The sequence below is a fragment of the Sminthopsis crassicaudata genome, chromosome 2, assembly GCF_048593235.1.
Source record: "Sminthopsis crassicaudata isolate SCR6 chromosome 2, ASM4859323v1, whole genome shotgun sequence".
In the NCBI taxonomy this organism is placed as follows: Eukaryota; Metazoa; Chordata; class Mammalia; order Dasyuromorphia; family Dasyuridae; genus Sminthopsis; species Sminthopsis crassicaudata.
The window spans coordinates 657,924,503-657,996,591 of NC_133618.1; the positions used below are offsets into that span (position 1 = coordinate 657,924,503).

Genomic DNA, 72,089 nt, shown 5'->3' on the forward strand with positions numbered 1-72,089 from the left:
GGGAAATCTGGAAGATGGGTGAACTTTTGGACAGAGAGAATGAGTTTTGCTTTGACTATATTGAGTTTGAGATGCTCATGGGACATCCGGTTTGAAATGTCTTATAGGCATGTATAGCTAGGATAGGAAATGTTGAATGGTGGTTTGGGTCTGGAAGACCAGGTTATCCTCAGTGCTACTCACTCCTTGGAGGAATATCCTCATTAATCTTCCTGTCTTGTCTCTCCCCACTCCAATTCCTTTTCCACACTGGTGCCACAATGATTCTCCTAAGGCACAAACCTGACATGCTACTTCCTTGTTCAATTAACTCCCTTTACTTTAAATACAAACTCCTCTGTTTGGCATTTAAAGCCTTTTACAACCTGGAGAGTATTAATTACTCTCCTCACTCTAAAGTCTGCCAAACTGGCCTTCTTATGGTTCCTTATACATGACACACCTTTGCCTGTTTCTGTACCTCCTCACAGGATGTCCTGGGTATCTGCAATGTTCTCTGTCCTCAACTCTGCCTTTTACATTCCTTCATTTCCTCCATGACTCGTTTTATTTTATTATTTTTAAATTAAAGACTTTTATTTTCAAAACATACGCAGGGATAATTTTCAACATTCACCCTTGCAAAACCTTGCGTTCCAAATTTTTTCCCTCCCTTCCCCTTCCCCTCCCCCTCCCCTAGATGGCAAATAATCCAATATATATTAAACATGTGCAATTCTTCTATACATATTTCTACAAATATCGTGCTGTACAAGAAAAATCAGATCAAAAAGAAAAAAATTGGGAAAGAAAGCAAAATGCAGGCAAACAACAACAGAGAGAGTGAGAATGTTATGTTGTGGTCCACATTCAATTCCCAAAGTCCTCTCTCTGGGTATAGATGGATCTCTCCATCACAAAACCATTGGAATTGGTTTGAGTCATCACAATGTCGAAGAGGGCCCTGTCCATCATAATTGATCGTCATATAGTCTTGTTGTTGCTGGATACAATGATCTCCTGGCTCTGCTCATTTCACTTAGCATCAGTTCCTGTAAATCTCTCCAGGCTTTTATGAAATCATCCTGCTGGCCATTTCTTACAGAACAATAATATTCCATAACATCCATATATCATAATTTATTCAGCCATTCCTCAACTGATGGTTATCCACTCAGTATGCAGTTTCTCATCACTACAAAACGGGCTGCCACAAACAATCCAAGACTCATTTTAAGCACCATCTTCCATGTGAAGCTGGTCTGGATCCATAGAGAAACTAGTTCCTGGATCCCAAAATTACCTTGCATTTGTTTTGTTTCTTTCTTAAAATGTATTTATTTATCTAAAACTTAAATACAAAATAAGAAAAAAAAAAAGATGGAATAAGAAAGACCAAAAAAAGAAACAAATTGTCATTTGCCCAGCAGAATATCAGGGAGGATTCGAAATATGTAACAATAAATTTACATTTCAAGAAAGTTTATATAATAATAGAAGACATTGTATTCATGACTGTCCAATCTTTCCTTTGCTTCCTTGTAGGTTTTGTTTTGTTCTCTGTTATATACTTTTCACTTTATTCTTTTTCTCCTTTTTCCTGCCCCTCATTTTTCCCAAGCAGACTACAGTTAAGCACAGATATATTTATTTATACATACATATATATCACATACATGCATACACAAAGAGAAACATATTTATATGCATATACACACCTACAAACATGCATACACACATATGCACAATACATCTAAAACAATATTAATGTGGCTGGCATATAATATAGATTTCTTTCAATTGAATCTTTAAATTTGACTTTATCTAAGATCAAAGATTGAGTCCTACTTTTTTTTCTAATAAATTCTATTTCTGATTATTATTGTATTTTCATATCTCTTATTTCCTATCCCTACTAACTCTTCTTCTACTCCTTAACTTGCCTTTCCTTACCCATGGATCCCTTCCTTATCTCCCCACCACCACTCTTTCCCTCCCTCTATCCCATTCCCATTAATCTACATACCCTTCCATACCCTGACTTATTCTATTTCCTTCCCCTTCTTATTTCTTTATAGATTGAGGGTGCTATACCCTTCTTGATATATATAGTTCTCTCTTTAACCTATTTCCAATATGAGTAGATTTTCAGAACTACCAGCCCCACCTTCCCCAACTAATTCCTCTGTATAGGTTCTTGTTCTTCCACCTCATTTGTATAACATAATTTCTATTTTTGCCTCTTCCAGACAGTTTTGTTTTTTAATCACATACTCAGTTCTACCTCAATTTTTCTTTTGCTCCATCTAATTACTAATTAGATATCTAATCACTAATTGTCAATTTTAGATATGCAATTTACATTTTCAGGTATAAAACAAATATTTTGTCCTTATTGAGTCCCTTGAAAGTAGTCTTTGATGTTGGCTCTTAAATGTTAAATTTTCTGTTGAGTTCTGAAAATCCTGAAAATCTAAGAGATCATTGCACGTTCATTTTTTATTCAATATTATATTCATTTATTTTGAATATGCTGATTTGTGTACATGTCTCTCATAATAAAATATAAGCTTTTTGAAGGTAAGCCCCGTTTTTCTTTTGTGAAAATACACACCTATGGTATGATTGACCAATGTATTATTTCAGTAGCAGATTCAAAACCCCTGAGAGCAAGGGCTGTTTCACTTTGTCTTAGTATTCGCAGTGTCTCACACACAGTGGACACTTTATAACCTGTCACCCGGAAATATAAACCAGGACAGTGTGGGGATTCCTGAAGAGAGCAAGAAGCTACACCCATGGATCCTGTTCATTTTCCTCACCATAACAAAAATTTCTCTCTAAATAGATGATTTTATACTAAACCAATCAGAAAAATAAAAGGCATCACATATACAAAACATATATCTTATATTTATTGAAAGGTTCCCCTCCTTTTTTTGATAGCCAGCTGAGACGCCAACTTGGAGTATCACAGATGTAAGTTTGCATTTTGTTTTGAGTCTATAAATCAGGCCTTTGAGGAAGCAGAAAAAAAAGGTCTTTTGAGCAATCCATACAGACACATGTAAATACATATGTATATAGAAACATGTACATGTGAATTTGCATATGTGTGTATAATATATGTCAAATGCCTTATTTCAAAAGTGTCAATGATGTAATTGCCAATTTCCTCACTTTCCAAGAGTTTTAAGGCAATGATTACTGAAGTATTATCTTTTCCCTCTTCTTCCAAATCTTTTGGCTTTTTAGGTTTTATAGTTAAAGAAAGAATTAAAGGAAGTGTGAATATTTTGACTCGTGGGTGACTTCAATGATTTATTTTGTTGTTCAATCATGTTTGACTTTTCGTGGTACCATTTGGGGCTTTCTTGGCTAAGCTGCTAGAGAGGTTGGCCATTTCCTTCTCCAGCCCAATTTATAGATGAGGAAACCAAGGTACACAGAGTTAAGTGACTTGTCTGGACAACAGCAGGTAAGTGTCTGAGGCCAGATTTGAAATCAAAAGGTGGATCTTCCTGACCTTAGACTTAGTACTTTATCCTCTGCATGTCACCTAACTGCCTACCACGTACATAGACTGAGAAGCCTTGACTGAGGTCAGAGCTTCACTCCTTCACATTGGGGAAGGGAAGGGAACCAGCATTTATATAGCACCCACTATATGCCAGGCACCATGCTAAGTTCTTTTTACAAACATTACATCATTTGATCTTCACAACCTTGCAGAGTAGATGCTATTATTATCCTCATTTTGTAGATAAGGAAACTGAGGCAAGCAGCGATTAAGTGACTTGGTCAGGATCATACAGCTGGTATCTGAGGTTGGATTTGAACTCAGATCTTCCTGACTTCTGTCTAGAGTGCTAGTGGCTGCTCTGGAGTCACACAGCTATTATCTGTATATATGACTCTAAGCTTCCATGGCTCAGGTGATACTTGGTTAATAGAAAAAAAGATGTGCCGTTAGAAAAAAAGATGTGCCGTTAAACTTGTTCATCAAATTTATTTTTCTCACATTGTGACTCTTTACTCTGCAGCTAGTCTCCAGATTCCAATGTCTGCTCTCTTGAAAGGGCCACAGACTGGTTAATGTTTATGCAGGGATTTTGTTCTATCCTTCATATTTTGGGGTGTTTGTAGCAACAGGTAAGTACTGGGGATCACAGTACTTTTTTTGTCCAGGGCATTGAATTCACAGAGCTCCAAATCTGGAGGCTGCTGAAGGATCATGAAGTCCTTCATTTGTTGAAAGCCCCAGAGCTTAGCAGCTAGTTAGTGAGAATAATTATATCAAATTGGAAGTCTCCACATAATGGGTTGGAATGAGTGACCTTGCCAGCAATAGCCTTACACCTGCACCCCCACATTTCTGTCTCTCTGCCCTAATGGTGCAACATCTTTTCCCCTACTGAGACCAGAGTTCATGCCAGCTTTTGGTCCAGAATGTGGTTTGCTGGTCCAGGTTGCAAAGAATCTCAGGGCTGTGCTGATACCCAAGGGAAAAAGCTGGAATGAAAAATTAGCAAAAGCGGTAGAAGCATCAGCCCTGAATTGAATCAGCTGCTCAGAGTAAGCAGTTTGGTCAGCCACCTAAGGATGAAATTCTTTATACTCCTAGTTAGCATGAACCTATTTGTTCACTAGGGGGCATCAGGTTCCATGTTTGCCTTTATCAATAGCCACTCACTGCCCTTATTATTCTGCAGCTCCCAGGGATATGACTTATATTTTGTACTTTGAACTTGTCTCCCAGATAAACCCTACTAGTGTGGATTTTAGGGTGTATTTTTGGGGTGGCTTTCTGGAAGCAGATAATAGTTTGAAGGGCAGGACAACATATCACCAACATTCCTGATTAGGATATTGTCTATTCATTCACGGAACACTTCCTAGCTGTGTCACCCTGGGCAAGTCGCTTAACCCCAGCCTCAGAGGAAAAACAAAAATAAAAACAGCAACAACAAAACAAAAAGGATATTGTGTACTTTATTCTAAATCCTTAGCCATTTATTCAAATGACATTTAAACACTCTGATTAACCTTACCCAAATTGTTTTCCCAACACTTTTTTTTTTTCATCAAGCAAGTAATTTATTAGGATTTCCAGCAGAGGGGAGAGGCAAAATAGGTAGCTGCTTCCCCTGCCCCAACTCTCCCTCACTCCCCCACCTTTAGGAGTTACACATCATACAGATTTCAATGAGATGGTCCCAGGACAAAGCAGGATTTTAAGGCAGAAGCAATTTCCCCCCTCTTTTGGGCAACTATAATGGTTTACAACTCACTTCATTACATTTTCTCATTCTACTTGGTAATTACAATTATGTCATCTTCTCTACTACACTGTAAACTTCTAGAGGGCAGGGGCAGATCTTATTCTTCTTTCTTTTACTGCTTCTCCTATCTTAGGTACCAAATTTAAAAAAAATAATTGAATAGAATTTATGAAAGCTACAGACAATATAGGTCAGAGATTACAATGGACTGTGGTGGGCTGGGAGGTGTCCTGCAAGATCATGGTGACTTAGAAGATCGTTGAATCCAACCCTCTCATTTTACAAAAAAGGAAACTGAGTGCCACAAGCAAGCCATTTTATCTCCTGGCTCTGGACATTTTCTCTGGTTGTCTTCCAGCCCTGGAATGCCGTCCTGCCTCATCTGCACCTCCTGCCTTCCTTTAAGTCCTACCTATAATGGGCAGCTAAGTAACACAGAGGAGAGACCTCTTCCTCTGTTCAAATCTGGTCTTAGACATCTGAGTGAGCTTGGGCAGTTTCCCCTAGTAAAACTGAGCTAGAGAAGAAAATGACAAATCACTCTAATCTCTAGAAAACCTCAAATGGAGTCCCAGAGAATCAGACATGACTGAAAATGATAGAACAATAATAAAATCCCACCTTTTATAGGGTGTCTGTCCCATATTCTCTCTCTCTTTTTTAATTGAAGTTTTTTTTTTTAATTTTCAAAATATATGTATGGATAATTTTTCTTTTCTTTTCTTTTTCCCTTTTTCTGAGGCTGGGCTTAATTGACTTGCCCAGGGTCACACAGCTAGGAAGTGTTAAGTGTCTGAGACCAGATTTGAACTCGTGTCCTCCTGAATTCAGGGCTGGTGCTCCATCCACTGCGCCACCTAGCTGCCCCCATATGGATAATTTTTCAACCCTTTTTGACCCTTGCAAAACCTTGTGTTCCAAATTTTCCCCTCCTTCCCCCCACCCCTCTCCTAGATAGCAAGTAATCCAATATATGTCAAATATGTTAAAATACTCATATTCTCTTAATCCACAGTCCTTCTCCTCGTTATTATTTTCTATTTGTCCTGTATATTATTGTTTGTCCATTTTTGCTTGCTTGCTCTCTCCCTCATTAGACTGTAAGCTCCTTGAGGGTAAGGACTGTGGTCTCCTGCCTCTTTTTTGTGTCCTCTGTATTTAGCACAATACATATAGTAGGTGCTTAATAAATGTTGATTGGGGGTGAGATTAAAATGAGCCTGAAAATAACACTGGTTTGGAGGCCAGAACCAAGTATATTATCTTGCCATTTGTGTCTGTTAATATAGCTACTGATCCCCACAAAATTATCAGCCTCTTAGAAAGGTTCCTCCTTTCTCACCCCCATTTCCCCAGAGCATGGAGGCTGCGGTCTGCTCCAAGCATGAGGAATATAGTCTATATTGTGAGATAATTAGTCTGCCTGCACATTGCTCCACTCTGTCCCACATCCCCCATTGATCCATCTGGATTAACTCAGCACTTTCATTTCCTCTTTTGCTTCTGCTTTTCTGGACTCCAGATTTGGAGGAGCGGCTTCTGGATCATATTTTGTAAGATTATAATTAAAAAAAAAAAGACAAATCTTCAGTATGCACTTACAAGATATTCTCAGGAGTGCATATGACCTGGTCTTGTGCAACACTGAGATGTATTAAGCAGAATTAGGGAAATGATCTTCTAAAGCATCAGAGAAAACTTCCTCTAAAGTCCCATAAATGGTTTGAGGGCAGAAACCTTGATTGACTCCATTCCTCAATTGGGTTCCAGTAATTGGTATCTTTCACAGGTTGCTATTAATCAGGTTTCCAGACTTTTAAACATTATGAACCTGTCTGTATTCTATAGTCTCACTTGGGGGTTGTTAATGTGGGTCTGTGACATATTTTTCAATATTTTGATAACTGTATTTCAATATAATTGATTTTCTTTGATATTCTATGTATTTTATTTTATGCCTTTAAAAATCTTATTCTACTTACCATCTAGGGGAGGAGGTAGAGGAAGGAGGAAAATTAGAACACAAGGTTTTGTAAGGGTTAATGTTGAAGAATTATCCATACATGTTTTGAAAAATAAAAGGCTTTAATAAAGAAAAAAAGTCCTGAAAAAATATTAAAGTAAATTAAATTTTAAAATAAATAATAAAAATCTTATTCTGAGAAGAGTCTCTCAGGCTTTGCCAGGTTGCCAAAATAATCCTTGACACAAAAAAGTTAAGAATCCTTGATCTACAGCAGGATGATTTCAGAGAGGCCTGGAGAGATTTGCAGGAACTGATGCTGAGTGAAATGAGCAGAACCAGGAGATCATTGTACACAGCAACAAGACTATATGATGATCAACTCTGACGGATTTGGCTCTTTTCAACAATGAAATGATTTATGCCAGGTCCAATGATCTTGTGATGAAGAGGGCCATCTACACCCAGAGAGAGACTATGGGGACTGAGTGTTGATCACAACATTTCATTTTTACTCTTTTTGCAGTTGTTTGCTTGAATTTTTGTTTTCTTTCTCATTTTTATTTCCTTTTTGATTTGATTTTTCTTGTGTTGCAAGATTATTGTATAATTATGTACACATATATTGGACTTAACATATATTTTAAACATATTTAACACATATTGGACTACTTGTCATCTAAGGGAGGGGGTGAGGAGAAGGGTGAGAAAATTTGGAGCACAAGGTTTTGCAAGGCTCAATGTTGAAAAATTATCCATGCATATGTTTGAAAATAAAAAGCTTTGGGGCAGCTAGGTGGTACAGTGGATACAGCACCAGCCCTGAAGTTGGGAGGGCAAAACATTTAACACTTCCTAGATGTGTGACCCTGGGCAATTGGGGTTACCCAATTACCTCAGCAAAAAATAAAAAGCTTTAATGAGAGAGAGAGACAGAGACAGAGACAGAGACAGAGACAGAGACAGAAACAGAGACAGGGAGGCAGAGAGACAGAGAGAGAGAGAGGAAAGAGAGAGAGAGAGAGAGAGAGAGAGAGAGAGAGAGAGAGAGAGAGAGAGAGAGAGAGAGAGAGAGAGAGGGAAAAGAGAGAGAGAGAGAGAGAGAGAGAGAGACAGAGACAGAGAGAGACAGAGACAGAGAGAGACAGAGAGAGACAGAGAGACAGAGAGAGAGAGAGAGAGAGAGACAGAGAGACAGAGAGACAGAGAGAGAGAGAGAGAAAGAGAGAGAGAGAGGAAAGAGAGAGAGACAGAGAGAGAGAGAGAGAGAGAGAGAGAGAGAGAGAAGAGAGAGAGAGAGAGGAAAGAGAGAGAGACAGAGAGAGAGAGAGAGAGAGAGAGAGAGAGAGAGAGAGAGAGAGAGAAAGAGAGAGAGAGAGAAGAGAGAAGAGAGAGAGAGAGAGGAGAGAGACAGAGACAGAGAGAGAGGAAAGAGAGAGAGAGAGGGAGAGAGAGAGAGAGAATAAAGAATCTGACCCAGCGGAACTAGCCTTACCATTCATACTAACAGCCCATTCTTACCCCTACACCTCTGTACTAGCTATTGCCTTACTTGAAATGTCTTCCCCATTTACTTTTCCTTCTTAGAATCACTCAAATATTTCTTTCATGATTTAGGTTGAGCTTTACTTTCTGCCTGAAGCTTTTCCTGATCCCCATAGTTATTAGTGACCCTTGACCAATGAGGCTGTTTTTATTTTATACACCCTGCATATGCATAGGGTGTTTTCCCAGAATATAAGCTTCATGAAGGCAGAAATTGGTTCAGAATCTTAGTACTGAAAGCAAGGTGTGTTGGTAATTAGTAGTGATAGTTAATATTTATAGAGCGCTGCTATGTGCTGGGCAGTGTGCTGCTAAGTGCTTTAAAATTTTTATCTCATTTGGCCCTCACAACAACTCTGGGACTAAGTATCATTATCATCCCTATTTTAAGAAATAAGGAAATGGAAGCAAATGGGTTGAGTTACTTCTCAGGCTCACACAGTAAGTGTCTGAGGTTAGATTTGAATTTTGGTCTGAGCTAACCACTGTGCCACTAATTACCAAAAAAAATGTTCATCAGAAATATCTATCAATCTGTCTATTGATCTGTCTGTCTGTCTAGCCATCTGTATCTATCTTTATATGTTGTTACATAGACATAGATATATAGAACATAATTTAAAATTTTAATCTGTATTATTAAAAGGAGGTTAAAGTTATATCTATCCCTTGTCATGTACCTCTGGTTTAGGGGTATGAGTCTGGGTTCAGAAAGAAAGCTGCTTCTCTGATGACTTTCAAGGGAAAGGGTAGCCCTCAGTCTATATCTGCTACCTTAGACCCTCATTAAATGCTGGCTAGCTAAAGGACCATCACAAGCAACAAGTAAATCCCATCTCCCCCAAGCAAAGTAGCAAATAAAATCTGGGAGAGTCCTAGAGATTAGAATGTACCAGGAAATTCTGGAATATTTTAGCTCAAACCAGAAGAGAAAGATCTCATCTTCTCAGAAGTCAACATTGTAGACACTGGAGATCAGGAACAAGAAGTTCAGAGGACTCTGACCTCCTCTCAAAAGTCGTTCTCTCTCCATCCTTCCTAGGAGGTCTTTTCTCCCGGTACCTCTTTGAAGAATTTCAATAACCAATTTAAATAATCCCCTTATGATAGACATGCAGCATCATGGTAAACTTTCTCTCAACCAATAAGGAATCACCTCTTCCTTGCAGGAGCATCATAGAACCATTCATAGTATGGTTTAAAGCTGGGTTTTAGACAGGTAACAAAACGGAGGCACACAGTATCTGGAGGCAACCAGCTGGTTAGGGGCTAAATCCCTAATTTTGAGTTCAAGGGTACTTTTTTGTTCCTTGCTTAAACAAATAGACATTAACTTTGGAGATAAAATACCTAAAGGATTCTAACAAATCTGTTCAGATGGTTGAAGTCATGGGAAGAGAAGGGAGAATAGGAAAGAGGAGGAGAAAAAAGTAAGAAGGAATGAAGGGAGATAAGAGAACACAGTTGGGAGATAACAAAGGGGAAGACAAAGGAGAGAAGATTGTAAAGAAATAGAAGATGGGAGGGAAGCTGAATTCTTCAATCACAGACTTCATAGAGTTAACCCTAAATATGGATAATGAAGAGATTAACCAACTATGTTTTCTTGAGAAGATATCTCTGACCCATAGATAACACTGGGATGTCACCAGTTTTAATTCTAGGAGGAGCCAAAGGACCTGAGATAAGAGGGAGAAAGGGGAGCTTTGTTGTTGTTTAGTCATTTTTTAATTTAATTATTTAGTATCAGACTCTGTGACCTCATTTGGGGGTTTTCTTGACAAAGATTGGAAGAGGTCTGCCATTTCCTTCTCAAGAACATTTCACAGAAGAAGAAACTGAGACAACAGGTTAAGTGACTAGCCCAGGGTCACACAGCCAGGAAGTGTCTGAGGCTGGATTTGTGAATCAAAGGTCCTAGCTTCTTGAATTGATAATGCATCTGATAGGCTGGGGCTGGGAGTCAGAAAGGAATAAATCCATCTGAAAGGATTAGTTTCTTAAAGGGAGCACAACCCACATCATATACATGCAGGAGCCTCTGATGGCCCTGTGCTTCTGTTACAAAATGCTTTTACTAATGGAGGCAGTGAAGGGAGAAAAGAGAAACTTCTTCCCTGTCTTTTCAAGGGGCACAAGGAGAAAGTCCTTCTACAGAGCTAACTCATGCTTTTCAAAAGTCACTGGGCACATGACTGACAGAGCTCCCTTTGTCCCATATGTTGCCTTCGACTGGAGGTCAATGACTTGCAGTTCCATCAACCACTAAAAATGTCTCACAGACTAACACACTGCCCCGTTATTTAAGAGATCACTCTGTCCTTCAGCCCTTTAGACAAGGGCTTTATGAATTATTATTATGTGGTGTCAACACCATAGATCCATGCTGGATGGAGAAGATGTGGGTGCAGCGATCGATCCCTTCAGGGCAGACTCAGCTGGCGTTCTAGGAGAGCTCCTGGAAATGTGGGGTGAGCATTCTTCTCATTATTATTCATATCACGTTACAGCGGGTCCCATCATCTTCCACATATACCCTTTAGAACATTCGGAGATGTCCTTGATTGCCTCCATGGTGACTAAGGAGTTCACACTGCACAGTGATGAAAAGTCTTTGAACTGCTGAGTTATAACGGGGTCACTTCAAACCTCCCCTTCTTCTCCTTCCATTTTAGAGCATCAGGGCCCATGCTCGGACAGTCTGGAGAGTTGGATGGGTGAGAGCAGCGTCACTGAACTGCCTTCTTAGCCCTATCCTGGGCACCCATATCTTGACCAAGGCAGTCTGGTACATGAGAGAGAATGGACTCTTCCTTGGGAATCCTTTCCTTTTTTCAAGAGTCCTGTGAGATCTTGAAAGGCAGCTGGGATCTTCCCCATCCTGAGCACCAGACCAGGGGAGTAGTGGCCCCTTGGGTAATTGTGGCAGTAACAGCAACAGAAGCTGGCAGACCAAAGAGAGATTGACCACCAGAAAGAAAGGGGCCAGTTGGTGTGGACAAGACTATGTCCAAAGGGTGTGAAAAGTTAACCGGATAATTAACAGTTTTACAGGGAAACTTGGTCCTAATGAGCCTCAATTTGCCTTTTGACTGATTGCACTAGTAGGAATATGTCACTAGCTTCCCTTGGAATCATTCTATGCTTCTTGAAAGGAAAGTAGGTGTGCAGTGGCTAGAGCCCTGCACCTGGATTTAGGAAGATCTGAGTTCTACTAGTTTCAGGCACTTACTAGCTGTGGGATCCTGGCCACAAATCACATGACCTCTTAACCTCAGTTTCCTCATCTATAAAAAGGGAAAAATAGCACTTATTTCTGAAGATTCCTGTGAGGGTCAAATGAGATGATATTTCTAATATGTTGTTGTTTAGTTATTCTCAACTCCTTGTGACCCTGTTTAGGGTTTTCTTGGCAAAGATCATGCGATGGTTTGCCATTTCCTTCTCCACATCATTTTACAAATGAGCAAACTGAGGCAGACAGACTTAAGTTAACCTTCCCCAGGGTCACAAAACAAATAGGTGTCTGAGATCAGATTTGAATTCAGAGCTATGGGTCATCCGGATTCTAAGCCCAGTGCTCTTGCCACTGAGTCATATGAAAGTGCTTTATATGCTAACTGTTCTTTATTTTTAGCATACCACTTTCTGTGTGACATCTGACTAGCAGTTTCTTATCTGGATAGTTTATATTCTCTGGGTAACTTAATTTTTTTTTTCCTTTGGCCTGGAGATTCCTTAGATTTCAAGCCTACAGCTTTTTCTATAATTAGCTATTCTCATGAGCTGTAGCTTCCATTGAGTGCTCAGAATGAAGACATGAACCAAGGAATGTGAGAAATGGGGAACCCATTTCCCATACAGAGAAGCCAGGAAACTTCCGCAACAATGAATCCAAGACAAGCCAGGAGAGTGGATAAGGATAGGAACTGACCTTGAGACAAGTTACCAGCTCCCAGGCCCTTGGGTATTCATTGTACTAGATAAAGACAAAAAGGAAATAATTCCCCAAGAAGGACTCTGGGAGGAGTGCTGATAAGTAAAAATAAAGTCATTATTGTCGCAGCTGTGTGGATCACGGGTTGGAGTAAGGAAAGACAAGTGTGGGAGACCTAATCTGAGGCTATTGTAATAGTGGTGGGGAGGGGCCATTTGAGAGTGATAGCTGTATGACTAGAGATAAGGGAAAATGGATGAGAGTTTAGGGGATGAATAGGAGAGAAAGAATATAAATAGAATCAATAACCCTTGGCAATTGATTGGATGTGGAGCCAAAGTTGAGTACCAAATAACGGAAATGGAAGTTTAGAGGAGTTCTAGGTTTGAGGGAAGATAATGGGTATTGTTTTGGATGTTAGAGGTTCTATTAGGGATACAGAAAGAGGCTAAAGACAGTTTCTGGTTTTGAGGAGCTCACAAACTAGTGGGGGAAACTGATAGATTTGGCAATTATCCATATAATTTAATCCAGGGGAGTAGATGCCATCAAAAAGGGAACAAATGTAAAGAGCAGGGGCGTATGGGGGCAGAAGAAAGCCCAGGAGGGACTTGGAATCCACCAACACTTACTGGGCGGGAGGTAAGGGATAAATGGTGGAGGAGATTGAGAAGGAAAGAAGGACCAGGGAATGAGGAAATATTCATGAGGAGGTGAGAGGCAACTGTGGCAAAAGCTAGAGTGGACCAGATGGAGGGGCACTGAATCCAGTGGTTGAGGTCACTGATAACCCTTGAAAGAATATCTCTCAGCAAAGGGTGATGAGGTGACCCATGGCCTGGAAGCCAGTGTGGAGGAAGTTGAAAAGTGACTGGGTAGGGAGGAAGTGGAGTCAGTGTTTTATAGATGACTCTCTTTTGGAAACAAATCATATGATAAAAGCCAAATAATACTGAGAACTGAAAAAGATCACTGGACTCACTGTCTTGCCCCCAAACTAGGACTGGCTGGGATCCAAAGGAAAACACACTAATGCACTTTTGGTGGAGCTCTGCTTTGGTCCCACCATTCTGGAAGGCAATTTGGAATAATGCTTTAAAACAAGTGCAGAAAATGTCTGTACCTTTTGTCCTAGAGATCCCACTACCAGACATATACTTCAAGGAGATGAAAGACAGGGAAAAAAAAGGTCCCCAAATATTCGTAGTAGCACTTTTGTGTGTGTGTGTGATATAAAAGAACTGAATAAAAGTTGCTACCCATCGCTTGGGCAGCATATATCCTTGCTAAGCTGCAAGAATTTGGAAAATTCAGAGAATCGTGGAAATACTTATATGAACTAAGAATCCTGCTATGGAATAGGGAATAGAAATCAAATATCCCCAGACTGCTACTGGAAGGGAAGGAATTTCCAATGAGGAATCAGGAAATCTGAGTCCACAGACCAATTCATGCACATATAGATATAGATAGATATGTGTGTGAGTATATGTGAATGTGTGCATGTGGGTGTATCTGTGTGTATATATACATAAATGTATAAGTGTAGGTAGGTATGAATATATATAAATACACTTGTGCTTAATAGTAGCCTGCTTAGAAGAGGTGATAAGTTTGAAAGAAAAAAAAAAAAAAAGAATTAAGTACACAGAATAAAGGTGTCCAGAAGAGAACAAAAGAATAACCTACAAAGAAGCAAAGAAAAGATGGATACAGATGAATACAATTTCTTCAATTATTATATATGCTTTTTTGAAATGGAAATGTATTGTTATATATTTTGAATTGACCCTAAATATATTTATTTCATTTTCTGCCCTTATTCTATTCTGTGTTTTTTTTTCTTATTTTATAATTAATTCAATAAAAAAGTTAAAAAAATAAGAACTTTTTTTTTTTAGAAAGCGCTTATTAGGCACCTACTGTTTCAGCCTCTAGGGATAAGTATCATGAATGAAAAAATTCCCACCTTCCAACAATGTAGACAACAAATGAACACATGAATCTATAGAATAAATATAGAGGGAATAAATGGAAATAAGTCCAAAGGAGGGTGGGAGGATGAGAGTGATTGGAGGGATTAAGAAAGGTTTCATAAAGAAAATAGAACTTAAGTTACATCTTAAAGGAAGAGAAAGATTCTGTAAAGCAGAAGGGAGGGAGGGAACAAGCATTTATTAAATGGGCTAAGTGCTGTGGAAGTAACCCTAAGATTAGTCTGTGTTTTCTGTGTGTCACCTTACCAGGCAGATGCATTGGACACAGAGTAAGCCTGTTTGCAGAAAGGAGCCAATTAGGAGCCTGAAGCGAGCCCAGACATATTTATCTCAGTGCTACTTCTGTGCTTCACAAATATTATCTCACCTCATCTTCAGGACAAGCCTAAGAGGAAATGCATTCCAGGCTTGGAGGGAAAATACAAAGGCAGAGACAGGAGATGGTCACTCTCCTGTGAAGAAGACAGGCCTTTTCGGCCATTGAAGAATGTGCTGGAGTCAGCTCAAATGGACTTGAATTGTTCATTTCCCTGGGAGTATATGTTATTGTTTAGTCATTTTTTCAGTCATACCTGACGGTGGAGTTTTCTTGGCAAAAATATTAAAGTGATTTGTCATTTCCTTCTCCAACTCATTTTACAGATAAGGAAACTGAGACAAACATGATTAAGTGATTTGTCCAGAGTCACACAGTTAAGTGAGATCAAATTTGAACTTGCCTTCCTAACTCCAAAGCTGGTGTTCTATTTATTGAACATCTATGGCATGTGCATTTTGATAATCAGCAAACTAAAATCAGGATTTGATTGTTTTCTACTGATTGTTCAGACTGAAGAAAATATTAATAATGCAGATTATACTAAAAGTGTATCCAGTTCTAGACAATTTTTAGATGAAGAAGTTAAAGCCCTCTATGGTTATATGAAAAAATGCTTTCAATCACTATTGATTAGAGAAATGCAAATTAAAACAACTCTGAGGTACCACCACATACCTTTCAGATTGATAAGATGACAGGAAGAGATAATGATTAATATCCCAGAAAACTGGGACACTAATGCATTACTGGTGGAGTTGTGAAATGATCCAACCATTCTGGAAAGCAATTTGGAAATATGCCCAAAGGATTATAAAACTATTCATACTCTTTGATCCAGCAGTGCTATTACTGGGTTTTATCCCAAAGAAATCATTAAAAAAAGAGAACCCACATTTCCAAAAATGTTTGTAGTAGTTCTTTCTGTGGTAGCAAAGATTTGAAAAATGAGTAGATGCCTATTAATTGGAGAATGGTTATGGTATATGAAAATAATGGGATATTGTTGTTCTATAAAAAATAATTAACAATCTAATTTTAGAAAGGCCTAGAAAGATTTACATGAACTGATGCAAAACAAGCAAAACCAAGAATACATTGTACACAATAACAGCAAGTTTGTGTAATGATCAACTGTGACAGACTTGGTTCTGCTCAGTGGTTCCAAGGCAATACCATTAAATTTTGGATAGGAGTGCTATTTGCTTACAGAGAGAAAACTATGGAGACTGAATGTAAATCAATACATGCTGTGCTCACTTTTTTCTTCTTTTTTATTTTTTCTCATGATTTTTCTCTCTCAACATGATTCATAATGAAATATACATTAAAAAACAAAACAAAACATTCATGTTCATATATAACCAAAAAACAACTTTGAAGTACCACCTCACACCTCTCAGATTGACCAAGATGACAGGAAGAAATAATGATAAGTGTTGGAGGGGATGTGGGAAAACTGGGACACTGATACATTGTTGGTGGAGTTGAGAACTGATCCAACTATTATGGAGAATAATTTGGAACTATGCCCAAAGGGCTGTAAAATTGTGCATACCTTTTGATCCAGCAGTGTCTCTACAGGGTTTGTATTCCAAAGAGATCTTAAAGAAGGGAAAGGGACCCACATGTTCAGAAATGTTTGTAGCAGTTCTGTTTTTGGCAAGGAACTGGAAACTGAGTGGATGCACATCAAAGGGCGAATGGCTGAATAAAGGTGGTATGTTAATGTTATAGAATATTATTGTTCTATAAGAAATGGTTGACAGGTTGATTTCAGAAAAGCTGGAAAGACTTACGTGAACATATGTTAGGTGAAGTGAGTAGAACCAGGTAACAAGAAGATTATGGGATTCCAACTGGAATGGACTTGGCTCTTCTCAGCAATGGGATGATGAAGTGCTATTTGGATCCAGAGGGAAAACTATGGAGAGTGAACATGGATCAAAGCACAATAATTTTTTGTTTGTTTGCTTTTTCATTCTTGTGACTTTTTCCCTTTTCTTCTGATTTTTCTTGCACAACATGGTAAATATGGAAATGTGTTTAAAAGATTGTACATATGTAACCTATATCAGATCACTTGCTGTCTTAGAGAGGGGAAGATAAAAGAAGGAGGGAGAAAAAAAATTTGGAACTCTAAATCTTACAAAAATGAATATAGAGAAATATCTTTATATGTAATGGGGGGGGAATAAAAAATATTAAGTGGGGGAAAAAAGAAATGGGCATACAGAGAAAAAATATTCTAGGAATCAGGAACTCCCAATACAAAGGTGTGGAGGTAGGAGATAGAATATCATGTATATCATGTACAAGAAATAGCAACAATGTCATTTTGCTAAACTGTAGAATATAGGAAAGGTAGAAATGTATAATAATGCAGTAATGTATAATTTATATACATATATATATCTGAGGAATGGTGTATGAAAGTTCTGAAGGATTATCTAATCTATGCAATTTTTATTATTATTGTATAACTATATCAGACCTGATTTCTGTCCTTGGGTGGCTGTTAGGATTACCAAGTGAGAACTCAGGTTGTCTGGACAGTGACAAGGTGAACTCAGGTTGTCTGTACAGTGACAAGGTGAACTCAGGTTGTCTGGACAATTACAAGGTGAGAACTCAGGTTGTCTGTACAGTGACAAAGTGAGAACTCAGGTTGTCTGGACAGTGACAAGGTGAAACTCAGGTTGTCTGGACAATTACAAGGTGAGAACTCAGGTTGTCTGGACAGTGACAAGGTGAACTCAGGTTGTCTGGACAGTGACAAGGTGAACTCAGGTTGTCTGGACAGTGACAAGGTGAACTCAGGTTGTCTGTACAGTGACAAGGTGAGAACTCAGGTTGACTTGACAGCTCTCTGGCTCAGACCTTTGGTTCGGGCCTTTAAAGGGAATTTACACCTTAGGAATTCTAAGAGGAGCAAGTTCATTGGTGGAAGTATTTCTCTACGCCCCATTGAGTCCTTACACTCCCATTCTCTGGGAGGATAAAAGAAAGGTAGCATTGGGTCTGAGAGAATCGACTCTGGGATAGAGTTGTGACGCCAGGCAGGCTGAAAGGAGACCAGTCTGATTAGAGGAAGGGCAAGAGTTGGAGGAGATTCAGAGCTCCCAAGAAACCTTCACACAGAGGGAAAGACTTTACAGATCTCCTCCCAGAGAAGGATTATAATTGAGCAGGCAACCAGACCCTCACAATTCAAGAACATTACAAGTGGCTGAAAGAGAAACTGAAACCTGGACACTGAAAATAAATTGGCAAAAAATTATTTTTTAAAATCTACTAATAACAAACCATTTAAAATCACAAACATATGACACTAGTTATGTTACCCTGGACAAATCACTTAACCCCAAATGCCTTGCAACAAAAACAAAAAATACATAGCTTAAATTTAATTATAGCATTAACTGACATTTAAACTTAAATAGTTTAAAACTACACTAAGACTTGGGATATCCCATATAATAGCACCTTAAAGTTTGCAAAATGTTTTTACAGACATTATCTCATTTGAACCTTATAAAATCCTTGTTGTTGATACTTTTAGAAATCATTACCCTATTTTACAGATGAGGAAACTGAGTTTTAAAGACGTTAAGTGACTTGCCCCATATCACACAATTAATATATATCAGAAGCACCAATCTAGAACTCTGAACTTCATTTAGCCAGCAAGATGGATATAGAACCCTTGGCCTGGACTCAGGAAGATTCATCTTCATGAGTTCAAATCTAACCTCAGACACTTTTAGGACAAGTCACTTATCCCTGTTTGCCTCAGTTTCTCATCTGTAAAAGGAGCTGGTGAAGGAAATGACCAACCACTCCAGGATCTTTGCCAAGAAAACCCCAATTAGGATGTGTCAGAGGCACAAATCTAGATCTCCCCAAATGGGATCCCAAAGAAGAATCAGACATGATTGAAGAACAACCCAGTGCAGTGGGAAATGGTCTGACCTAAAATCACTAAGACCCAATTTCAAATCCTGCCTTTGCTACTTAGTAGTTGTGGTAGGTGCAAGGTTCCTGTTTCCCACAAAGGAATTAATTGCGGTTTTTTTTCTTTTTTTTTTTTTTTTTTTTTTTTCAGTTTTCTGAAATGGAGAGTAATTTCCCCCAAAAGACAACAAAAAGCCCATGATCTGATTGGTTCCTCCTTCCCTGACATGGCTTTCTGGCTATCCAAGGACATAAAAAGAACTCCTCCCATGCAATTGGGGTCCCAACAATTTGGTGAACCTCCAAAGATTACATGTATGACCACATCCTGCACCATATCACCCTGCTGACCAGAGAGGTATTTCTTCATGGAGACGAGGAGGGTGTCATGTCAGAGAAGTGAAGTCTCTGTCTCCCACTGTATATCTTTGTACTATCAGGCAAAGTAGATCTCCTTTTGTTAACTGATCAATGACCAAAACCTCCTTTCATCATCACCAAAATTGCTAAGAAAGTGGTGACATTAGGACCGCTTTTAAGAGTAGCCATGTCAGGGCGGCTGGATATGTACAGAGTATAGAACCCTGGAATCAGGAGGACTTGAGTTCAAATGTGACCGCAGACACTAGCTGTATGACCCACTTAACCCCAATTGCCTCAAAAAAAAAAAAAAATGAATAGCCATGATACCCATGAGCATTAACTGCTTTCAGACTCAATTATCTCGTCTGAAAAATGAAGGGGCTGAACTTACTGGCCCCCAAGTTCTCGGCAATTTTTAAATTTATGATCCTACCACAACATAGTATTTTCACTTCTTTTATTATTGTTTGCTTGATTTTTTTCTTTCTCATTTTTTTCCTTATTGATCTGTTTTTTCTTGTGCAGCATGATAAATGTGGAAATGTGTTTAGAAGAATTGCACGTGTTTAACCTATGTTGGATTACTTGATGTCTAAGGGAAGGAAAGGGGGAGGGAGGCAGAAAAAACTGGAACATGAAGTTTGCAAGGGTGAGTGTTGAAAATTATCTTTGTATGTATTTTGGAAAATAAAAAGCTATTATTTTTTAAAATTATGATCTTATTAGAATTATAAACCCTTCTCTTTCTGAGGTGACTTTACAAACGAACAAGAGAAATTGGGAAAGGAAATGCAACTAATGTCAGTTCTCCATCTTAGTATAAGGGGAACTGGGATATTGATGTCTTCTTGGTCTTACATTCCCTTTTCCTCCCACAACCCCAGTTTCTATGGAGATGTGGCTTTGATTTGGATTAAGTTGTCAGAATCAAAAATGGGAAACTTTCTGAAAGGCCAATCATTCCCAAGATGAGTGATCATATTTCCATTGCCTCTCCCAGCCTCTGTGAGCTTATTTTTGTAACTTGGAGAACCAAAACTGATAAATAACTTCTCTTTCACTGCTGGGATATGTGTATATATGTGGGTGTGTCTCTGTGGGTGTTCCTGTGAATGTGAGTGCACTCATCTCTTCTGCTGTGTATGCAAGTTAGTTAGAAATTAACCATTAAGTTAGTTTTTTCCAATTATTCAGGACCCTTACAAAATAAAGATGTTGAAAGTCTCTCATCATATTTAACATCTACTGGACAGTTCCTTCATGGGAAGCCCTGTACAATATGAGGTTATTTTTCTGTCTTTGACCATGAACTCTTGGACTGCTGCTGATAGACAATTTCTTTGGTGTTCCTCCTTCATTATATACAGGTACAGCTGTCCCAATATTTTTTAATTGCTTTTAGCAAAGCAACTGTATAGAAACCTATTCTATAAGAACAATATAAATGTGCATTTAGTCATCAAGGGGTGGAATCATTTTACTGTTGAGATTGCCTGACCTTACAGTGGTGTTTGTTTTTAAAATATTGTAATAAGGTTATTGCCAAAAAGCTATTTATGTTAAAGATTCCCCATATTAAAAACGCAAGGAATATTGGATTTGAAATTTTAAAAAACAAAAACAAAACAAACAACAACAACAACAACAAAAAACTGGGTTCTCACACCAGTTCTGAAATCAACACTAGTAAGACCTCTGGCAAAGTACATCATCTCTCCAAATCCCTCACAGTTCTTCATCTGCATAATGAGGTCAATTATATCCGTAAGCCAGGATTTGTAGTTTGGCTTTTCCCTAAGGGGTTGTTGGGAAGACAGCAATTCATCAGTCTTTTAAAGGACTATAGAAATGTGAAGTCATCATTTCATCTAGCCAAAATTGATGACACATAGTCCTGTAGTTTCTTAAATAGACACTGTTCTTTCCTGCCTCCGTGACTTTGCTCACACTGCTCACTCTTCCCTAGGGTAAAGCAAGACTTGGACAGTGTTCCTAGCTGGCATTCAGGACATGTCTGGTAGCTGGGCTTAGGGACTGATGGCAGGAAGGAGACTCAGGACTCAGGGGATGAATGCACTTGATGACTTCTGAGGTTCTGTCCAGAACTAATCTGATGGTTCTTTTCAGCCTCATCTCTCTGTGCCTGTTTCCTCATCTGAAAAATGGGAATTTGGGACCAGATAGAATTCCAAGGCTCTTTCTACACCCAACTCCTGGGAATGAAAGATGGAAAGAGATCATCTGGCTGGTCTCCTCATTTTGTGGATGAGGACAGTAAGGGACAGAGAGTTGACGGGCTCTGCTTGGAGTCAAATGATAAAGAGTAACAGCTAGGAAGCTGGGGTTTGATATTATCTTGTAATATCTATAGGTACTAGGGGGCCACTTGCCTTTTCTTTTTTCTTTTTCCTTTCTCTTTCTTTTTTGTTCTTTTTTCTTTCTTTTTTTCCTTCCTTTCTCTTTCTTTTTTCTCTCTTTCTCTCATCCTTTCTTCCATTCCTCCTTTTCTCTTTTCTTTCTCTCTTCCTTCCTTTTGTTCTTTTTCTCTTCCTTCTTTTCTTTCCCTCTCCTTTTCTTCCTTTCTTCCTTTTTCTTTCTTTCTCCCTTCCTTCCTTCCCTTCTCTCTTTCTTCCTTGCTTCCTTCCTTCCTTCCTGGAGGAGATCATTCTGCCTTGTCAACCTTTGGCTGTCCATCTATAAAAAGAGGGTGCCTCAAGTCTGAGACACAATACTGTTCTTGCTGTATCTGGGGTTTTTTCCTATTGAATCACAGGAAGAAAGGAAGCTGACTCTGAAGAGAATCCACAAGACACTGGGAGGATGGATTGGGATCCCGTGATCTTAGTCATGTGCTGGGATTCAGGATCACTCACTGGTCATGTTTGAGAAGTAGTGGAATGTTCAATCCCTGGTCTGCTGAGCCATTCAAGGAATCCTTTGTTTAAAATTTCAGCTAAGCCCAGGCTTTGTTTGACGCAAGCTCCCAAAGAGAATGTTTCTGCAGCACAGTGTCAAGGGTGTGGACTGTGCCTTGCTAAGTGTCACTTAATCAGGGGATCTATTAAACAAATCAAATAAAACAAAATGAACATTATCGTAGAGTAGAACAGAAAAACAAGAAAGCCCATGAAGCAGTAGAGTTTTTTATTTTCAAAATACATGCATAGTTTTTAACATTCACCCTTGCAAAACTTTGTGTTCCATTTCTTTCTTCCTTCCCCCCACACTCCCTCCCCTAGATAGCAAGTAATCCCATATATGTTAAACATGTGCAATTCTCTATACATCTTTCCATAATTATCATGCTACATAAGAAAAATCAAAAAGAAAAGAATGAGAAAGAAAACAAAATGCAAACAAATAACAGAAATGAAAGTACTATGTTATGATCCACACTCAGTTCCCCCAGTCCTCTCTTTGGATGCAGATGGCACTCTCCATCACAAGACTCTTGGAACATATCGCTGTTGAAAAGATCCACGTCCATCAGAACTGATCATCGTATAATCTTGCTGTTGCTGTGTACAGTGTTGTAGAGCTCAATTCTGTATAGCCTGATTTTCCTTTTAAGTTCATCCTGTAGTTTTCTAAGCTCTTCTGATCATATGGGTTTCTTTCTGGCTCTCCTCCCCTGCCCTTTCTCCTTTACTGTTCTGCAATCATCCAGAGAGAGCTTGTATTTCATTGTGTAAGTGCTAAAGTGAGGACTGCTGTAGAGCATATTTCAGGATTTGGTTAACTGGCTGACTAAGAGAAATAAAGAAGAAAAAACAACCAAAGACCACATTAAGTGGTTACTTATTAGAACAGGAAACTGGGAGATTGACAGCACCCCCAACAGAATCAGTCAAGTCAGGAGGAGGAATGGATGTAGGTCGGCCATGATGATGTTGGAGTGCCAGTGAGATGTCAGATGTCTGAAGCTCAGAAGAGTCTCTGGAGATAAGAATGGAGAACAATTATAACTGGTGTGTGTGTTTTAAATATATCTGTTCCCCAACAAATACTTGAGCAGGAAAGGAAGACAACACGAACCACAGAGCTGTAGAATAGGAAGCTGTCTAAAATACCATTTAACTCAGTAACCTCATGTTACAGATGAGAAAACTGCACAGGTAAGTGTAGAGAATTCCCAGGAAGTTAGAAACTTCTATAACTGGGATTTCCCCTCTTCCTAAGATTAATCAATAGTGCATCTAAGCTTGAAATCATGAAAAAACACAAGGTCCTAGCACAATTACTGGGGCATTGTGAACTTTAAGTAAGATTGAGTCCTAGAAACTAACAACATGTTTCAGAAAATTAGATCATAGAAAACAGAAACCAGGGTTGGTTACAGAACAATGTTTTTCATAGTAATATATTGTTTTAAAATATATAAGCAATATATCCTTATTTCCAACCTCCCTAGCCCATCCGTTGGGCTAGCTGCAACAGATAAGACTGACTTTTTCAAGGTTGCACAGCAAGTTAGAACCAGGTTGACACAATGAAGACCAGGACCCAGAAAGATACAGGAAGAAGACAATTGGGAGGGGGGAAAGCTATGAGATCACAGATTCATTTGCCTATGCTCAGTGCATGGTCCCCAGAATGCAGTTGGTGCCTAATAAATTCTCACTGATGGTTGATGGGCTGACTGACTGATTTCAATGATCACTAAGAGAAGCTCAATAATTATATTTCTTGGTTCTTTCTGTACCCGGATATAGTCCATCTGGGCTTGGTGAGAGCATCCAGCTATTTTCTTGCATCTCTCATTTATCTTCACTTGTTTGTTTCATCCTTTCCAGTCTAAAGACCATTCTTCTTAGAAGAGAAAACAAGCAAAAGAAAGAGAATGATCACTAAATATTGGAGAAAAGTAATAGGTGTGAATCTTTTCTCAAAGAGAAGGAAATGGTACCCTCTAAGGAATAAGCAGTTGTTTGTCATCCAAGGAATGATGATTTGGCTTTACAATTGCCTGCAGATGAGAGATCATTCAATGATGGTCAGAAAAGAAAGAAAAGCAATGGTTGGGGACTCCCTTTTTTTGGGTACTAAGACAACTAATTGGTAACCTGAAGATGTGCTAATGCAGTGGTTGGGGCACTCCCTTTTCTGGGGTACTGAGACAACTAGTTGGTAAGCTGAGGATTTTCTATCTTTGGGGAACATGTAATTAAGATTTGACAATGTTTTATCTTCTCCTCAGTTCTTCCCCTCTATTTCTTCTTCTCTTTGGATCTGACTCTTTTTTTGACAAAAATTATTTCAACTTTTTCTTTAAAGCTCCTTTTCAAGTTTTTTCTCTTCAGCTTGAGTATTTCAACTTCTCTTTATAAACTTCCAAATTTCACTTCTCCAAATCTGCTTTCTTCTGGCCTTCATGACAATCCTAAAATCTTTTTTATCACCTATATAACTTCTTTTTCAGTTCATATCTGTTTTCCATTTTTGGAATGGAATCATTCCCTTGGCTCATCATCTATGAAAATGGTCTACGAGAGAAATGAGGCAAATCTTTCATTTCCCTTCTCTTCCTTGTCCTCCTTCGCATTTCATCTATGAGTAGCCTCCTGATGATCAAGTTGAGGCAACACTCGCAAACAGCTTTATGTGGATTCATGTTTCACTTCTCTTTGTTTTGTGAAGCAATATTTTTTTTTAGTCTTTAATTATCCTTAATGTTTTTCAAATAAGTTTGTTTTCTAAATTAGTGTGGCCCTTTGCTGGCAGATCTCTGGCAAGATAAAATGCTAGTTGAGCTGGTTTCTTTTCATTTCCTCATTGTGACTAAAGATTGTCAAGGCTTGTCTGTGTGGGCCAGGCTAATTGCATAGTATGATGTCACTTTTATCTTTTCCTCAAGTCTGGTGTTGTGATCCTTGTTTTAACGAGCTAATAATCTGACTGCATGCAGACTGAGATGACTCCCCTGTCAAGAATCAGTACATTTCTCCCTAATTAGGACATAGAGCATACATTCTTTAGAGAGATTATAAAATAGGTTTATGACAAAAAAGGTTAATGATAAAAAAAGAAAGGTCCCATATACAACAAAACTATAGCAGCAGTTTTGTTTATAGCAAAGTACTAGAAACAAAGTAGGTTTGGGGAATTGTTTGGGGGATGCCTAAAAAAATTGTGGTACCTGGATGCAAATGACTATATACATACTCTACTAATAAGTTAGGTCCCCAGAAAGTTAGGTTTCATATACACCAAAATTGTTTATAACCATAAGGCATTTTTAGGGGGAGGGGAATTATTTTCTAGTCCTATAGTTAAAAAATCATAATAAAAAATTATTTTGCTTTCCATCTAAGATTATCAGTTGAAAATAATTTTAATCAACCAATTTAAAGTAGCTTTTAGAAAAGGCTATCTATTCCCACCCTTCATTCTCCATCAGAGTCCATGACATACCATTTCACCAGTACATATAGAGTTCTGTAATAAAGAAGATACTTTACAGCTCTTAAAAGTCCTTCTTTCCCCTTTGTGGGATGCTCAAAAAGTTTTCCATAAGCATAATATATATATATATATATATCCGTTTTATCCTTGGTTCTGTTGGTTGAGAACAAATCCCCAAAACTAAAAGGGTTTTTAAGAAGAATTTTATTAAGTTGGTTCAGTGAAGGAGATAGCTGGAAAAAAGTCTCAATGAGGTTTACAGTATATAATACTTGAGTACTATATATCTAATAATATAATAAAATGTAATATAATAAGGGTACCAATATAGGAATTCCTTCTGGTAGTAGTTTGCTTGAGGATGTATATCAGTGGGTACTAGTAGATATTACTAGTAGGTATAAATAGTCAATAAAATTGAGGCAAAGTCAAAACATAAGCTATTAGAGAAACCAAAACACAAGCTCTTGGGCAGATCCAAGACCTGGGTAGGGCAACCCAAAATACAAATAGTTTGGGTAGACCCACAACCAGCACTCCGCTTTCCTGGAGGGTCTCTGAGGTCAGCATGACTTACAGTTTCAAAGTAGACAATTTTCTGGCCCCAAAAAGCTAGGTTCAAACAATATTAATAAGTAGTAATGCATTTAGGGCAGTGGTGCAGGGACACAGTGCTGGGTGTAGAAGCAAGAAGATGCATCTTCCTGAGTTAAAATCTGGGCACATATTAGCCTTGTGACCCTCAGCAAGTCCTTTAACCCAGTTTGCCTCAGTTTCCTCATCAGTAAAATAAGCTGGAGAAGGAAAGAACAAATCACCCTAGCTTCTTTGCCAAGAAAAACTTAAATGGGTTCACAGATACAAATAGGACTAAAAAAAAATGACCAGAACAGAAATAAAATATTTTCCCCACAAGAAGCACTGCCTTTAATTGATCACCACATGCTCCTAATACATAGATGAGATTATGGGGATCACTGATTTCCTCTAGGTACAATATGGCGTAGAGTCTTTGCAGAGTTCAGTGTAGATTCATTAGTCTATCCTTGGCAGACATTGCTACCAGTCTGACTGAAGATGCTCTTTAGAACGCTGATAGAAAATGGGAAATCCATCATCTTATGGACTTCTTGAAGATGGAAGATTATCCTCTGGTCAAAGTCAGGGGCAATAGATGCAGTCAAAGCTGAAGGCCTTTCTCCTTCTTTCTCCTTCCTGGGGGTAATTCTTCCTCAGTGGCAAGCTGGGGAACCATATGATCCAATTTTTGGGAAAGCCCTCTTTCTCAGATGGCTTGTTAATTTATAGATGGCCCCAGGAGATATAATCAAGCTTCCTAACCCATTGGAACAGTTGTCCTACCTGTGCTTAAGGGCCATGACAGCTCCTGGATCAGTATTTTTCAGATATTTTATGGGGGATGTGGTCCTGCTCATGTGGATCTAATTGGTTTCCAAACCCTGAAGCCAAAAGCAAAAATATACTAAGTGGTTAACAAATTAAATGATTTTACCTTTGAGTAGAAGATTCTAGACGTAGAAATACTAAATAGGAGATAATATCTAAGGAATAAATATCCTGTTTGATAGAGAAAAACCAGAAAGCAGCATGGCACAAGAGTGATGATTTTAGAGTTTTAAGACTTGAGTTTGAATACTGATTCTGTCAGTTGCTAACTGTGTGATGTTCTCTTCTGGGCCTCAGTTTCCTTACCTGTAAAGTGTTTGTATGTGGAGGGGAGGGGGAGGTAGACCAGACAGTTTCTTTTAGCTCTGAATCTATCTAAATCCAAATCTGTGATCCTATAATTTGACTTTGTAGATTTTAATAAGTTCATCATCATCTGAAACAGATGTTGGCACATAAGCTGCCATTATCTTTATTTAGAAAATATGACAGGATTCCTGCCTTTTAGCAGCCTGCATACCCATCAGGGAGGGAGGGAGGGCAAATAACTTGAAAAGGACATGAGAATACACACTAATTTAATAGTGGGCCCCAGGGAGACTTCAACAGATCAGAAACATTGAGGAGGGGAGAGAAGGCAGGAACACTGAAATGTGAAGGGAAAAGTCATCAGACATGAAATAATCACTGTGCACCTTGGACTGGAATCTCCAATATCTCTATCGTTTCTGAAGGGGTCACTAAAAACAGCAAACTTGCTCTTAAGAGTACAAGGTACAAACCTGCTTTGTACCTAGTGCTGATCCACTGAAAACCCTAATAGACTGAAACTGGGTGAACTGAGATTAATCACTACGAACCAAAAAAAAAAAAAAAAAAAAAAAAAGTCAAGCTTAGGGAACAGAGCCTAAAGACTGGAGATTTCCATTTTTTTTTTTCTTTTTCCATTGAATTAATATTTTATTCTTTTCTAATAATATGTAAAAACAATTCTTTACATTTATTTTTCTAATTTTGAGTTCCAAATTCTTGCTCTTCTTCCTTCCCCTTCTTTATCATTGAGAAGACGTATAATTTGATATGATTCTTTTGGTCTGTATTTTCTTTTACAACATGATCAATATTAAAATATATTTTGCATGATTGCACATATATAACCTAATTACATAAGTTATATATAATATACATATATAACATATATGTATATATTGCACATATATATTTATATAGGTTATATATGTGCAATCATGCAAAATATATTTCAATATTGATCATATTGTGAAAGAAAATACAGACCAAAAGAAAAAACAAACCACCACCACAAAAAAATACAAAATACTATGTTTCAGTCTCTATTCAGACAACATCACTTCTTTCTCTTAAGACAGATGATAGCATTTTCCATCATGAATCCTTTGGGATTGTCTTGTATCATTGCACTGCTGAGAAGAGCTAAGTTATTCATAGTTAGTCATTGTGCAGTATGGTTTTTACTATGTACAATGTTTCCCTGATTCTGCTCATTTCATACTTTTCCAAATTCTTACCAAGGAGGTTTTGAGTGAGTCAATGAAGAAGACTTCTGTCAATGCTAAATTAAAAGTCATTAGATATCTGAGCTGAAAGAATCCAGAAGTATTATTACTGAAAAACATTAAACGCTCAAGCTATGGAAGACCAAATCATGGGAATCTAGCAGCGGTCCACACGGGAGCTTTGTAAACTTTTTCCACGGCCACTTCTTTTTAGCAGAGAAATTTTTATGTGACCCAGTGTCTTGAATTTGAGCTGGGACGTTGCTGGCAGCATTCGTGCATGTGCAGTATCAAGTAAACATGTGTGTTCAGAACCAAGGCTGCAGAGAAGTTGAACAGTACAACATGGGTAAGGGCTTCCAGAAACACCCTTCATAAGTTCATAAGACTCTTTGGTTTCCAGAACAGTTTTTATAAACTGAGTATATTAATTTTCTTTTAACTCAGTGTTTGTTTGGTTTACGAAAGTCAAGTAGTAGATTGCCTAAAGTCCAAAAATAAAACAGTAAAGATAAGAAACCTCTTAATGTTTAATTTTCCCAGAGGTGAGCCATGGAGAAGACTTTTCTGTATTTTCTGTAGGGGATATTTGTGAGTGATGTTGTGAAAGCTGAAATGATGAAATTCATTAATAGATGGGGGAGGTTAGTCTCCACCTGAAGCCCCCCATACACTTAGTCAGTCTGTTCACACAGACTACTTGTGGTTCTCTCTGCTGCCTATTCCTTAAATATCTTTTCTTTTTTAGGCTTTTATTTCCTTATTAGTGAAAAAATGGGATTATTGATGACCTAAATTCCCTTCTAGCTCTGAAATCCTGGGGAATCTAGATTCCTGCTGGCCTTCTGGGGCAGAATATTCTAACTATTATAGACTGGTTTTTGGTTAAAAACAAACAAACAAACAAACAAGCAGTGAGTTAAAAGAAAATTAATGTACTCAGACTGTTTATAAACTATTCTGGAAACTAAAGAGGCTTATGAACTTCCTGCCTTCCTCAGACATGTGATCATGGTCCTTTAATCTATTTTTGGGTCACTTAAAACACTTTCTGAGTAGTGAATTTCTTGTTCCCAGAATTCCTTGAAATGAGATAAGGCAGTTCTTGAAGGCTGAGGTCTCAGGTGGGGTTGCTGTAGAAACAATTTATGGATTTAACTTCTTCAAAGTCCTCCAAATACAATATTGATTTCTCTCTAAAAAGCACTCTAAATTGTATACTGTGTGCTGTGAGTGGTGATCTCAGGCCAGAAGGGGAGCTGGGTTTTGATTTTCTTGAGAAAGGCAATGGTATGTCTGGTTCCAAAGATTAGACTAATTCTTTTGGGTGTGACATCCCTCTGGGCATGAAATGTCAGTTTGAAAGGAGGGGTACTAGACTAAAATGAGAAAAAAAAAGGAGGAACAAATCTCCTTTTAACCTTTTGTGGATAGCAATGAATTTAAAGAAGGATGTAACCCAAATTATAGTTTATATTGTGTAATAACAAGCCTTTCTGGTAATAACACTTGATTTCATTTGATTCCGACAATAGGCAGGTAATATAAGAGATAATACTTACACTCCCTGCCTATCTGGTTTATTGTCCATATCTTTTTTTTTTTTTTTTTTTTCTCCCCTGAGGCTGGGGTTAAGTGACTTGCCCAGAGTCACACACTAGGAAGTGTCAAGTGTCTGAGACCACATTTGAACTCAGGTCTTCCTGAATTCAAGGCTAGGGCTCTATCCATTGCTCCACCTACCTGCCCCTATTGTCCATATCTTTGTAGATACATCCTAGGACGTCTGAAACATTTAGAGGTTGTGACCTTTTTTTTTTAGTCATGTCCCCATTCTCCATAAACCCATTTTTGGAGTTTTTGTGGCAAAGACCCTGGAGTGGTTTGCTATTTCCTTCTCCCGTAGATTAAGGCAAATCAGGGTTAAGTCACTTGCTCAAGGTCACTTTGATAGAAAGTGTTTGAGGCTGGATTTGAACTCAGGCCTTTTATGATTTCAGGCCTAACTCCTTTGTTCACTGAGCCATCTAACTGTTTTCATCTTTATTACTATTGGACCACAAACTTCATGATACCGTATCTAAACTTAGTCTCCACTCTTCTTCCTCCCATTTTATAGATGGAGAAACTGAGGCACTGAGAGTTTATGGATGAGTGGCAATCTGCCCCACTGGAAAGATCACCCACACCAATGAGATCACAAACCCGATAAAGTATTTTTTTTTCAGTAGTGTCTGACTCTTTGTGACCCCATTTGGAGTTTTCTTTGCAAAGATACCATAGCAGTTGGCCATTTTCTTCTCCACCTCATTTTACAGATGAGGAAACTGAAGCAAAATGAGCTAATGACTTGCCCAGGATCACACAGTTAGTGTCTGAGGCTGAATTTGACCTCAGGAAGGTGAGTCTACCTGATTCCACTGTAGATAAGGTCAGAAGCTGAGTGATTTGGAATCCAATTCTAGAATCTAGCCATTCTGCAAGATGAGTCAAAGCACTTAAAAAATCTCCAAAAGGGGAAAGTCACAATGTGGAAAGGATAACTATAAATGACAGGTAACCTTGGAAGGCAAGGACAGTGGGTGGACCTCTTGCAGAAGGTGAGTTTTGGAGCAAACCAGGAACCTGGAGGCCAAGGGGAAGAAGGAGAGAAGAAGCCAGTGAAAAGACAGAAATTGAGAATGGAGCATCCTATCATTTGTGCAAGTAGAGCAATATAGCTGGAGCAGAGTATGTGGTGTAGGATTGAAAAGGATGGAGCCAGATACCTAAAGAGTGAAGGTGTAAGAAGACTGAAAACAAATGTGGGAAAGGGCTTTAAATAACAAAAAAAAAAAAAAAAAGCATTTTATGTCTGACTCTAGGGGTAATAGGAAGCCATGAGAGTTTATTGAGTGGAGGAAGGAGCATGGAAAATCCTTAGGAAAAACCCTTCATTAGCTAGGATGGACCAAATAAGAGAAAGGCTTGAAGCAGAGAGATTACCTAGAAAAATAATACAAAAATCTAGACATGAGATGATAGGGGCCTGTACTAGGGTGCTGACTCTGTGAGGGGGGAAAAGGGGACATAGAGAAGCAATGATGTGAAGGTGAGAATAGATTGCAAAGGTAAGATGTGAGCTTGAGTGACTAGTAGGATAATAATGAAGTTGGAAAGACAGGAGGGTTTGGAGAAAATATGATGAGTTCTCTACAGGACATATTGATTGGAAATGGTCATTGGATATTTCCTTTGAGACATACAAGAGGCAGTTGGTGATCCAGGACAAAAACTCAGAAGATAATCCAGGACTGGATTAATTGAGCTGGGAGTCATTGGCATACAAATTATAACAATTGAACCCATGGGAACTGGAGAAATCATCAAGGAATATAGTGCAGCAATGTATTGGTGTAGGCTTTTAACCGCCAAAATAGAAAGATTTTTTTAAAAAAGTAGTTAGAAGGGAGGTGGGGGGTGGAGAGTCACTGTGATCTGCAGCATTGAAGGGACTTTTTGGTCTATGACTAGCCACTGGTTCTGGGCTCTGGTAGAATATGTGTTTGGATGTCCTGGATTACCTGTGAGTATCTGTAATTAGATTATAATGCTCATTTGGAACTATGCCCAAAGGGCCATAAAATTGTGCATACCCTTTGATCCAGCAATGGCTCTACTGGGCTTGTCCCCTAAAGAGATCTTAAAGGAGGGAAAGGGACCCACATGTGCACAAATGTTTGTGGCAGCCCTTTTGTAGCGGCTAGAAACTGAGTGGATGCCCATCAGTTGGAGAATGGCTGAATAAGTTATGGCTTATGAATGCTATGGAATGTTATTGTTCTATAAGAAACAATCAGCAAGATGATTTCAGAGAAGCCTGGAGAGATGCTGAGTGAAGTGAGCTAGAACTAGGAGATCATTATACATGGCAACAACAAGATTGTGTGATGATGATCAACTGTGACAGACTTAACTCTTCTCAGCAATTCAGTGATCCAAGGCAATTCCAATAGACTTGGGGTGGAAAATGCCATCCAGAGAGAAAATTACAGAGATTGAATGTGGCTTTGTAGAGGTTCAGAAGGAGACCCAAAAAAGTTGGGGGTCACAAGTTGATGTCACAAGGTGTCTGAAAAGAATTTTCAGGCTAGAAGCCATATCCAAGTCAAGCAGCAAAGTTTATTGTAATTGTAACACCAATTGAAGCAGGCTAAGTTCCAAAAGAATTTAGCAAACAACCAGGAACAAGGAAAGAAGTTTATAAGAAAAAGAGAAATCAGGTGTTTCATGTTACCAGTAGGTTAGGATTCTTACAAGGTACTTATACTGAAACCAAGGCTGCCTCCAGAAGCTGCCCAAGAAACCTCCTCCCAGAGAAAGATCATAATTTAGAGACAACAGAACATTACACCAGCATGCTAATTTTATGGCTTTGAGGTAGAACTGAGGAGTGGTTTTAGAGATGGGGTTGAAGAGTGGTTTGATAAATACCTCATTATTATCTCAGAAACTTAACTGTTATCACAGACCAACAGATTGTTAGCTGACTGCCAGCATTGTTTGTGAAACTAGGCATTGCCTAGGCTGGTGACTCAGGGTTATTGTCACATTTCCACATTTTCCCTAGAAGCTATATCGCATCAACTTGAAGCATATTATTTTCACCATTTTTTTTTTTTCTGTTTTTTCTTTCTTTCTTGTGGTTTTTGCCTTTTATTCTGATTTTTCTCATGACTCATATTGAAATATATAAAAATGAATGTGCATGTGTAGAGGGCCAAGATGTAAGAATCCATTTCAGGTGTTGATATTTATAGTAGCTTGGCTTACCAACTTCCCTTTTCTATATACAATAGCAGAAACATACTTCTTATTATATTGATAAGAAACCTGGCCACAGAAGCAAAATGCAAGCTCAGCTATATAAGGAAGCAAAAGCTTACCTTTGATCTTAGGATAGGAAAAGCAGCCCACAAAGGAGACTAAAGGCATTTGGGAGAAAAGTACTTGAGGACATTGGTATGATAATTTTACTCTGATGTGTATCTTAACTATTTACACCTCTGTCAAGTAGCCAAGATCCAGGCTTAATCATTTGCATCTCAGTAGATTGTGCTTGCTGGAAAGAATATAGGAATATCAAAAGTATTTTGTATCAAGTCTATAAGCATGGGAAGCATATTTGTCTCTCTCATCAATCTCATCAAAATTGGAAGAGTCATATCGAACTTCGCTCCATCTGGCCCCTGACTACACACCCTTATTTCACTACAGGAGCTGGACTTCAACATGCATGTGTAACCTAAAAATAAAATAAAATAAACAGACTATAATACTCCAGAATCTGGACCTGGATTCTCCCTTATCAGAAAAGGGGACCATGAATGCTCTATTCTCTTATGTCCATCTTTACTTAGGGCCCTTTTCCTTTGATGAGAGATCCTTTATTTATCCAAAAAATTTACTTTTAAATGGAACTGGTAAAATCATGACATAGTGGTGATGTGAGTAAACTCTGTAAAAAACCGTCTCCTATTGATCTGTAAAATTAACACTCTGAAATTCTGCCCCTTTTTGATTCCTGACCCTCCCAGACTCCGTGGAGTCTGTGAGAGAGCTTTTCAAGCTAGGCCATTTCTAAGGCAAATCACCTCCAATGATAGCCAGATCTCCATTCAAATTCAGGCTGAAAGAGCGTTCAAAGTAATTTCAATTGGGAGATTCTGGTCTGATCGGTTCAAACTGCACCCAACTCCCCAACAAGATCTACTCAATAGGTTTCTGCTCTCTCATTTTTTACAGAATGTCCAAAGCAGTAGCTGCCTGTTGAGAAGATATTCTCTTCTCGGTGACAGCCTCCATTTCCCTAATAGGACTTTGCCACTAAAGAAGTCAGTTTTTCTAGCAAAGCTGACTTTTCATCTAACAATAAACTTCCATTTTTGCCACCTAAAACTCTTTGGGTTTGTGAATTCTTTCTGAAGGACCTGCATTGACAAAAGGGGATTTCCACAACTCTCTGACTACCACTAGAACCCCATCAATAGGATAAGTCACATAGATGGAAAAGATTGAGAAATAAGCCGACTAAAATATAGTTAGATCTATTTGATATGGGATGCCCTAGAAACAGGTAGACTTGAGGAATTTATTCCAAAGGAATTTTGAAAGTGCCTACTATGCATCAGGCCTTGTGCTGGGTGCTAGGGGAAGTTCCATTCTATTAGTGCTGGAGATATATAAGTCCTTCCTTTCAAATCAAGGAAGGATAGGGGCAGCAAGGTGATGTGGCATACTGAATAGGTCAATGGACAGAGAATCAGAAAGCCCTGATTTCAAATCCAGCTTCAGACACTTAGTACTGAGTGATCCTGGGCAAGACACTTAAACCTAATTAACTAAAAAAAAAAAAAAATCAACAAGGACATCAAACTGGAAAAAAAAAGTTGACTGTCACTAGGGGTAACTCCTCTGAAAAAGTATTTTCTGAGTGATAAACCTGGGCATGAAGGAAGGTACCAACATACTTAGCTGTATCTCTTCTCCCCCACTTTTTCCCCCTATTTCTCTGTTGTCCCAATTTTCCCCCAACTGTGTTCAGGCTTCCTGGGGGTAATCCTCAGACCTCTTAAAATCTTTTGCAGATATAAATACATCCCTCCCCGTATCAAATGCATTTGAACAAAAGGATGCTCATGCAGGTGCCTCATAGCTCACTGACTACACCACCTTCTGATTAAGCTTGATTTACAATTTGATAAGAACTTTGTGCTGGTCAGCACAACAATTTTCCAAGCTTTTGGTTTGTTTCTTTCTTGTTTACTCACATATTGCTGGTAAAGAAACTCTTGGAGTTTCAGAAGAAGGAAGGGTGAAATATGCTAGCCTTTTCTTGAAATAGGTTACCTTTTTCCTAGATCTGCCCCTTCTTCTTCTTCCTTGTACCCTCTTCCTTTCCTAAAACATTGCAAGTCTAGAACCTCCATTCTAGAAATGTTCATGCCCCCAAAACTTTGCTAATTGATGGTTCTGTCTGTATGGAATAAGAATTGGAAATCAACAAAATGCACTCTGATGGGACCATGAACCTCCCTCTAGAACTACAGATCCATAGAACCTGGTCCATAGAATTTTCAGGGCTGTCCCAGTGACTAGGCTTCTAGCATAGGTGTGGCAGTAAGGGAGGTGTTCACTTCATGAAGGAAGGTGACACACTGGCCTACTTGGGAGGTACTGCCTCCTGCCCTAGTCTTGGAGGCACTGCTTGCTGCCCTAGTATTGGAGGTACTGGCTGCTGCCCTAGTATTGAAAGTACTGCTTGCTACCCTAGTAATGGAGGTACTGGCTACTACCCTAGTATCAGAGGTACTGCTTGCTACCCTAGTAATGGAGGTACTGCTTGCTACCCTAGTAATGGAGGTACTGCTTGCTGCCCTAGTATTGGAGGTACTGGCTGCTACCCTAGTATTGGAGGTACAGGGTGCTGCCCTAGTAATGGAGGTACTGGCTGCTGCCCTAGTAATGGAGGTACAGGCTGCTGCCCTAGTAATGGAGGCACAGGCTGTTGCCCTAGTATTGGAGGCACAGGCTGTTGCCCTAGTATTGGAGGCACAGGCTGTTGCCCTAGTATTGGAGGCACAGGCTGTTGCCCTAGTATTGGAGGCACAGGCTGTTGCCCTAGTATTGGAGGCACAGGCTGTCTGCCCTAGTATTGGAGGCACAGGCTTCTAACCTAGTATTAGAGGTACTGGCTGCTGCCCCCAGTAATGGAGGTACAGGCTGCTGCCTTAGCAATGGAGGCACAGGCTTCTTTCTTTCTTTCTTTATTTTATAATTATAAAATTTTTTTGACAGTATATATGCATGAGTAAATTTTTTTTTATAACATTATCCCTTGTATTCATTTTTCCAAATTATCCACTCCCTCCCCTAGACGACAGGCAATCCCATACATTTTACATGTGTTACAGTATAACCTAGATACAATATATGTGTGTAAATACCATTTTCTTGTTGCACGTTAAGTATTGGATTCCGAAAATATAAGTAACCTGGTTCTATATTCATTTCACTCAGCATCTGTTCATGTAAGTCTCTCCAAAGCTCTCTGTATTTGTCTTGCTGGTCATTTCTTACAGAGCAATAATATTCCATAACATTCATATACCATAATTTACCCAATCATTCTCCAATTGATGGACATCCATTCATCTTCCAGTTTCTAGCCACTACGAAAAGAACTGAGGCACAGGCTTCTAACCTAGTATTGGAGGTACAGACAGCTGCTCTAATCTTGGAGCTACTGGTTGCTGCCCTAGTATTGGAGGTACTGGCTTCTGCCTTAATCTTGGAGGTATGGGATTCCTGCTTCCCTATTAGTAGAGGTACAGGCAGGTACCCTACTCTTGGAGGTACTGATTGCTGCCCTTTTTTTTGGGATCATTTGGTAGAGAATACCCGAGCTGTCTTCCTTAGCTTTAGAAGAAATGAATGGAGAGTCAAAAGTGATGGTCCCAGAGCTAAAGAGCAACTTTGAGACAAGACCGTCATTGATACTTTTACCTCCTGCCACAGCCCAGTGACCATGGGGCCTAAGATCTAATCACTTTCTGGTTGTAGCCACCCAGTGTCAGGAAGATCTGAATTCATATTCTGCCTCTCACTTGCTGGATGCATGATTCTGAGTAAGTCATGACCTCTGCTTGTCTCAGTTTCCTCAATTTTAAACAGGAGATAATTATAACACCAACTTCAGAGAATTATTATAAGTACTAAATAAGACAATGCCTATAAATATCTTTTTTATTTTTATAAATATGTTAAAATATATGTTAAATCTAATATACTTATTTATATAATTATTTGCTGCACAAGAAAAATTATATCCAAAGGAAAAAAAAAAATAAGAAAACAGAATGCAAGCAAACAACACAAAGAGTGAGAATGCTATGTTGTGATCTATATTCAATTCCCATAGTCCTCTCTCTCTGGGTGTAGATGGCTCTCTTCAATACCGAACAATTGGAACTATCTGTATCATCTCCATCAGAAATGATCATCATATAATTTTGTTGTTGCCATGTATAATGATCTCAAGGTTCTGCTCATTTCACTTAGCATCAGCTCATGTAGGTCTCTCCAGGCCTCTCTGAAATCATCCTTTCTTACCAAACAATAATATTCCATAACATATATATACCATAACTTATTCAGCCATTCCCCAACTGTTGGGCATCCACTCAGTTTCCAGTTTCTTGCCACTACAAAAAGGGCTGCCACAAACATTTTTGTACATGTGGGTCCCTTTCCCTCTTTTAAGATCTCTTTGGGAATGCCTGTAAATATCTGGAACCTTTAAACATCAGCATTTACACAGCTAAAGGTTTGCAAAGCCCTCTGAATATGTTATTTCATTTTATCCTCCTGGACTGGCCTCAAGCTTTCAGCATCACTAATCATTCTTTTTGTGAAAGCCTTTAAGTCTCAATAATAGATTGAGATAAAGTTTATTTTGAAAGACTAATCCTGTCTTTGGCCACAAGTTGCAATGCCTTGGCCAGGATCTGGGTCAAAGATAATTAGTTGGAATGTAATAGGGAAAAATGTCTAATCCTTCAACTGTTGGATGGGCCTGAGGCATTGTTAGGGTAACCATTTTTATTTAAAAAAAAAAAAAAAAGTTTTAATTTAGTGGTAGTTGGGTAGTGATGTGGCAGCCAAAAGAACTAATAGTCTCTCTGATAGTGTTGACTGAGTCCAGAACATGAAAGGTGATACCTGCTGAAGGCATATGGAGGCACCAGGATAGCTCAGTGGATAGAGTGCTAGAACTGGAATAAGGAAGATCTGGGTTCAGACATATACTGGTTGTATGACTCTGCACAAGACACTCAACCTCTGTTTACCTAATATGTTTACCTAAAACATTTTAGTAGCTTTAGCCAAGAAAACCTCATGATGAGGTCAAAAAGACTCAAGACTGAACAACAAGAAGGTGGCTGTATATAGTGTATTATGTTCAATCCTAGGCAACATATTTTGGAAGTCAAAGCTACAAATGGATAAAGTTGGGCTAGTTAGGTCTTGAAGAAATCCTATCCTATGAAAACGTTTAGGTGAAACTGGAAAAAAAAAAAAAGAGCTAGGGGGCCCATGTTATGCTTTGCTGTCTGCAGATCTCTGAAGCTTTGTTATAGGAAAGGATTAGATCTATTCTGCTTGGCATGATAGAATAGAATTAGTGTCAGTGTGGGGGGAGGAGATAGATTTCAATGAAAAAATAATGGGGACCTTCCTCATAATTAGAATTGTCTCCAAGTGGAGGGGACAGCTCTGGGGTAAGGTGACGTCTTCTCTGGCTCCTGGAAGTCATTGTCACTTTTCTGGGATGAGGAAGAGTGATTTTGTATTTCAGGAAGGGGGTGGACTAGGTGACTTAGCAAGGCTAAGATTCTTTGACTGAATTCATTATTCTATAAGGATGTAGGTTTCCTAAATCTATGACTACCTCTACTGATAAGGTCCTGAGTAACTTGAGTGCAGTTAGCAGAGAAAGATTGAAGATTGAAGGGTTGATGAAATTGTTCCCTGAGGCAAGCAGGAAAGACCACTGATGGGGATCAATTTAGTCTCATAGTCCCACCCTCTGTGGAGGTTGTGGCTGGCCAGTTCTGGTCAGAAATCTGAGTTATGTCAAACTCCAGAGGTTGAATTTCCCCTACAAAACTATCCATATCTCACGCCACCTTTGCTGGACTCCTTTTAGGTCAGTCCACCTTTTGGGTCAAATACTCTGCTTTGTAGGGTCTCTCCTTTCATCCCCCACCATACCTCTATTCTTTTCTCCTTTTTATAGCTAACTCTTTGTACATGTTTTTATTAAAGCTTTTTATCTTTCAAAACACAAGTGTGGACTTGCAAAACCTTGTGTTCCAATTTTCTTTCCCTTCCCTCATGCCCTCCCCTAGATGGCAAGTCCAATACATGTTAAACATGGTAGAAAAATATCTAACTCATTTAGGGTGCTAAACTCCTTTATAGATTTAGCCTGCCAGCTAAGGGTATATTCCAACCTCAAAGAGTGTTTCTTTTCTCCTAGTTTATTGTGAGTTACACGAGGGAACTTGTCTTTTCCATCATTAATTGTTCAAACTCCTTTCCTTGTTAACTATATGCTCTCTCAGCTCTATTTCATATTTATGACTCCTGGTGTCTATTGTATCTCTTCATTTTGTCTTTAACCTCTTCCAAAGAAATCTTTTGCCAAAGAGAATGGCCATTGTGAATCCTTCACAAGACCGAGTCCCAATATTTGGTGCTTGGAGTCTCATCATTTGGTGCTAAACCCCAAACACATCATTTGCAACCAGAAATCGCCTACATTAATCACATCATCTACCAGGCTCAGAGAAGATAGACCAAAGTATTCTTATAGGAGGCCAGGAAGAGAGAAAATTTAAGACTGAGGGAACTGGGAAAACTATTCTATCTTTCCTTTTGATGATGAAGATGATGATGATGTCAAAGAAGAAAAAGAATAGTAGAAGAAAAAGAAAAAACTTCTCTCTCCACCTCCCCCAATCCTCACCACTGCCTCCATACCCATGAAATCTATTTTTGAAGGGTCAGAAGGTAGCTAAAACTTAGTCCCAGATGGAATTAGGGGTTGGTAAACTCCTCTCTTACCAGCTATATATACAAACTGTGAATCTCAGTTCATAAATGCCCATTTCTTTTTCTTATGATAATCTTAAAAAAGGTTATACATATATGTTCATTTTTAACATATTTCCATATCAGCCATGTTGGGAAAGAAAAATCAGAACAGAAAGGAAAAACAAGAAAAAACAAAAGAAAAAAAAAAGGGTGAAAATAGTATGCTTTGATCCTCATTCAGTCTCCATAATTCTCTCTCTGGATACAGATGACATTTTCTATCCCAAGTCTATTGAAATTGCCTTGGATCCCTGAATTGATAAATATATTATTCTATATATTATTAAATATATTATATATTAAAATATAAATATATTATTCTACAATCTGAATGTTTTGGATATTTGGATGTTTTGTATTTATGTGATGAGAGTGAAATATATCTATCTATGATGACTGAAAAAAAAAAAGACTCTGAGGGAAGGTAGAAAGTCAGTCAATTAATGAATAAACATTTATTAAGTATCCACAATGTGCCCGACACTAAAGTAACTGCTAGATGTGTATTTGTGCATGTATATTCATATATATATGCAAGTATATAGCTATATTTATATATACAGAATAAATTCAAAATAAATACAAGGGAGGTAAAATAGGGTAGGAGGGTACTGGCAGTTGGGGGAAAGTATGTTGGAAGTTTTTCTCACACATTCTTGTGGGTTTTCTGTGGGTTGAGGTGGGGGGGAAGGAAAGGAAGTGGGTGAGGGAAGGTTGTATGTGGCAAGAGTTTTGGCAGGCTGTCAGCTTCAGGATGGTTCAAGGCTCTTGAAATTGAGTAGAAGGAGGTCACAACAGCTTTAAGAACTGGTCCCCAGCATGTGACTCTATGGGGAAAGGAGAACAAACTTTTATACAGCGTACCTACTATGTACCAGGCACTGTGCTAAGCTATTACAAATATTACCTAATTTGATCCTCCCAACAACCCTTTGAGATGGATGCTATTATTATCCCCGTTTTATAGTTGATGAAATTATAGATTGATGACTTTTATTCTGAGGTTTGTTATGTGATGGTTGGTGCTCCATGGCCAAATCTCGGGTCTGAGCCACATTGGAAGGCTTTTCTATAAAGATGCAACATTCTCTCCCATGTTTCTCATTTGTATAGTTTCTGGCACTACCCACAGCCCTAAACCCCCAAATCTTCAAAAAACGAGATGAAGGGAAGGTAGGAATGAGGATTCCTCTCAACTCCCCCTCTACCCATCCCATTCCTTTAAATAACACTTTAAAATCTGATCAGGGCTTTACAAATATGATCTTATTTGAGCTTCACAAGCTAACCCAGTATTACTTTTATATTCCAATGGATCGGTGATCTTATTTCAATTATTAATGGTCTCTTTGTATAACTATGTATTTATATTGGATACAGAGTGTCCTCAAAAGTTTTAGTGTCATTTTAAGCTTTACTAGCTTGGGATAGCCAATATATCCTACATTATATAGGATATCCTATATATACTTATCTAATTTATATCCTATATTTACTTATCTAGTTTGTTCCTTGAATTAATGGGATTGAGAATTAATGAATTAGTGGCTGAGACATATTTCAAGCAAAAAGTCAAGTGTCAAAATAACCCAAGAAACAATGAGGAATTCTCACTCAAGTTATCGGTTCATTCATTATAAATCTCAATCATTTCTGTCTTTCTTCCTGTTCTGCAACTTCCCAGCCTTTCCTGTTTACCATCCTCACATTGATACACTCCTTCAAGCAAACAAACATACATAAAAAAAGAGAACTGGATATTATTGAGAAATCAAGAGAGTGGGAGGGAAAATGTATGATGGAAGAATGTTTTTTTTACTTTTTTCAGCTTCACGTATGGAAATTAATTTTACAATCCCACTTACTGAAATAATGTACAATTCTATTATTCTTTAGGACTTTACTTATAAAAGGCTCTCCTCTGAAATAAAGTGATGTTGGTATTAGCATTCCCATTTTACAGAACAGAAAAATGAGGAGCAGAGAGTTGAAGCTAATAAACTGTCAGAAATAAGAATTCTTTCCTATGTAGAGTTAGATCTGAAAGGGGTCATTAAAGGGCATCTAGTTCATCTTAACCACCTCATTTCCTCATAAACAAAGATTTCTCATTTTAGGTTCAGCACCCAATTTTTAAGAACAAATTCTATGATACCAAGTCTCAAACTAGAATATAAAACAGCAACCATCAAAATTATTTGGTTCTGGTTTAAATAAATAAATAAATAAATGTATAAATATATTGATGAATGGAACCCTTTAGGAATATAATATATAGAAACAAATATCATCAACTCAAGGCAATCAATATATTTTAAGCATATACTAGGCAGGGACTGCACTGAATATACAAACAAAGGCATAAAATAGTCCCTTCACTCAAGGGGCTCAGAGTCTAATTATAACATGGTATTTGTTAAATCCAAAGGCTACAATTCCCAAGTTAAGGACTTGCTATTCAACAAAAACCACTTGGAAAACCAGAAAGCAATGTAGCAGAAATTAGGTTTAGACCAACAACTCACACCATATGCTACAAAAAGTTAAAAGTTTTACTGTTGCCTTTTAAAAAATATATTACAGCCACTTCTAGATACTCTCCTTCTCTACAATCTATACAATACAGACAGCATTCTAAAACAATAGTCCTCCATCTTACTATAGAAGAGAGGAACAATCTATTCTCTCCATCTATCTATAATCTTTTAAAAAAAAAAACTATTTTAAAAATATTTATTTTTCCCAATTACATGTAAGAACAATTTTAATATATTTTTTAAATTTTGAATTCTAAATTCTTTCTCTCTTCCCCTTCTTCCTTCCTGAGATGGTAAGCCATTTGATATAGGTTATACATGTGCAATCATGCAAAACATTTCCAAATAAGTCAAGTTGTAAATGAAAACACAGACCAAAAAAATCCAATCCAAAAAAGAAAGTGAAAAACAGGATGTTTTAACCTTCATTTAGACTCCATCAGTTCTTTCTTTGGAGGTGAGTGGCATTTTTTAACACTAGTCCTTTGACATTTTCTTGGATCACTTAATTGCTGAAATTAGCCAAGTCATTCAGATTTGATCCTTGTACAACACTGTTATTACTGGGTACTAAGTTTCCTAGTTCTTCTCCATGTGTCTATAATCTTAAAAAAAAAAAAAAAAAATTAAGAACAGATTTCTTCCCTAATCTGGAGGATCTGAGTTTAATGACTTCCTTTGATATTGGGATAACTAAGTTTTCTGAAATAGTAGGAGGAAAGGGCTTTGAGAGTCTTGGACTTTTTTTTTTCTGAATTAATTGGAGTTAAATGACTTGTTCAGGATCACACAGCCAGAAAATGTTAACTGTCTGAGGCCAGATTTCCTCCTGACTTCAGGGCTGGTGCTCTAGCCACCTCACCAACTAGTTGCCCCATACCTTGGACTTTTAAAGAAAAAAACTCAAATCTGTTTTGAGCTTTTTAATGGCACTTCAGCTTCATTGGTTCTGGGACTAGAAAGTTGGTTTCCTTCCTCTTCTTTGAGTTTTGAACTTATTGAGAGCCAGAGGGACAGAGACAGAGACCAAGTCACAGTGTGTGTGATGAGTGACTTCCTGAGTTCCAACTAGGTAATCAACTGGACTTCCCTGTGTCCTATCAGCAAAATGTCAATGAGGGTGTGTCTACACCCTCTTGGGGAGTGTCCTTCACCGGCCTCCAAACACCAGGTAATTTGGTCTCATCAAATTAGTCAAGGATTTCCCAGGTCCTGACTCCACCCTGAGGTATAAGTTACTGGATTGCCATCCGAGTGCTTTGCCATCAGACCCAGTGCCCTTTCTAGTACACTGTCTGCCATCCTCCTATAAATGTCAGAACCTGCTGTGAACTCAGCTGACTTGGGAGTATTTCATTCAATCCTTTACAATGGTCGTCAAACTTTTAAAATAGGGGCCAGTTCACGGTCCCTCGGATTGTGGGAGGGCCGGACTCTGTCTCCGTCCCTCAGCCCATTTGCCATAACCCAGCAGGCCGCATGTGGCCCATGAGCCATAGTTTGAGCATTTGTTAAACTCCTTAATATGTGCCGGGCCTGCGTTCTAGGACAGAAGGGAGATATTCCTGCCCACCGGGTGCTTCCATTCTACCGGGTGTCTCTCAGCACACACTGACAAAGGTAGCCAGGAAAGGTGGCCCAGAGGAGGATGGGAGCTTGTCAGGTGTGTTCCCATAGCAACAGTGGACTTAATTTTAGGTTATCGTCCCTCGGGCATGAGATTGAGGAGGAGATGGGCTCAGAGGAAAAGAGTGCTGCCGGTGGAGCAGGCGGCCTGATGGCAAGATGCCCCCCACTTTTACATATTCTGCACACCTCTACATATTTACAGGGTGGGATGGATAGAGCTCAAGCCAGGAAGCCTTCGGTTCATATCTGATCTTCGCCCTTTAAGCTGCACCATCCTGGGGGAATGACTTAATATCAGTCTTCCAGTTTGTTTTTTTTTTAATTATGATACTTAGTTTCCAGGGTTGTCAAAGATCAAATGACATTAAAAAAAAATACTCAAAGAGCTATAGAAATGCAAGCTATTATTATTATTGTTTTCTTTTTCATTAAAGTGGGAGCTCCTTGAGGTCAGGGGCTATTTTTAGCCTTTCTTTGCGTTTCTAGAATTTGGTCCAGTGCCTGGCACATAATAAGAATTTAACGAATGCTTGTTGATTGACTAATCGGTGGACGGGACTGACGCAGGGCGTCTGGGATCAGCAAAAAAGAGAAGGGAGGGTTGTATCACCCTCACGTCCATGCCAGTCAGCTCTGGGAGAACAACCGTGCAGAAACTCCCCTCTGGTTGAAAACAGCAGAGTGTCGAGAGGACGGGGCCTAGGGGAAGCAGCCACAGGGGCAGTACACTCGTTTGTCCGGAACTCTCCAGTGTCTAACTGGGCTCTGGCCTCCTAGATCGGGAGACCGGGCTGCTTGCGCGCTTTCCATGTCGGAGGCGGATCTGGGTTCAGATTCTGCGGGAGTGGCCAACTTGAGCTGGTAAGGGGGTTTTCTCACCTGGAAACTTCCTTTACCAATGAAATTTCATGTCGGGCCCCTCTCTGCTGAAATCCAAGGGATATTAGAGGATAGCAGAGCTCCTGCCTCCATAATGGCCCCCTCTGGAGTAAGATATGTTCCTTTTCAGTAAGCAGCAAGATAACTGTGTAAATATGTATATGTATAGTTAACATGTATGGGACTACCTGCCATCTGGGGAGGGGGTGGGCAGGAAGGAGAGGAAAAAGTTGGAACAGAACGTGTTGCAAGAGTCATAGTTGAAATATTACCTATGCATATGCCTTGTCAATAAAAAGCTATAATTAAAAAAAATTAATCTTAAAAAAAATTTAATCTTAAAAAAAAAAAAAAAAAAAGTAATATTAGACTTCCGAAGTACTTGTGGACCAGACGTTGAAAAAAATGGAAATTTCCGGTCTCGAGTGATCAGGACTGGAAGCCTTAGGAAAAAAGTCTCTTCCTTTGAAAAAAGGTTTTCAGAACTCCCTCCCCCCCTCCCCTCGCCTTTACCTCTAGTTCACGTGGCTGTTAACGGCTTCTGCCCGGTGAGTTAGGAAACGGTCCAAAGACAAGAAAAAAGGGGTCTTTAGTTTCCAGCAGGCTTTTCCCAATTCCCGGCTCCCCATCTGGGAATCAGGTAGGGAAGTGAAATTAATGATCCAAAAAAAAAAAAAAAAAAAAGTACAACCACGAAGGGATTCGAACCCTCAATCTTCTGATCCGAAGTCAGACGCCTTATCCATTAGGCCACGTGGTCGCTACGAGAACAAGGGCTGCTAGAGACTTTGAAAATACCACAAAGCCTTTTTTTTTTTTTTTTTTTTTTTTGGACTGCGGATGCTGAGAAATAATAAAGGTGAATGTCTCAGCGAGATTGAAGCCACAGGAAGTGGACCGTCTCCTTAGCAACACATCCCCGCTTCTGGCAGGGATCGCTTCCGAGGCCGGCCTCCCCAGAACCACCAGCCGCGGTGTCCGCAGCCAGGCTCTGTGGGGGTTGCAGAGCCCGGCCACAGCACCCGCCGCCTTTTCCCGTGTGGGCCCCTGGACAATGGCGAGCGCGCTCTGACCCTGCGGAGGACCCAGGCCGGCACCGAGCGGATGCACACACATCCCAGACACACTGACTTTTCTCTGGCGCGTAGTAAGCCCCTAATAAACGCTTGTGGTTCATTGATGGGCCGGAGGACGTTGGACATCTAGTGACCATTACATTTTCTCCTATCTGGGCCGGCCCGTTCTGGCCAAGAGATGTGGGAGGAGTCTGGGGCAAAGGAGCAACATTAAGAAACTCCAGTGGGGAGCAGGGGCAGAGCTCAAACTTGAGCCCCTTAGCCCCACAGCCGGGGTCGCCCCTGGGAGCGTTAACACGGGGCTACACGCGTTCCCTTTTCCCGCTAGCGCGGAGGGAAAGGAAAGACTCCGGGGGAGGAAGTCTCTCAGGCTGCTTCCCGGAGGACCCACCTAAGCCCAGACAATGGATTGTTTCCCCGAGGCTAAGTGGAGAATCGGTGATAGGGGCGGATTCAAGGGGCGTCCTCCCGCCGAGCAGAGTGGCGCAGCGGAAGCGTGCTGGGCCCATAACCCAGAGGTCGGTGGATCGAAACCACCCTCTGCTAAGTGCATTTTGAAAATTCGAGAGACATTCGTTTAAATAATTCTCTCGTCAAATTAAGTGGAAGAAGAAAGCTCGTAGGTGGAAAGGAAAAAAAAAAATAAGCTGGTGCAGCTGCGGAGCTTTGCAGGTGGCCCGGCCGCCTTCCCCGGCTTCTTCTCCGGGCGGTTCCCCCCCGGCTTGCGGAGCCCGAAACCTCCCCCACTCTTACAGAGCAGCTGCAAGTGCGTGCAGACGTCTGTAAAACGCAGATTCAATTTAAAATTATTTATTAAAGGCACGCTTTGTTCCCAGATCAGAGGCTGACAATTACATCCCCTAATCAAGTCAACAAGCATGTTTCACAGTGAGGGTTTATTTCTTATGTTATTGTTATTTACTGAAATAGAATAGTTTTTTTTTGTTTTTTTTTAAAGCTTTTACAATATCAGAGGCACTCTTGGATGGGTGGACGTAATCTTAGACTATTATAAAGGGGTGGCCAATAACTCCTTGCTTCTCCAGGCCTGGGAGGCGTCCAAATCCTTTCTCTCTTCATACTTGCAACCCAAATCTTTATTAAGGACTAGTTTTCCTTTTCCTTATTAATCATATTGTGAAAGAAACATGAGAACAAAAGGGGGAAAAAAGTGAAGCAAAAAAAAAAAAATGAAAATAGTTTGCTTCCATCTTCATCTGGATACAGATGGCTATTCCCTCCCAAGTGTACTAGGAGTTGTCTTGGCTTAACTCTATCATAGACCTTCACGTAATCTTGTTACTGTGTACCATGTTCTCCTGGTTCTGCTCACTTCACTTCATATCAGTTCATGTCATGAAGTCAGCCTGCTCATTTTTTTATACCAGCTTTTTATTTTTCCAAATACACGCCAAGATAGTTTTCAACATGCACCTTTGCGAAATGTGTTGCAAAATTTTCTCCCTTCCTCTCTCCCCCCTCCTTTAGACAGCAAGCAATCCAATATAGGTTAAATATGTGCAACTCAACATATTTCCACGTTCATCATGCTGAGCAAGAAAACAAGATAAAAAAGGGAAAAAACAAGCAAAAATCAACAACAAAGATGAAAACATGATGCTTTGATCCACATATATTCTCCCTCTTGAGGATGACTCTTTCCATCATAAGTCTGTTGGAATTGCCTAGAATCTCCCCAATATTGAAAAGAGCCAAGTCCATCACACTGACCATCACATCATTTTGTTGTTTCTGTGTACAATGTTCCCTTGGTTCTGCTCCCTTCACTCAGCATCAGTTCATGCAAGTCTTTTCAGGCTTTTCTGAAATCAGCCTTATAAATCAGTTTCTTATAAAACAATAGTATTCCACATCCAGCCATTCTGGAGAGCAATTTGGAACTATGCTCAAAAAGTTATCAAACTGTGCATACCCTTCGATCTAGCAGTGTTTCTACTGGGCTTATATCCCAAAGAGATCTTAAAGGAGGGATAGGGACCTGTATGTGCAAGAATGTTTGTGGCAGCCCTTTTTGTAGTGGACAGAAACTGGAAATTGAATGGATGCCCATCAATTGGAGAATGGCTGAATAAATTGTGGTATATGAATGTTATGGGATATTATTGTTCTGTAAGAAATGACCAACAGGATGATTTCAGAAAGGCCTGGAGAGACTTACACGAACTGATGCTGAGTGAAATGAGCAGGACCAGGACATCATTATAGCCTTCAATAAGAATATTATATGAAGATCAATTCTGATGGACGTGGCCATCTCCAACAATGAGATGAACCAAATCGGTTCCAACAGAGCAGCAATGAACGGAACCAGCTACCCCCAATGAAAGAACTCTGGGAGATGATTGTGAACCACTATATAGAATTCCCAATCCCTCTAATTTTGTCTGCCTGCATCTTTGATTTCCTTTACAGGCTAATTGTACACTATTTCAAAGTCCAACCCTTTTTGTACAGCAAAACAACTGTTTGGACATGTATACATATATTGTATTTAATTTATACTCTAACATATTTAACATGTATTGGTCAAGCTGCCATCTGGGGGGGGAAGGAGGGGAAAAATAAGAACAAAAGATTTGACAATTGTCAATGCTATAAAATTACCCATGCATATATCTGGTAAATAAAAACTATTATAAAAAAATAAAAAACAATAGTATTCCATTACATTCATATACCATAACTTATTCAGCCATTCCCCAATCCTTTGGGCACTGACTCAGTTATCCAAGGAGACTAGTTTTCTTGAGTTTACAGTGGGCTTTCTTTTCTCCCAAGCTTCTTCTAGTGTTTAGTGGTTGTCTCTGTATCAGCGACTGCCTGAAGAGTGTCTCCCTCAATTCTACTCCAAGCTTTTTTTTATTGTCTCTCCAACTATAGAAAGGGATGCCTCAGAGAGATGAGATAGTAATTCCCTCCTTCTCTGGTGATTCTGGCCCTATCGGCCCTGCCTTAGGAATGTATCTTTTCAGTCACTCAATGGACCTTTCCATTTCAGCAGGAAAAGAAGGGGCTGCACTTTTTCAGGGAATCATTGGGTATGAATACCTGCTCAATAGAGGAATGCAGCTTCATGTCTGATACTGAACCAGTTAAATACACTGGAGAACAGATCTTTCCCTTCACTAATGATGGATTAGAAATGACATTTTCTAGTAGCTCTTCTTCAGAACTTTTCTGAATCATATGATGAAAGAAAGAGAAGAGTAGAGAGTCAAGGATGTTTGGTGGGTTTTTTGCGTTTGCTTTTGTACAAAGGTTCCATTTTTATTTTCCACCTTGTTTTGTTTATCATCTTGAGGATGCTAACCTTATTAGAGGGAGGAGAAGGGACACCTTTGGCTAAAAGCATGTTCAGGAAATGAGAACTTTTTTTTTTTTTTTCTTTTCTTTTTGAAATGAGAACATTAAATGATGGTTGAATATGTATTTTTAAAAACATGTTTATCATAGATTAGATTGCTTGCCATCTAGGGGAGAGAGTGGGAGGAAAGGGGGGAGGATTTTGGAACCCAAGGTTTTGCAAGAGTCAGTGTTGAAAAATTATCCATTCATACGTTTTGAAAATAAAAGGCTTTAATAAAAAATAGTATATTAATTTTAAAATTATGGTTGAATCTAATATCAGATTGGTATAGTTGCTTTTAAATTCCCACCTGTCACTGAAGGAACTCATTTTCTCTTTTAGCCCATTCATTCAGCCCAAAGAGATTTTCCTGTTGTTGATTTACCAATCAGTTTATATTGTTTCAGTAGTCTTGGAAGAACTTCATGCTTGTAGAGGCAGCTAGATTATGTCATTTTGAGGAAATCTCCTTCTCTGGGTATGGAAAATAGTCAAAGCAGCACCTCTTCCTGGGTTTTCCTGAATCCAGGGCCCCAGGGCTTACTGCACACAGCTTGGGGAATCTGACTTAAGCCCCATACTATCTCTAGGTAAAATCCTAACCAAGTGGAGCCCTGGGGATAAACTGTCCCACTTTCACCAGTTTCTACCTCATTTTGAAATAATAAATAATTCATGATGTCATACACAGCCTCAGAACTTCTGATGTCATCCAAAGCCTTTTGCAATCACGACTGACCCCTGTTCTTAAACTGGCTGTTCTTCAGAAAGGAGTGGAGCCCCCACATCTGCCCCTGTGTTTCCCTTTTGTCTTCCTTTCTTTGGGCACAGAGGGAAATTATATCTTTTGTGGATATTTAGTTTCACTTCAGATGAATTTGAATTTCACTTCACTTGCCCATTAAAAAATCAAATGTAGCTCTCTCATCAATCCTTTGCAGTGTACAGTTCTGAGTTCCTTAGAAAACCTGGGCCTTTGACTTCAAAAAAACCCTCAGAGAGAAAACCCTTTTCCTTAACCTTCCTTCCTCCTCCCCCTGCTTTCTCAATTCTCTTACATAACAAGCTAATCTTAGAAAACCTCACACAAATGAACACAAATGGAACAGAAAGCCAAAAATTGAGATTAAAAACAACTTTCTTTCCTTGCTTTAATCTCACTTAATTTACTCACTTTACCTGACAACTAGAATAATTTTGACACAGCTCAGCCTGAAAAGGTTAAGAATAGGACCTCAAGGTCCTCTTGGGCAATCCCACACACCTTTATACTTTAATTTACTTAATTTAAAAAAAAATTATTTTCCCCATATATGCAAACAATTATTTTTTTCAGTTTATACATATACATTCATTTTTTCCATATTCATATTGGGGGAAAAATAAGAATAAAAGGGAAAAACATGAAAAAAAATGAAAATAGCATGTTTCCATATAGATTATTTGGTGGTAGTTTCCATCCAAAGTTTATTGGGATTTTGTTGAATCATTTAACCACCAAGAAGAACCATTTCTATTATAGTTGACCACTACACAGTCCTGTACAATACCCAGAATTCATTATTCAACACCCTGGTCCTGTAAGAAATTCAGAATACACTGGTAGTGCTTTGGGGCTTACCAGTAATTGGTTTCCTAAGCTGAATACTCATAATATTTTGAATTTCCCAATTGACCTCTTACTATGTATACAGATTTTCTTTCTCTCATCCCCACATAGCTTAGTGGAGGGGATCTTTTTTCTTTTAGGCATATCTACCTTATGATAGCCTCCCTGTGAGAATTAAAATTAGGGGGAAAAAGTGACAGCACAAACTTAACAACAGACATATAGTCACATATATGCTTACCTATATAAAATGTACTTAGTGGTAAAAGGGAGAGTCAGATCATGGTCAGAGTCCTAAGGGTGAATTCTCCTTGTGGAGAAACTCTTCATGTGGACTCATTTGAGGGGGGCTCCTTCCTAAAAATCTAGAGTGAAAAGGCTTTGATTCCTTCCTCTTTAACCATAACTGTGATGATTAAAAAGTTTTGAGACATTGTTTCTGGGTAATTTAATAATTTCATTAATAAGACCAGCAAGTTATTTTTTTTACATTTTTAATCATTTTTATTGAAGTTTATATTTTCAAAACATATGCAAGAATAATTTTTTCAACAATGACCCTTGAAAAACCTTGTATTCTAATTTTTCCTCGTCCCTTCCTCTCACCCTCTCCCCTAGATGGCATGTAATCCAATATATGTTCAATATGGTAAAATATAGGTTAAATCTAATGTAGGAATGCATATTTATACAATTATCTTACTGCACAAGAAAAATCATATCAAAAAGTTAAAAAATGAAAAAAAATGAGAAAGAAAATAAAATTCAAGCAACTAGAACAAATAGAATAAAAATACTATGTTATGATCCACACTCAGTACCCACAGTTCTCTATGGATGTATTTAGCTCTCTTCCTTACAAGACCATTGGAACTGGCATGAATCATCTCATTGTTGAAAAGGTGATCAATTCTGACCATTCATCAATTGGAGAATGGCTTGAATTCTTATAAATTTGAGTCAATTCTCTATCTATTTTAGAAATGAGACCTTTATCAACTCTTGAATGAAAAAATGTTTTCCCAGTTTATTGCTTTCCTTCTAATCTTGTCTGTATTTTGTTTGTACAAAAACTTTTTAACTTAATATAATCAAAATTATCTATTTGTGTTCAATAAAGATCTCTAGTTCTTCTTTGGTGACAAGCAAGTTATTAATAAAAAGAGGGTCCTTTGGACATCTCTCAGACCAATGGTCAACAAGCATTTATTACAAGTACCAGCTTTGGTGCCACAGACACTTAGCTAAATACTGGGAAGACAAAAACAATTCCTGCTCACAAGGAGTTCACAGTCTACATTTGAAATCTGTTCTTTGTCTATTTGTCTTGGATGAAATAATATGAAAAATAAAATAATATTTTTTGAGTCACATCTGTAGAGAACACTCCTAATCTGTAGTGTCTGGGAAAGGTGTACAGAGGCCTGAATAGACTTTGTTGGCTTTTCACTTGACACAATTTCTTCTGGTAGTGCTCATTCACACATAAACCCATTCCCTCATCCCCAGTGGCTCCCTGGCTCTGGGGTCAAAGGACAATGTCATTGAGAGATTTCAGAATGGAAAACAAGACCAGAGTGCCTTATTCAGGTACTTCAGGCCCACCTAGGACACTTAATGCTATGACAGACAGCTCCCTTATGGGCAAGCATGGGTCTCAAGAGTATACCCACTTTTTTCCCTTCCCTGTTGAGACATATTCCCACTCTTCAGATTCCTGGGGGTGCTGGTGACAAGTCTAAGGACCATAAGAACCATGAAATGTTGGAAAAGTTGGGATATTTTGGAGATGAAATGGTTAGATATGTGGATTTTGAATCCAGGAACTTTAGACTTTGTAAAAACAAAACAAATACATAAAATCCATCCCAGCCCCCTTTCATTTAAAGAAATATATCTTTCAGGCAAGATATCTCATAGAAATGGATGGTAGGATTGTTGACTTAATTTGTCATGAGGGGGAAATGGGGGAATTCAAGAACACATGCTTGCAAGGGAAAGTGATCTGTGGTCCTTCTGAATTTCTAGTCAGATTAAGCAATTCTGGAGGAATTTGACTGGGTTTGTTTCTCCAAAGAACTTGTTCCTTTGAAACAGTGAAAAAAGTGTTAGCAGGAAAAAGCTACGTGGTACCAGGTCAAAAAGGGATGTAAATTTTCTTCTTTTATGATTCCCCCCCAATATCTATATATTTTAATTAGTTTTTCATCAGTTAAATTCTCTTTTGTGCACTGGTATACATAACATTAGAAAAGCTTATTGTTGAGACTATATGATGATCAATTCTGATGGACATTGCTCTCTTCAATAATGAGATGATTCAAACCAGTTCCAATTGTTCAGTGATGAAGAGAGCCATCTAAACCCAGAGAGAGAACTATGGGAAATGAGTATGGACCACAACATAGTGGTCTCACTTTTTTTTGTTGTTGGTTGCTTACATTTTTTCTTTCTCAGTTTTTTTTCTTCTTGATCCGATTTTTCTTGTTCAGCAAGATAATTGTATAAATATGTATTATGCATATGTTGGATTTAACATATATTTTAACATATTTAACATATATTGGACTACCTGCCATCTATGGAAGGGGGTGGGGAGAAGGAGGGAAAATTTGGAACAGAGGGCTTTGCAAGGGTCAATATTGAAAAATTATCCATGCATATATCTTGTAAATAAAAAGCTTTAATTTAAAAAAAAAGCTTATTGTTGGTATTTTTCAATGTTTTGTCTTTACATAAAACATTTTTGATAATGCTCTTAAATTCTTTTAATCTGTGAACAAAACCAGCAAAAAGCTGGATCTCATGAATAATGCAGAAAGTGAAAGGGAGAACTTTACTTAGATTTGGAGAATTTACTCAGTAATCAAATAGCATGGGAATAATTATAATGATAGCTGACATTTATAAGTAGTATCTGAGCTACATTCTCCCCGAAAGCTCCTCAGGGTTCAAGGGTCAACATCCCTTCAAAACCATTTCTCAAGAGCCCCCACCAGTGTGTACTATTTTTAAACCACAAAACCAAAGGATACTTTAGTTCAATGTAGAAAATCTTTAATCAAACAGTTAAAAAAAAAAAAAAAGTGATACCAAAGATTCTCCTCCATAAATATTAGCATAAAAGTTAGTGTTTGTGGCTAGGGCAATTTGAAGTCTTAAGTTGACAGTCAATAAGCATTTATTAAGCACCGACTATATATATGCCAACCTCTGTACTGATTATTTCAGCTCAGTTACTTTTCTACTTCCAGCACTGCTATTGCTTTCCTGAAGAGCCACCAGTGTCTTCCTTGTAAACTGTGCAAATTATGTGAGAGCAACAGCAGCAGAGATGACAAAGAATGGCATAGATAGCTGTGCTACAGGTGAAGTCATAAATAGGAATTTTTTCCCCTGGGACAAAATCTGTGGCATGGGTGGTTGGAAAGTGTGCCAAGAACAATCAGCTGAGAGTACTGTCTTCCCCCTGGCTTGTCTCACCAATGGGCTGGGGAAGTATCTCAAAAATAAAGGCCTCCGTTCAAGTAAAGCAGCAGGTTTGTAGAGCCATAATGTCACGGAACCTCCTATTTCACGTTGGGCCGAGGCATGAGAGTGAGGGATGGTGGTTTCTGAACAGCTGCTTAAAGGGACTCTTCCCATCTTCCCCTTCTTGGTACTCTGGGGAAGAGCCCTAGTCATAGCTCTGTTTGCAATCTTTAGAACTGAAAGGGGTCTCAGAGGTCCCAGATGTTTATTTTTCAGATAAGCGAACTAAAACCCACAGAAGTATTTGCCCAACGTTCTGCAGAATTTCAAACCCAAATCCCTTTCCAAATCCAGTCCTCTTTCTAATATACCATTGCAGGGACTTCACTAGGGGTGTGCTGGTTTTTTAACAACCTGTTGGAGGGGAGGAAAATGGGAAAGTACTTTGGACACATTTTAAAGTTTGTTCTGCATCATTAACAGTATTAACATAATGAACATTTTCTCCATCAATTTAAGTCTAGATAATCAATAACGCAATAGACTCAATCCTAATTTTTAGGGTTTGCTGATTTCTAAAGTATAAATCCTCATCCTGGAAATTTAATTGACCCTAACAGGCAATAAGAATGGGATACCACTGAACTTTTTGTCAACTTCTCAGAACTCAGCTCCCTCCACAGCCCATTTCATCCCCATGCAGAGTAGACTTTTAGTTCTATAGACCCAAGTTGTTTTTTTTTCCAATAGTATTTTGTTTTTCCAAATACATGTAAACATACTTTTTAATCACTCGTTTTTTGTAAAACTTTTGTGTGACACATTTTTCTCCCATTCTTATCTCCCCCTTCCCCAAGACAGTAAGTAATCTGATATAGGTTAAATAGATACAATTCTTTTTCTTTTTAACTTTGTTTTTTATTGAAGTTTTTTATTTTCAAAACATGTGTAAGGATACTTTTCCAACATTGACTCTTGTATAACCTTTTGTTCAAATTTCCCCTCTTCCCTCTCCTCCCTCCCCTAAATGGCAAGTAATCCAATATATATTAAATATGGTAAAAATAGATGTTAAATCCAATATAGGCATACATATTTATACAATTATCTTGCTTGTGCAATTCTTTTAAATATATTTCCACATTTGTTATGTTGAACAAGAAAAATCAAATCAAAAGGGAAAAAACCTTGAGAAAAAAAAACAACAAAAGGTGAAAATATTATGCTTGATCCACATTCAATCTCCATGGTTCTCTCTCTGGCTAACGATGATATTTTCTATCCCAAGATAGGCTCAAATTTTTTTTTTTTAATTTCCAATTTGAATTTACTTTTAAAAAATAATAGCTTTTTATTTTTAAAATACATGCAAAGATAGCTTTCAACATTGACCCTTACAAAACCTTGTGTTCCAAATTTTTCTCCTTCCTTTCTTCTACCCCTTCCTCTAGACTCCAATTAAACAATTATATGTTAAGCATGGGCATTTCTTCTACATATATTTCCATATTTATCATGCTGCACAAGAAAATTTTAATCAAAAAAGAAAAAAATAAGAAAAAAAAAACAATAAAAAGCAAGCAAACTACAAAAAAAGGTGAAAAAACTATGTTGTGATTCACATTCAGTTCCCATAGTCCTCTTTCTGGGTGCAGATGGTTCTCTCCATCATAAGTCTATTAGAATTGGCCTGAATCACCTCATTGTTGAAAAGAGCTGCATCTATCACATAATTTTCTTGTTGCCATGTACAATGATCTCCTGGTTCTGCTCTGATTTCACTCAGCATCAGGTAATGTAAGCCTCTCCAGGTCTTTTTGAAATCATCCTGGTGATTGTTTCTTACAGAACAATAATATTCCACAACATTCATATGCCACAACTTATTCAGCCATTCTCCAACTGATGGACATCCATTCAGTTTCCAGTTTCTGGCCACGACAAAGAGGACTGCCACAAACATTTCTACACATGTGGGTCCCTTTCCCTCCTTAAGATCTCCATGGAATACAGGCCCAGTAGAAACACTGCTGGATCAAAAGGTGTGCCCAGTGTCATTGCCCTTTGAGCATAGTTCCAAATTGCTCTTCAGAATGGCTGGATCACTTCACAACTCCTCCAACAATGCATCAGTGTCCCAATTTTCCCAGACCCCTCCAACAGTTATCATTATCTTTTACTGTCATTCTAGCTAATCTGAGAAGTGTGTAGTGGTATCTCAGAGTTGTATTAATTTGCATTCCTCTGATCAATAGTGAGTTAGAACATTCTTTTATATGACTAGAAATGGTCTTAATTTCGTTGTCTAAAAGTTTGGACTCATGATCTTAAGGAAGATAACAGGAGGAGTGATTTATTCTGAAAATCTTAGCTGCATTGCATTTTAACCATTGCTACAATTTACTTGATTTGGGAAGTCCCCTGTCTGTTCCTATGACTATTTTCTAGTTTGTTATCTTTAGTCTGACTTAGTCTTTATATGACAGCCACAGTCCCCTAAAGTCCCCCTTCCCCTTTCCTTCTCCTTTGGTTTAAACCAAATTCCACAGTATTACTACACTCATATTTCACTACTGACTCAAAAATCACTTCCTCATTTCAGCCGGCCCTTCCTCATCTAGCTTCTGCCAGTGGGAAGTGAAAAGCCAGCCCTGTGACCAAAACTTTGAAGTAAAGCCATGCCATGAGGAGAGGGGAAGAGATCCCACTTCTGACTTAGTCTTTTTGTGTTGTGTTTAAGAATGGGCTGCTTGGTGTTTTGGAAAGGGCTCAGAAAATACTTCATAAATGTCAGTTATCATTATCGTTATTGATATTAGCCCTGGCTGAGTGAGTTTGGGCAAACCACTTCTCCCCTTTTCCCCCTATTGTAAAATGAGGGGATTGAGCTAGAGAAACAAAACACAATAGCTGATATCTGTTGGCCATGTGATTCCAGGTTCGTGTGCTCCCAAGAAGACGCTAGATTTTTTTTTTTCTTAAACTGAAAAGAATGCTCTATTTTATAGAGGAGAATAGAGAAAAGTAGAGAGAAGAATATCACTTAGGAGAATGAGGGAATGGGAAGTGGGTCAGTAGGTATAATCTGCCCTGTACTAGAACTAGAGAAAAGTCTCCAGAAATTTGAATAACCTGAGACAAGGATCTATGCAGGATGGGAAATTGTGGATGGATTTGCAATGGTTTTGATTGCTCACATTGATGAAATAGTAGATACATTGGTTCATTCTGAGAGGGAATAATTTTCTTTTTAGATATTTTATTAAAAAAAGGAAAACCTATATACTCTAGGCTTTGAGGACTATAGGAACATTATCTTTGGGAAGTACTAAGAAGAAGTAGAGAGGTAGAGGAGCTAACCTTATTAAACTTGGGCAGATTATGTAATCATGATCAAAACTGCTTAACTTCTCAGGACTCCCTGACACCTCTTTAAGAAAAGACTTGGGGGGAGGTTTCCCATCATGTAAGGGCTGCTTTTTATTGGTCTTTGCATCCCTACCATTTAGTACGGTAGAAGTCTGGTTTATGATTGGTCAAAAATAATAAATTACTTTTGGGGGGTGTTTCATAGGCCTTGATTGGCATACCCTAGTTTTTTTTCCCCTACCCCACAGCATTCACAAACCTTATTGAGAATTTAGAGAAAATGTACGTCAATATTTCCAAAGCACTTCAGTCCAAGCCGACCCCTAGACAGTATGGACATTAAGGAAGGACAGGTAATTGAGCTGGAAACTTTGCAGTTATCGGAAGGTGGCTGCTGTTATTATCTACAGTTTACAGTAGAGGAAATTGAAGCAGAACCTGGTTAAGTGACTTTCCCAGGGCCACGGGGCAGATAAATGTCCCAGATCCTGACCCCTGACCTTCCTGACTCCAGGACAAGAGCTCCGTCTGTGCACTCACCCGAGCTAGCTTCAAATGTCAGTTACATAATTGAAGTTATTACCAAGGGCAAGTCCTGGGAATTTCTTGGTCCAGGATTGAGAGGGTAACGCTTTAGCAAGAACATGAGCGGTTTTTTAAGGGCAACTTCACTAGGAGTTTGATGATTCAAATTCCAAGGCCTCTGCTCTCCTCCCCACTTCTATTATTTTGATCTTTCTTTCCCAAGCGCCCCTCCCCCAGTCTTTCCCTCCCCTTTTCCGCCCTCGACTCCTCCCTCCTCCGCTCTGCGGGGGTTCGCGCAGGCGCTCTGGAGTTGCTGAGTCAATCTCAGGCGGGAGGCGGGGGGCGGAGGCGAGAAACGTGCCCGGATTGCGTCTGCGCAATACGCAGCTCTGGGTGCGCCGGGGTTTAAGCCGCGGCGGATCAGCTGATTCCCCGCATTGCAGATCGGCGGTGTCCACGGGAGACATGTTGTGTGCTCTGCTCCTCTTGCCCAGCCTTCTGGGCGCGGGTAAGCCAGCTAGGGGCACGCGGAGGGGATCGGCTCGAGGCCGCAGCGGCCCCCACCCCCTCACGCTTCTCGGCTGGTTCGGGTCCGGGCTGGAGGAGAGCTCTGCGCAAGCGCCGCCCTCAACCCGCGGCAGGAGAGGTGGGGGGGGGCGCCGGGCGCTGGCAGGTGCTGCCCCACCGCCGGCCCCGGCCCCTGGGAGGCTGGCGTCCTTGGTCCTCCGGGGATCTCCCAGCTTGGCCCACCCTCTGCTTTCCTGGGCGGGGAGCGTGACGAATGTGGGGGGCGACAGATGCAGGGGCGGTGGGAGAAAGGGGAGTGCATCCGGGCCTTGCAACGACGGCTGTCCGCCGAGGGCGTGGGGTCCCGGGAGTCAGAGCCCCTCCCCCTAGAAGCCTGCCATCCCTTCGGGGACCAGTGACCTTCCTCTCGTCCTTCAGGTGACCTAGGTCACCATCCCCAGGACCCCTTCTAGCCCACTCCTACCCACTGGCCTTCTCTTGTGCGCTGTAGCCCGCCAGGACATTCTCTAGGCTTAATAAGCACTTATTAGTCTCCATGCCCGTGTAGGGGACTGCATCCCTTAACGCGGCCAGATTGGGAGCCATCCGTGCGGACTAGGTAGGGCTCGGTCCCCTTCGGAGATTGGGTGCCTTCCACTATCGAGCCGGAGGCCCTGCACACAGCAGGCGCATGTTAAATGTTGATTGCGTGGACGCATGGCTTCTCGAGGGTTGCCGACCTCTGAGGCCTCCGTGCTGCGTCTTGGTACCGCCCCAGTTGTACATCCTTTCTGCATTCAGTGCCTTCCCCAATCAGCTCTTGACTCCAGGCCTGGTTCGGGACCAGCAGCCTGAGCTGTATTTGTAGGTAGTTTCAGGCCCGGTGAGAGACTGGAAGATCGAAATTTACATGGAGCTTTTCATTCTGTTCCCCAATTATGAAATGCTGACTCATTTCGTGGGCTCGGGGATTGCAGCACCGCTGGGATTCTGGCTGCTACTTTGTTTCAAGGGAGAGGTAAAGGAAGTTTGTGCGCTGCAGGACACTTTTCCCTGAACAGAACCAATTATTTGTTGAACTCTGCAGTGCAAGTGTCTCTCGGGATAGAGTCCTAGCAGGGGGCTCATAAGATCCTTAGCACCTCTTAGCCACTTAGCAAACTTAGATAGGACCCTAGGGTAAAAATATGTCAGGAAAAGTGGACTTTTCTTCTCTAAAATAGGTTTCCAGCATCCCAGGTCATTGTGATAGGGGGGGAAATTGGAAATGTGGAAGTACATTCTCTGAGCTACAATTCAGACAATTAGGTACCTAGTGAACCATGCCAGAATAGAAAGATAAAAGAATGAATTTGCGTGCTAGGTGGTTCTTTGGATGGCGAATCAGCCTTGAAATTTAGGAGGACACGAGTTCAAATTCAGCCTCAGATAATTTTTAATTGCTTAAACTTGGATACAATTGCCTCAAAAAAAAATGTGACTAAGACAAGACTCCTTTGGTGGAGTTTATGGTGCCTTAATGAAATTTATAATCTACTGAAATGTGCTTATTGGATAAAATTGCCCATGTGAAATTAATTATCAGACTACACAATTGAGCATTTCTAGAGCTTGCTTTTTTTAGCCCCTTAAAAGAGGTAAGTAAAATTGTGTTTAGATCAGTTTTTTCTTTTTGATAACTAGCATGAGTTTTTTGAGATTTAAGTTGTTTAGTTCACTTATTTCTGGCCCTTTGTGACCCCTTTTGGAGTTAGAGATATGGAATAGTTTGCATTTCATTCTTTAGCTCATTTTACAGATTAGGAAACTGAGGTAAACTGGGTTAAGTGACTTGCCCAGGGTCACATGTCAGTGTTAGGCCAGATGTGAGTCATCCTGACTGCCGGCCTTCTGCTCAGGCCACTGAACCACATCCAAGCTCCATAGGAGCATGCTGTAAGTATATGCTACTTGAAAACAAATGGGAAGATTTATTGGGAGTTAGTAATCATTAACTTGTTCCTTTATTTCCCCTTAGCCACAGGGTTAGAAAATGGAGAACATGGCTGGAGATTTTGATAGTAAATCTTGAGCTAGAAGAAAAGGGATTTAGTATAATGGACATGGCTATGATATTGAAAAATCAACTAACTTCTGAATTGAATGAATAACGTTATAAAAATTTTGTAATATGATTCATAAATACTGATCGACTCTAGAAGGAAAAGTCACCTTCATTGACCATTCCTTGGAAAATCTTGGCTCTTGGCTCCCTAGATAGCTTATTTCTGCATAATATTCTTCCATAAGGACCCTCACATGGATATGATCCTTAGTCGTCTTAAAAAAAAAAATTTGGTAGTAGTTTGGGGGTTAAATTAAAATAGATTGTAAGTTCCTTGATTGAAGTCCGGGATTATCTTGCTCCTTTTTGCGTTTTTTTTTTTTTTTTTTTTTTTTTTTTTTTTTTTTTTAAAGCTGGCTGCATGCATTTAATCAATGTTAATTGATTGAAATGTGGCCATCATTGGTTGGAATATTCCATTAAGCCAAAGGAATGAAATCATTCCTTTTCCATTATGGATAAAGGGGATCTCCTTGGCTTCTCTCAGGGTTAAATTCATGGGTATGTGGTATAGTACTTAATAGAGAATTCTGGCTTGCCATAACTTTTAACTTTTAGAGCATAAGGTTTGGGACCCACGAAGTGATACGGCTTTTATCATGTGTCCATAAGGGAGAAGCTGGCATTTGAGTTGGGTCTTAAAGGATGTAGGTAGAAATAACCAGGTGAGAGGGGGAGGATATTTCAGGCATAGTTGATGCCCCGAGGAACCCAAGTAGGAGATTAGGGCAAGAGGGAGGGAGCCAGTCAGGCTAGAAAAGTCTATGGCATTAGCTAGTGACATAAACCTGGAAAGATGGGGTGGAGTGCCTTGAGTGTAGGCAAAAAGTTTGCATTTTACTAAGTTTTGGCAGTCCCAGGATTTTTCTGCCCTTGACCAGATCTCTGCAGTAAGAAAACTGTTCTGGTGGCACTAGGAAGGATTATAACAGTATATGGACAAAGGGCAGAGAGCACAGATAGGAAGACCTGTGGTGGTGGTTCCATCAGTGGAGGAACTGGAGGTAGGAATGAGGGCTCACCAAGATTCATCCTAAAGGGAGCAAACAGTGAGAGAAGTGGGATTGAGGGACCACCAAGAGTCGTTCTAAGAGGCCAGGAGTCTTGGGAATCTAGAAAAAGACTAATGGGAGAGAGTTGGGTGGGAATGGGTTTAAGAATTGATATATTGATTCAGAGATGTAGATGCCTGAAACTTGATTTGGGATGGTGATCTAGCTGAAGTTGAGGGAGAAGTAGGACTGAGGAGGGAAAGATAAACTCAGCTGAGCCAGCCCCTGGCAAATGATAAGTGCAGCTGCAGACAAAATTTCCATTACCAGGGAAATGTTGTGATCAAAGTCTTCTGTAGGCAGAAAGGATTGAGACCAAAGATTGAAGTTGGCTGGTGAGGGTACTGAGCCACAAGGACCATGGAGAGCACCATGTGGGAACCTCCATCTTGGTCAGGATAAGACAGGGCAGCTTTTTCTGGAATAGTTCCTGAAGCCAAGCAAAAACAAAAATCCAGAAGGAAAGGTGGATTTGCTGTGCCAAATACCTCAGAAGTTAACAATGGAGAAGAGGAGGAGCCTCTTTATCTATGTGGTTTGGTGGGATTGGAAGCCAACTTGCAAGGGATTCAAGAAGGAGATGGAAGACAAGTGTAGGTATAGGGGTAGACAAGGTTGGTTGTTTTGTGAAATTCCTTAGTAAAGTAGAGAAGAGAGTAGTTAGACTTGGTGTAAGACTGGAGAAAAAAGCTTTCTGGCAAATGAGGAGTTCCTCTGAGCAAGGAGTGCTTGAGCTTAGTAAAGCTGTGACTGTATTTTCTGAAGATGCAGACTCATCAAATGACACATGATCATCCTTTACAGCCAAGCTCCACTTTGTATGATACATGTGGAATCAATTTAATCCTAACAATCCTGATGGTTAGTTAATGGCTTTTTTTCCTTGTCTGAATCCAGTTTCATTGTAGAAGCTCCTGTCTGAGCAGACAAGCATCTAGTTTTTGAGAATTGATTGAGACACTGAGAAGTTTAGCGTGTCCTTGGAGTCCCTAAAGCACAGTTAGGATTTGAACTCAGGGGTTCTATTCCTCTGTCCCTTTAGAATTGAGGAAAGGTCACATGACTGTACTGCTTAAGTGGGAGAGGCCTGACTCCAATCCTTGCCTTTCTATCCTAGAGGTTACTAGAGTTAATTTGAGAGAGATTTTAGATTTTAGTTCCATTTAGATCTTTAGTAAATTCAGGATCATACTCTCAAAGAGAAGTCAGACTACATTTTCTCTGTAAAAGAAAATTAACGAATAACTAATGACATATATATATACACACACACACACAAAAAAAAAAAAAACTTATAGAGAGCAAAAGAGGCCTATGCATGAAATTTAGGCTATTCTGTACAATTTGTTTTTCAAGTATACAAGAAATTTGAGATGGTATTCTATTTTAGTTTAAGTAGAATTGCCATTTTTGTCATTGGCTCTGCCCACCCATGGGCAATTACTAATTTCCTCCAGTTATTTAAATCTGATTTTAATTGTATAAAAAAGGCTTTAATGTTCATATAATTCCTAAGTTTGTACTGGCAGATAGATATACTCTGATATTTTGAGTGAAATGTCTTATACTATCTCTTTGCAGGACTTATGCTGATTATGTAGATTTATTTTACATCCTGCTACTTTGCTAAAATTATTTACTAATTGTTTTTTGTTGCCTTTGGATTTTCCAAGTATACTATCATATCATCTGTGAAAAGAGATGATTTCATTTCCTTATTGTCTATTCTCATTCCTTTGTTTCTTTTTCTCATTGTTATTGCTAGCATTTCTGGTACAATATTGATTAATACTGATAATAATGGGCACCCTTGTTTCACTCCTGATCTTATTGGTAAGGTTTCTTGTTTATCCCCATTAAAGATAATGCTTGTCAGTGGTTTTAGGTAAATGCTTGATTTGAAGAAAAAAGCAGTTTTTTGCTTCTGTTGATGTAATCATATGATTTTTGTTTTTTTGTTATAATGAGTTATGTTAACAGGTTTTCTAATACTGAACCAGTCCTGTATTCCTGGCATAAATTCTACTTGATTACAGTGTATAATTTGTATTTTTGCATCTATGTTCATTAGTAAAATTGATATCTATAGTTTTCTGGTTTTGTTCTTCCAGTTTTAGGAATTCTACCAAATTCCTTTTAGGAAACAAATATGGTATAAATAAATGGTAGAATTCCTTACTTATTATTGCAAATAATTTATTCAATATTGAAATTAAATGATCTTTAAATATTTGGTAGAATTTACTGGTATGTCCATCTGTTCCTGATGTATGGAAGCTCATTTATGACCTGCTCAATTTCTTTTTAAAAATAGGTTTATTTAAATATTCCAACTTGCTCTCTTCTCTAAGCTGTCCTGTTATCTGATTCCTTTTGGCCTTTCTTTAGTTTTTAGCATATCAAAAGCATGTTTCGAGGATCTTACTTAGTTTTGTACCCAGATCTTATCTCTTCACCCACCCACCTCCTAACTAGTGGAGAAAAAGCCTAGTAGCTTTTGTAACCATTGTGTAATCAAACAAAACAAGCAACTTCCCCTTTGCAGGCTCTCTCATTCTACTGCTGGCATCCACCTCTCTGGAATCCGGAGGAGGTCGTTGCATTGTTTAGCTTGTCTTTCACTTTCCTTCAGTTCATGTACATCTTTCCTGGCTTCCCTGAAATCATCCTTTTTGTCATTTCTAACAGTGCAATAAAATTTCATTATTGATCAAATATTGATCCTGTACCATATTTTGTTTACTAATTTACTCGAGTCAGTACATTCAGGCTTAATAATGGGAACAGTGCAGGTATCAAAAAATAGATCTTTATATCCTAGAACTGTGTTCCAAAGAAGGGAGGTGGGGTCAACCCTAATGGCCACAGTGAGCTTATTGACTGTAATTCATGGTGTCTTTTCTCAGTGGATACTGGCCAGGCCTTCTCGTTACAGTATTCATTCGGGGCAGCTGGATCAGGTGTTCCTATATGAGTATGTCTGAGAAGGTTTTGAAGCTTGTCTCCATTTTTATCACCTGATTTCTTCTGTTGATTATCAGGAGATGTTTTTGTTGAATTGGAGAATAATATGGCTGAGTGGACTAATTGAAGAGATTGTGCTATGAGTTATTAATTATAAGTCTGTTCATCTTTTTACTTAGAGGCCTTATGAAAATAATATTATTTTCCCTGTCAGTCCTTTCAGTAGTCACTAGGCCTTGTATCATTTATCCCCTTGTGTTTATAAGAGGTCAGGGTAAAATTTATCCTCCTGTCCCAGTTACCTTTCTCCATCACAACAAGCAGGTAAAATGAATCTATAGAAAGTTAACATTCACCAGTTTTGTGTATACAAATGTGTGTCTGTCTCCTAGGGTCTAACTTGTTTCAAATTGGCAGGGACCTCCTTGAATCTTAAATCACTGTTTTTTTTCCCCCCCCCTGAGCCTGGGGTTAAGTGACTTGCCCAGGGTCACACAGCCAGGAAGTGTTAAGTGTCTGAGACCAGATTTGAATTCAGGTCCTTCTGAATTCAGGGCTGGTGCTCTATCCACTGCCCCACCTAGCTGCCCCTGACCTCCTTGAATCTTAATCCTCTGGTTAAACATAACTCATTGTTACAGATAAGGAAACCGAGGCCCAGAACTAAAGTGATAGTCATGGGCACAAGAGCATTTAATGCCTACTGGGTGCCAGGTACTGTGTTGGTTTACAAAGCTTTCAGCTTATTCCGTTGGAACAAAAAAAAATTGTATATAACTACCAAGTATGCCAGCCCAGGTATTCTGACAGAAGATCCAGTTCTTTCTGTTCTACCATGCTGGCTGCCTCTCCTGGTACAGTCATTGCCTGAACAATCCTCCATCTGCCCCCTTCTCCAGTATCACTGGGGCCTCTGAAGACCTCCAGGGACTGGAGCCTCTTGTTTATAAAAGCATCCTGTTCCCTTTGGAGCATTTCTTGTAAGGAATTTTAAAAGTTTCTTAAAACTGGTCTCTGAGACTTGTGCCACACTGTTTGAAATGTGCAGGCCCAGGTCCTAGGCAGTCGGGGAAAAGTGTCCCCTGTCCCATACTGTCTTTGGGAGGACAGAAGAGGGAAGTTAAAACTTGGGCCAGAGAATAAAAGGGACGGAGGTTAGGGCTGAGCCTTTGATCCCTTCAGTGTGGCTATTGTTGCCAGGGGACAAGAAGGCAGAGACAGCTCTTGGTTCCTGCCTGCCACAGATCTTCAGGGTCTGACCATTTGTTCCGGCAGTGGGTCTGGGCTGGCTGCACCGGTCTGTGTGCTTCTGGGGCAAGGGAGCTTCCCTTAGAATTGCATCATAGAGGGCAGAGATCCTGCTGTGGCTACCACTGTTTGGTGAACTGATATAGATAATGAGCTCCCCTGTGGAATGTGTGGTCCTTGGGGCCTGGAGACCTTTGTAGCAGCCTTCTACTTTTTGGAGTGAAGCTTCACCTAGGCAGCCAACTGTATTGTTCTGCTTCTTAGGGCATCTTTACCTGTGCACTGAATAGTGTGCATATTTCCTGAAATATGTGCTAAAAGGTTTGGTAAAGTTTTATGTGCGTGATTTAGTTCTGGACTTATCAGACAAGATGTATTAGGTTAAACATCAAAGTTGTATTCTCTTTAGAAATCTATTGAACCTGGCTACTACTTAATCATGCCTATGTATCTTTCTTTCCTTTTGTGGATAAACTCTTTGAGCATCTATACAGATGCTGCCCTCCTGCATTTTTGGTCACCTCACCTCTGAACTGAAGCTGCTCTCCAGAGTTACTAATGATCTCTCTTTAAATAACATTTAATTTTTCCACTTATATTTAAAGATATTTTTCTCCCTTTCTCCTCTCCTTGTTAAAATGGTAAGCAATTTGTTGTTGATTATATAAATGCAGTTGTGTAGAACATTTCTCTATTAGTCATAGTTATGAAAGAAGAAACAGACAAAAGGAAAAAAACCATGAAAAAATGAATTGAAAAGAATGGTTTCAATCTGTATTGAGAGTCCATTAGTTCTTTGTGAGTAGCATGAGCCCTATGTAATTGTCTTGGATCATTCATTGTATTGCTGAGAAGAGCTGAATCATTCATAGTTGAATATACTCTTACTCAGTATAATGTATTCCTGTGTGCTACTCATTTCAATTAGCATCAGTTCATATAAATCTTTGTAGTTTTTTTTTTTAAATCTGCCTCATCATTTCTTATTGCACAGTCATATTCCATTATGTTCATATGTCACACTTGTTTACCCATTCAGCAATTGATGGACATCCCTTCAATTTCCAGTTCTTTACTACTCAAAAAGGGGTGCTATGAATTTTTTTGTACACGTAGGTCCTTTTTTAGTGATTTCTTTGAGATACAGACCCAGTAGTGGTATTGTTGGATCAGAGTATGCACAGTTTGGTTGCTCTTTGAGCCTAGTTCAGAATTGCTCTCCAGAATGGTTGGATTAGTTTACAATTCTACCAACAATACATTAGTGTCCCACTTGTCCTGTCTTTTCTGGTTATTTATTGTTTTCCTTCACTGTCATAGCCAATCTGAAAGGTGTGAGGTGGTACCTCAGTGTTTTTGCATTTCTCTACTCAAAAGTGATGTAGAGCATTTCTTCATAGAGTTACAGATAGCTTTGATTTCTTCATTTGAACTGCCTGTCCATATCCTTTGACCATGTATGAATTGAGAAATGACTTATTTTCTTATAAATTTGACTCAGTTCTCTATTATCTGGGAAATGAGGCCTTTATCTAATACTTGTGAAGATTAGATTGTTTCTCAGCTTTCTGCTTTTCTTATAATTTTGGTTGCTTTGGTTTTGTTTGTGTAAAAGCTGTTTAATAGAATTAGAATAATCTATATTTCATTTCATAATATTCTCTATTTCTTCCTTCTCCATAAATCTTACAGGTAGATTATTTGCTCTTCTATAAGCAAATTTGCTATGGCATCCTTTATGTCAACATCATGTACCCATTTGAACCTTACTTTGGTGTAGTGTGAGGTGTTGGTCTTTTCCTAGTTTCTGCTATATTGTTCCAGTTTTCTCAACAGGTTTTGACAAGAGTGAGAGGCGAGGGTCTTTTGAGGTTTATGTAGCACTAGGTTACAATGGTCATACATATTACTGTCTTTCTTGGGTACCTCAACTATGACATTGATCCACCACTTTATTTCTTAGCCAAGACCAGGTAGTTTTGATGATTACCATTTTATAATTAGTTTGAGGTCTGGTATAGCTTTAATTTAAAAACTTAAAAAAAAATTAATTCCCTTGTTATTCTTGATTTTGTTTTTCTAGATGAATTTTGTTTTTTTTTTTTTTCCTAGCTCTGTAAAATTTTGTTAGTTTGATTGGTAAGACACTCAATAAATAAATTAGTTTAGGTAAAACTCTCATTTTTATTATATTGACTTAGCCTACCCATGAGCAATTGATATTTTTATAATTTAGATCTACTTTGTGTGAAAAATGTTTTGTAATTGTGTTGGAGAGAGACAGGCAGGGGGAGACAGGCAGACACACTGCCATTTAGACATTAGGCCACAGCCTCTCTGCCCCATTTTCCCACTTTGATCCATTCCACTCAGAGGTCAAGTTAGCTTTAAAGTGCTTGTCTGACCTATGACCTGGCTGTAGCACATCTTGTCAGTTGTCTTCAGTTTATCTTTTGGATGTTTCCCTTGTACATAAAAGGCCAAGGTCTCCCCGGGCATCCAGGACCATTGTGTCATGCCCTCCTGGCAGTTACAATTACCAGTCTGTCCTAGGCCCAACAGAGTACCTTTGACCACTGACCTTTGCAGTGTGAACTCTACCCGGCTCGCCTCCTCTGAGGCCTTCAAAGGTCTCTGATGATGATTTCTTGAATCTATAGTTTAATAACCGGTAGCGCACTCAAGAACAGCCACGTGTAATCTTAAAAGCCTTTATTATACCTACTCACATAATGCCTTGACTGATGCCCTGACTTGTCAGCTCCCTAGTAAACACCTGGTCTGAAGACCCACGTGTTCACTACCAAACTCCTTACCTATCCATCAGCTTGGCTTGGCTACCCCAGGCTAGGGAGCCAAGTTAAAGAGCTCCAGGTTAGAGAGCGACTGCTGTCTGCAGTGGGCTTATAAAGGGCCTGTGAGGTCCCATTCGGAAGCTATCTCAGTATGGCCAGAATCCCACCCACAGGGCAGTCCTATATCCATAGAGATTACTTTCTGGGCCACTCAAATCTCCTGTTGAGCTGTGCCTGCCCATTTAAAGGGCCCTTACAATTCCCTTCTCTTGTTTGAGAAGCTAAACTTTTAGCACCAGCTGTAGTTCACTTGGTCCATGAGATGACAGAGTGTTATGCCCAAGGAGGTACAAAGCACCAGATCAGTAAACAGAAGTATGACAATGAGAACCAGGCTCAACAGTGGCCCAAGTGTTCAACCCATTCATCAAAGTCATACTCGAGATAATAAGCCAAAGAGGTTGGATGCCAATGAGGTAAGATGTCAACACTGAATGTGGGTGTGGGGATAGCCTTCTGGGAGCTTGATTACAAGCTTCCTGCTGTTCTTCAGTGGTGATCTTTGTTAAAAGATCTTCCATCTGGCTCTTTAACCTCTTTATATAAGCATTATGTTCAGCTGTATCCTTGAGCCTGATCCCAGAGTTACCTGGGTCCATAGTGCCTGCCTTCCCTCCTAAGTGGCGTTTCTACCGGATCTTTCAGAATCTTAATTCTGAATATTAAATATTTTCGAAACCTGATAATTCCTGATGCGTCCGCCAAAATGCTGGAACTCTGTCTTCCCAGAAATCAGCTGGAGCCAGGATCACTAAAGGTCTTTATTCTTGATCTTTTACGGCCAAGGTCAGGGGCTTAGGTCTAGCAACCTCGCAGACCATTTCCCGTCTCCTGATCTGTCTCTGGCCACTGGACTCAGAAGGCTCTGGAGGGGAAAGTGAGGTCGGTGACCTTGCCCAGCCTCCCTCACTTCCATCCAACTCACTTGCATGGCACGGCGTCACCTTCCTGAGGTCACGGGCCTCTTAGAGAAGGAAGGGCAAGGGACTAAATGAAATACCAAACATGGGATTAATTACAGAGACCAATTGCATTGGACTACAGTTTTTAAAAGACCTTACTAATAGGATTATAAGAAATGCCAATGGAATGGGCAAAGTCAAATTCAATGCAAAGTTCCTGAGCCCAGCTTAACCCCTGGCATTAGTGCGTGTGGATGGAATTGGCACGCCGGGCTGCTTGTGAAGGCAAAAGTATTGAAATTGCGTCTTTGCCATAAGCTCCTCCCGCCATGATTGGCAGGTCCCAAGCCTGGTTTGTTTCAATGAAGGGCATTGTGACAGTTCCATTATAGCCACTCATTTTGCCTGGCCCAGCCTTGGTGGTGGAGAAGAGCACACTTGTGACGGCAGTAAATGGGGAGAGCCCGTTCCTCTACTCCTTTTAACCAAATAACCCCTAACTCCCTGCCCAAAGGCCCAGGCCTTCCTGAAGTTAGGAAGGATCAGAGGTTTTTTAATGCCCCGTCCTGGAGACAGATTTTCACAGCCTCTAGGCTGCATTTGTGCATAATCAGTCAGCATTTATTACAAGTACCCCCACAGTACTAGCAGAATTTCCCCTGTTCTCCCATGTGTTTCTCCATCTCATCTGCCGCCTTCCTCCCAGCCGTGGGAGCTGGGGAAGAGCTCTTGTCCCTAAGGGCGCCCTGAAAGGGTGTGTCAACATTGCTACTATTCTAAGGCTCTCCCCACCCCCTGGTAACTTGACTCTTCCCCAAGTCCCCTCTCTGCTCCCTGGAGAATCAGCTTCTTGGGGCCTGGGCCTCACTCTCCTGGCTTTTGTTTTTGTGTCTCTGGGCTTGGCTTCTACATTCACGTCTTGAGTCTATGAATTTGAACATACTAACCTGAATTTTTTTTGAGGGGAGGCGGTAAGAGGTGATGCTATTTTTTTTTTTTCAGACTTGTTCATTATATTTTGATACAATAAAAATAAAAAATAAAATTTAAAAAATAATAAAATTATTTTAAAAACTTCACTATTTTTATTGGGAGAAGAATTTTGAGGTTAGATGGGGCTCCAGAGGCTTTTCCTGAGTGCTGCTTTTTAAAAATGTCTGGGCATTAAATTGTGTAGTGGGAAGATATTGTGCTGGGGATTTGTGTAAAAATCAGCAGATTATAATCTAGATTAAAAAGATGGAAGATGGGAGGTTGGCTCTCTGGAGATAGTTCAATATCTTTTGAAGCTAACTGCTGTTTTTAAGTTTCTCAGTTTTAATTTTTAATTGTGTTTCCATCTATATTGCTGAAGGAAATAATCATTCATTGTTCACTTGTATTTTCAGTTTTGTCTGACTCTGTGATCCCACCCGGGGTCTTTTAGCAAAGACACTCGACTGGTTTGCCATTTCCTTCAGCCCATTTTACGGATGAGGAAACTGAATCCAACAGGGTGAAATGACTTGGAGATTTTCTCTGCACCGATAGAACTCAGTGGGTACTTTCACTTGGGAGAACTTTTAACATTTAATTTTTCAGGGCTCCTTGCAAAATTAGACCCTGCTTTAAGGAATAT

The 72,089-nt window shown here is 39.3% G+C and overlaps 1 protein-coding gene, 1 long non-coding RNA gene and 2 other non-coding genes across 5 annotated transcripts in view; 3 read left to right on the forward strand and 1 right to left on the reverse strand.

Moving 5' to 3' along the window:
- Positions 1-19,129: 19,129 nt before the first annotated feature.
- Positions 19,130-30,889, forward strand: LOC141553833 (uncharacterized). Its single transcript, XR_012485672.1, has 3 exons — positions 19,130-19,331; positions 19,862-19,985; positions 30,800-30,889. It is a non-coding gene; the product is annotated as an uncharacterized LOC141553833 (long non-coding RNA).
- A 15,220-nt stretch (positions 30,890-46,109) lies between these two features.
- On the reverse strand, positions 46,110-46,182 carry TRNAR-UCG (transfer RNA arginine (anticodon UCG)). The gene has a single exon. It is a non-coding gene; the product is annotated as a tRNA-Arg (tRNA).
- Positions 46,183-46,972: 790 nt separating this feature from the next.
- On the forward strand, positions 46,973-47,044 carry TRNAM-CAU (transfer RNA methionine (anticodon CAU)). The gene has a single exon. It is a non-coding gene; the product is annotated as a tRNA-Met (tRNA).
- Positions 47,045-59,130: 12,086 nt separating this feature from the next.
- PSAP (prosaposin) overlaps positions 59,131-72,089 on the forward strand; it is a 33,880-nt gene continuing 20,921 nt past the window's right edge. For both annotated transcript variants that reach the window (XM_074296900.1, XM_074296902.1), the window contains exon 1: positions 59,131-59,347. In XM_074296900.1, the coding sequence (XP_074153001.1) occupies positions 59,305-59,347 (43 nt within the window). In that variant the 5' untranslated portion in view covers positions 59,131-59,304. The remainder of the gene's footprint in view (positions 59,348-72,089) is intronic.